The following is a 72089-nucleotide window of genomic DNA, read 5'->3' on the forward strand; positions in this document are numbered from 1 at the left end:
GCCGATACCTGATGATGAGAACAAAAGCATCCCAGATATAGTTGCTGTTTTTTTGTCAATTTTCAATTTTATCTTTTTGATATTTTATAAAGCCGTCTTTTGTAGTGGTAAACTTTAGTATAGTTTTATTTAGTCTGTACATGGGTAAGTTGTTAATATTTTATGGATGGGCTTTGATTTTGAAGTTTGAATGTATGCTATAATGTTTATGCATGATTAATTTTATTGCAATCCCTCTTGATGAATTTTATTATCAGTTTAAACATATTTTGTTCTATCTATTAACAAATAATTTTAGTAAAAATTCCAATTTAACAAAAAATAAATCCCAGTTTTTTTTCCATTTCTTGAGAAAGTGTCTCTGAGCATTAATTGTGTCACAGATCCAAACCGGTTTGATAACCTCTCATTATTACTTTGTCATTATCAAAAGTACTCAAAGTATTATAACTTCTACTAAATATATGCATACACATATTAAATTGGAACAAAATCAATATTTAGACCTACGTATTATTTTCTCAGCTCCTGAAATAGGAGATTTTGATATATTTATTTACCTCTTGAGAGTAAATAATATAATCAACAAGAGATACATATCTTATTTGTTTGCTTATTAGTATTATATAAATAAGATGCTTTTCTACATTGCACGATATACATCGTTCCAAAACGTATGTATAAAATCTCAAAAAGAATATTCGCATAATTCTGCTTAGGCAATATTTGCTTATATTCCGCTTCTTTCTCATAATATATTTTTTTTTCAAACACTGATTCTCTCTCCTTCAAGACGACTGCCGCCTGTTATGATTTTTATTTGTCTCTTTTCTATATGGGAATCCTATAATTATTATACCTTAATATTTTACAGAAATAATTCTACATTGAATTTGATTACAAAATTATAAATACTTATAAAAAAGTATTTATTTCTGGTATATACATAGATTTCGATGGATAATGGATATACTTGATTAAATATAGGGAAATATGCACCAAATTAATGACTTCCAAGTCCATAGAAATGATTTAGATGTTTACTTTTAGCAGAGCATCTAGATATCCTTGAGGTTCAGACATCGCATCTCTTCAGAATAGGTTATCATCCTCAATGGTGGCCCTGGTCTGTTTTTTGTTGAAAGTATCATTCATTGTGCAGATGTCCTTTTAACATCCAAACATGTTACTTATCATCCATTGCTGAAATGACCATCAATGGTTCCTTGTATGGAATTAATATATATTTCTACAAGAACTAAGGAGTTAGATAAAGATAAATAATACTTGAATGAAATACCTAGTGAGGAACAAACAGAGTTCTCACCATTCACATCCACAGCTTGTTCATTGAAGCTAATTAATATATTTCCTTTCAATGTATACACTATCTCGGCTCCTATTCTAAAAAAAAACTATAAAGAGCCTGACATCGTTTACCGAGGAGATAGTTTAATTCTTTCTTTGCTTGGCAATATCTATGGAGAATAATGAGAGGCTCTCAACGTCAGTAATGTGGGCAAAATAATACAGGGTCGTTCAGGTAAATCTGGACGACCTTTAACTGCATCTTACTCATTTAAGGAAGTAAGTAGGGGAATGAAATTTGCATTTACAAGTTGTAGTAATACAATAAAAAAATTCTTTCAATAAGTTTGCCATTTGCACCAAGAATTCGTTCGATACGAGACCTAATGAATTTGCAGGCTTTGACCATGTCTGCGTGGAAACTTAGTTCCAGTATTTAATGAAGAAAGCCTTCAAGGAGTCGATGCTGTTGTGTGAATTGGCAGAGACTTTCCACACTAACTCCCCCCCAAAAGAAGTAATCTATAGGACTCATGGAGGGGGAGTTATAGGGACAGGTGTTGCGGTATCAAAAAAACTTTCTCTTCTTTAAACAAGTTTTGAGTCGTGCAGGCCTTCTGTCAGAAGGCCAAGCCTTGTTGAAACAGGAACTCGATACCATTGGTCTTCGCTTTCTTCCATGGTATTATTTGGTCTTACAGGAGTTCAATATACTTGTGGGAACCCACCCTCTCATTTGTCTATAAGAAGATGGGGCATGACACTATCATTACTCCCAATGACCCGAAGGGTAAGGATACTGGCTTAAACTTGGGTTTGAAGGCTTGGATGGCATTAGCTTTCTCTGTGACCAGCCATATGTCGTTCTGGATTTTGTTGGATCTATCGCCGGTTCCATTAATTATCATCCGAATGAAATATGATACAGTTCCCATCGGACATCAAATCGTTCATTTTGTCTGTATGGATGTAACAATTTGTAAAGGCGGCATAAATTTGTATTGAGGTCAGTGTTTATTGCCATGGAGACGGTTGTACGACTTACTTGGGAGTTTTTGGCAAGAGTTTTAATCGGAGTACCAGTAAATGACTTCAAGGAACGTTTCAGGACTACGAGGAATATGGAAATGCGTTTTTGTCACTCTTGGGCTAGTGGTATTTTCTCTCATATGATCCGTCCTTCTACCAGGGATTGTAGACGTCGTAGACTATGTTCTTTGGATATATGAGCATATTCTTGATGTACGCTGGGTAAATTCGATAATGATGTTCCTCCGGTTCTCTTATATCGTATATACATGTTTTGAATTAAAAGTTACGAAACTAACTTAAAGTTAAGGCTCAACCTTTCACTATAAAATTGTAATAACTTAGTTATTTGATTTCCTTATAGGTCAGGATGTAATTAAAGATGGTCAAGATTTATCTGAACGACCCTGCACTTAGACCGAAAAATAGGGATGCGGCAGATTTTTGTCATTGCCATTGTATTGAACAAAACTGAAAGAATTTATTCAAGAGTCTTTCAAATTAATTAAATATTCAATATATTAACACTTGTCGAAATAGAGACATAGAAAAATAAACTAATCGGGATTAATTGGTTAATGAACTTTTACTCTTTTCAATATGTATTGATTGGCACAATGTTATTTCCAATCATTTTACTCAAATCCAATTTGTCTCAATTAGTTTGAGTCCTTTTGCTTATAGACAATTTTTCTATTCCAATTCCCAAAGTGGTAATACCACTGAGAATCATGGATATATGGAGGACCACATAAACACACCTTACTCTCGCACAGCCAGTTCTCTGTGGGCCAGCTCTGAGCCTGAAGACCATTATGGACGCAAGGAATTTCCTTATATCGCGCCCTTCTTCACTATAATCAATATAGCAGCAAGGTGCACAAAGTGTAAAAATACTATATAGTGTAACCCTACACAGATAGCAATCTCTTATTGGACTATCAAACAAAGTATCCACATATTCTCCTAGAAATTAAAGCTGTTTTCGAATGTGGTTGTACACAAATGGAAGCTGGAGAACCAAAAGAAGGCAGCTGAATATTGAACAGGCTTTTAAGTAGTCTTCCTAACATAGGGCTGGCCAGAAGCTGTACTGTAAAATATTTGTCGAGGACATGCTTCCTTCTGTCTGATATATTCACCGAATTCCCAAAACTTCCTCAATTACTTAAACTCCGATTTTGAAGTTCCTTCGAGGTGATTATTGATGCAATTGTTCATTATAATATGAGACATCAGCACACCTAACGTATTTAACCTTTTCAAGCTTCAGGACTACGTTGGTACCAATCTAGACAGCTGCTCTTCATATAAATAAAGCTTTCCTGCGCATGAATTTGTAGTGGCTGGATGAGGATACATTGGAGAGGAAGAGTTCTGTTTTTGGCATCACACATATTAAAGAGTGTCAGACTGGTAAGTACTCTGTTTCTGGTGATCTGGGGTGGATGAATCCCCACTCTGCCCAGGTACAGACACTGCAGGGCTCACAATGTCAACCTGCTTACATTCAATTATATAGAGGATATGTATAACTGGTCTATGGCCCCTTATCCTTGTTCAAGAAACCAGTATTCAAGGCTCCAGAGATTTGAAAATATAAAACAATTACCATGTGGTCCTTTGAAATCTGAACACTTACTAAATCAATAATTAATTAAGGTCAAATCATATTTCAATATATTAAAGGATAAACAATTATTCATAAAACAAAACAAATATGAGCTCTCACCTTACGTACAATTCAAGAAAATGACAATTCACACTGATCGACAAAATTCCATTCGAACACTCCAAACAGTTAAGCGTCTCCAGGATCACTGTTTACGCCGTTTTCAAGTCCTAAACGTTGGAGAGGAAGAAGGAATGTTTAAAAAAGGCCAAAAGAAAACAGCCCAATCTAAGTCCCATGAGGGACCATACAAGACTGTCTAAAGAGTTATTACAAAAGTTGGTAGAAAGGAACTTGTGAGGGTAGAGAGGCTACTTCTCACAACAGCATTTGAAAATTCAACAACTCAGTATAGGAGCAACGGCCCTCAATAGGAAACTGGTTACTCCGGGCGTTACATGATGGAACTCTAGCTACGAGTCTGGTGGTACTGTATAAGGGAACCAGATAAGTTGGTAAAACCTAGTCAAATTTACCCATAACCAGTAGCTCTCCCCATCCTGCTCAATACAGAGGAGAATAAGGACATCTGATTGGAGTATGTGAAGGTGACGGCTTCTGTTACTCTTTACATTGACAAACTGCAGGCCAAGAACAAAGCCTACATCGTATCTTTCCTTTCCTATCTGTCATATTTGAAGGACCTTTTTTCTTTGTCTCAACTCGGACCCAATTATTGTCCACATTAAGGTGGATCACATCTTGGAGCAGCGAGAAAGTCAATCCCATGGGTTTGAGAATAAATTTTCCCATTTGTTCAAAGACTGGAATCTTCTCATGGCCAAAGACAAATACACTTAACAAAATGCCCACCGTCAATATCTTGCATTTCAGAATCTGAACATGACTGATATTGTCAAGAATCAAATTCTTAAATAATTGGAAGACAAATATCTGGAAATTCAGTTGTTCCTAAGAGTAGGAAATGTCGCAGCTTCTTTTATACATGGTTCTTGTTGGTTTATACCTCAGATGGTCGGGCCAACAAGAACCACCAACATAAACCAACAAGAACCATATTTTATATTGCATATTACATCAAAAGTGTTAAGAAAATATAAAATTTCTGCTATCAGTTCTTATTTGTATATGATAAAAATATTGCATAAGAAAATGTACACACTAAAAAAAAAATGAAGCACTACCGTGACTTCAATACCTTGTCACCACTTTGGTATGCTGGAACTAAACAATTTTTATTCCTATCGATAGATTTTAATAGAAGGAACTTATGATTCTTATGAATAAACTCTTGCTGAAGTTATGAGATCACTTGAAATTTACGTATTATCACTTCATCACGTAAGAGTTCACATTGACTATTTTTGCATATAATAGCAGTATTGAATATGTATTACAGATTTACTGATAAATATATTTAGAAAAAAGAACAATATTATATCTTTTTATTTAGATCCTAGTCCACTTTTTTTCAAAATAGAGATGAGACTCACAGGTAATAAGGTAATCGATAGCAAGGCTTCAAGCGTCTAGAATTAAACCAATAATTTAGCCTGATCAATTCAGTTTCGTAGGTATAAGTTGTTCGTAATTTACTCATCAAGGACAATAAAGTACTCAAATAAATTAAGTATAGGTATATATATTTTAAAGGCCTTTATTTATATTGCTGATGATATATGTTCATCGATTGAAAGTAATTTGAAATTATAGGAAGAATTGCTTTATTAAAAACATAAATAAACATTGCAGTTTAAAATTAGACCACCTAACCATGACTTAAAAACAATAAATATATCCAACATAATTAACTTATTAAAAAACAACAAAGATAGAATTATGTAACACTTGAGTAAAATTATGATTAATGACATAAATCTCTCTTTAAAAATTTCATATTCCACGAATATCCTCTTCAAAGTAATATAGTATCTAATATAATTTTTGTGGACAAGATACAGAAGCCACTTTTCTTCCTCTTTGGTTACAATGTTTCAGCAGATGAAACCGTATATAATAACAAGGAAATAATGAAATTATTATAACAGTCCATCCGTGTTTGCAGATTCATTCTTCAATACCATACCCCCCAGTGAATACCAATTTGATTCCCCATATTTTCGGTACTCTATACCCAATGTATGAAATTAATTGACATACCCAATATTTTTGCAGCTCATGTGAACACTGTCATGAAAATTAAGAATTAATTTGAAGCTAAATGAAAATTTAAAACAGGAAAGAGTATTGGAAGACCTCGCACAGTTAGTATCAAGGCCAAAATCAAGGATATAAACTCTATTATTCAATCTAATCCTTCAACTATCATAACGAAAATTGCAAGAGACAGAAACATCCTTGAGAAGACTAAGAGGGAGTTGGTAAAGAAAGATTTGTGTTTAAAAAGACTTATCAAGAGCCGAATCCAAATATTGGGTACATTACAACAGCAAAAACAAGTTAAAAGTCGAATAATTTTAGCTACCATGAAACAGAAACGTGAATCTACTTGACTTTAGTATATTGTAACATGTGGAAGCTAGACCCTCTCGCACTTCTAATCACAATATTTCTTAAAAATTAGGAATACCTGCCATTCTATAGCCATGATTACCAAAAATACCAATTTGTATAATATTATTGGCCCACTCATTACAAAAAGTAATATATTTATTTTGAAAATATTCCTTTAATGAAGAAAATAATTTTAAAAAAAAATATAACTAATATTTTACTACCTGAGAGTGATCAAATGCACCTAATTTCTTTGAATATACAAATAAACGCCAATACTTTTCAGTATAATCCTACAAAATTAAATAAAATTATACAGAAAGTATAAATATTTTGATAATACCTTACATAGGATAAATTAATATATTTAGCATTTTTTAATCGAGGTTGAGTTAATTTAATTAACTGTACTACTTCTTTTTTTCAAAAATGTAATATTGTAGATAATAATAATAACAAACGCAGTTTATCAAAAATGCTAGTTTTATTCCCCAAGCTATCATAAAGTAATGAATATTTGATAAAAATTTTCATAACAAATAAAAAAATATTTTTTTGCTATGAAAATAACTAATTATATCTTCTTGAAACTACAAAGTATTTTTATAGGGGTCTCTTTATTTTTTATACTCATACAAGTATTTTTTTCTTTTTTAATTTATATTTACGTGTGTAAAATGGATAAGAGTAGCTAAAAAATTACACAATTTAATTGGTATAATGATATCAATCGTACAACTTTGTTTACCATGTTATTAAATACATTTTAAATTTGTGGTTTTTTGTTTACCCAGTTCACTAACTATGTTATATAAAGGATTTTTAATAACTGAGGGTTATTTTTATGAGACTATAAGTTCTCAGTTCTCCATTGTTGGAATTACAACCCTATTTTAACCTGTTGATTGAATCTTTGCATTACAAATTGATCCATTTTTTTATCTTTAATTTTACTATTCAAATTATATTTACTCTAAAAATGTTGAAGTCTTAGGAATTCATCATTTGAAACTTTAAGAACATCAGGAGAAAAAAAATATTAAAACTATGTTTAATGATCCGTTTATATGATTGTAAAGAAAATCCTTTACCGACTGTTAATATTTAAATAACTGATAAACTGTAACACTTATTTTAAATGGGTTTGTATTGATTGTAAACAGTAAGTAGTAATAAAAAGAATAAATATGTTTATACAAGGGATACTAAATACATGGAATAATCAATTCTTTTCTCTCAATACAGTCTTTAGGAATAAGAAATTCCTTTTTTCTTTTGTAAAAATAAGAATAAAGCTTCATCTACAAGCACAAAATACTCTCTTCATTTATTTCCCAAAGATGAGTATTTGAAGAAACAGTGGTTAAGAGCAATACCTCGAAAAGATTTTGTCCCCTTCAAGCATTCTAGAGTTTGCAATCGCCATTTCCATGAATCTTCCTTCCAACTGAAGAAAAATGACTCAAATGTGTATAGAACTAAAAACAATTCAACTAATTAAATGAAAATATCTATCTTTAAACCTGAGGCAGTGCCTACTATTTTCCCCAAAGCACCCAGTAATCTATCCCTATCTCCCACTCCTAAAAGAAAGACTTCCTTAGCTCTGTCTATCAACAGGTACTTCATCAAATTCAGAACTCCCTATTTTTTTAACCAAGAGTTCTGACCCTATTTGTTTTGAATTTCTACTTTCAGATGTGAGAAGTAAAGAAAAAGTGTTGAAGCCACTATACCTCCATTTATTGATTCTGATGTAATTGCTTGTTTTGAAGAAATCCAGGAAAAAGTTGAAAGTTCATGGAATTTATGCGAATTTTATTCAAGATTCTGCAACGTTTCAACCGAAAATGTAATACCTAAAATTATTTATGTGCTCAAAATCACAAAAGATTTATCTTATCTATGTTTTCTGATGGTGCTCCAGTTCTGTTGAAAGTAGCCAATCATATTTGCTCAACTGCCTTCATTCAACGATTCTCCGATATAAACAACATTCTGGCCTATTTGAAGATTAGATATGTCCCATCTTCCATATCAAACATATCCATTGCAAAAGCTCTTTTGGAATCTACATTAGAAGGATTTAGTCATAATGACCATATTAACTTCATCATTGAACAACAAAAATATATTTTTTTGGACTTGTTGGAATATCTACATTATGGCAAAACACAAGCGTTTTTTTATAATCAAATTCTTGAATCAAAATTGATTAGTTTGCCTAGTGTGAACCATTTAAAAAAACTAAAAAAAAAACAACTTACGATGGAGAAATCAGTAAAACATTATTATGTTTTATGATAAAGAGTGTTCTTGGTCGATATAGTGATATGGTTGCTATGATACCAATTACAAAGATAAGTTCCTGTATCATTAAGGATTAGTTTTTGAAAGTTCTTCAACTAGTCACTGACGTTGGATTTGAACCTGTTGCAAATATCGTTGATGCTCACTCAGCAAATAGAAAATTCTTTCGAAATGAGCTTGGAAACGAAAAAATGTTTCATATTTCCTCAATCCATCTTCTCTTCGATCCAGTGCAAATATTCAAGAACTTTTACAATAACTTTGGGAATAAAAAACAATTTTCATGCCTATCCTATGATCAATTCAAGAACTTTTACAACAACTACGTAAATAAAAAACAATTTTGATACCCATCCTATGATCAAGAAGAAACTATTCTACATGCCAGTTCGATCACGTGAGGCAATTTATGAAAAGGAGATTGGGCTTGGTTTAAAATTTGCGCATAAACTTTGTCACAAACTGATTACTTCTCAACCTATAGAAAAGTCTAATATGAATTTATCTATGAGCTTTTTCACGAGTCCACCCTTAATCCCCTTGATCATTACGCCAAGGAGAAGCCAGAGAACGAAGATTTTAAAGAGACTGCCAATGTTTTAAGAACGTTGAAAAGATTTTGGAACTGTGTCTACGTTTTTTCCACTACTACTACTACTAAAATGATTCCACTATGAAACCAATTACAGCTAGAGATCAGATCAATTTTTTAATTTTATTTGCTAAATGGCTAAAAAAGTGAGAAAAGCATTGCAAAGACAAAGGCTCCAAAGGATTAATTCCAGAACCTTTCTGCGCTGCTCACCAAACTTCATCCGGACTGGCCCAGCTTTCTCAAAATTTATTGGAATAAAAAGGAGTAAAATTCATACTACTTCGTAAAGTCAACTCCGGCCCGATTGAACGTAGATTTGGATGCTACAGACAGCTTGGGGGTGGAAATTACAATATCAGTTGTTGCCAGTTCCTAGAAGTGGGAGAAGAAAGTTCGAATGTATCAACTACTAAGAACAGAAATAAAATCATTATGCAACTTGAAAGAAATGTTTCCATCCAACAAAGTCGAAAGTCCCGAATTAACAAAGGCTGTTAATAAAATTTTAACAGTTATACTTTCGGATTGTTTTTTGGGTCTTGATTTTCCTTCTGGATACAAAAATTTGATTTAATTCTTGAGTGATTACGCAGTTCCTTACATAAGTAGAAAGTTACATAAAGAATGCTGCAAAAATTTAACTTTCAATAACCGGTAAGATTAAGTTTGTTGTAGAAAAAGATGATAAAGAAGAAGATGTTGGTGTATTTTTTAACTGCATAAGTAGAGGTGGCCTCAAAAGGCCTAGTGATTTATGTTTTTATTGTGTAGCCATGTCTATCAACTTCTTTACTACAGCTTTAATAGTGAAGAAATACTTAGTTCTCTAAGAGAACTATTTTTTTTTGAATTAATATGACTTTGCTAAATGATTTTTGTTGTGTTGAAGGTATATGTTCTATTTTTTTTTTAATATCTTCAGTAAAAACTTTGTTTGTGACTCTAATAACAAGATTCATTGTAATAGAAAAAGAAATTCATATTCTAAACAATCAAATAAAAAGATAAAAAATTTAAAATCTGAATAATAAATATTTGAAAATACGAAATATGTTATTTTTATTCATAGATATATAGGAACTACAAGATTGTTCTCGGTCTCAGAAGTATGTGAATATGATTACGAAATAGTGAATACTGATAGATGAGAACATGGGTATTCATCTTTAAATATTTTTCCGACCTTTAATACGTACAAAAAAGGAGGGGGAGAAAAGAGTGCGTTTTCCATATATTTAGTATTCCCTGGTTTAAGAAAAGACAAGAAGAGAAAAAAACCAGCAGACAGCCACAGTCCCATTTTCATGTTTTATTCTTGTAAGAATGAATTTTACTTATGGAATTATTTATGCTTTTTAGACCTTGGAAACTCGTATATTGTTGTTTTTAGCCTAAAATGCCTGAAGAAGATTACAAGTACGAAGACTGGAAAACCTAGTCGATTCCCCTATCTTAATTTCACCTTGAAATGAGAATGGGATTCTAATTCAGAATCTTCATACAAAGATTAGTTTAAATATTTCAAATTTAACTTCCCAATCCCAGGCATGAAACATTCAAGAGGGAGGTCCCTCTTATCTTCATACGGTGGGAATATAGGCAAGCCTCTCCATTGTATCAAATGCATCCCTCATTTAGTCACTTATTTTGTAGACAGATCAACATAATTCAGGATCCCTATCATGTTTTCATACAACTTGATTAACAATCAAAGTGGGTTCACAAAACAAGTTATTTTTGAGTAATATCTACGCTGATACCGTCGAAGAGGATTAGTTCCCAGCATCAAACCGCACATTAAAAAAAAGATCATGTTTAGAAGGACTCGACTCCTACTCCATTGCACATTTGCACACTACTGTATTAACTTTTTTTTAATAAGAAATTTATATGTTGAGTCAATATACTTTACTTAAGACTGATAATATGGTCTTTACACACTCCTTACTTGATGCCCCCTCCCTTCAAGTCCATATTTATAAATTAATTTCTAAGTCGGAAGTCTTTAAAGTTATTAATCCTTAACCATGAATCATTTTTCAGAATTAACCCTATGATATCAAGTTATTTAAAACTTTTGATATTGAAGTCCTCTGATATATATTTCTGTCGACCTCGACAAAAATGTTCTCGTACAACATTGTAACTTAAATTTTTTATATAAATAAAATTATCTTTTCGGTTGTATTAAATATTATATGTAGGAGATTACCTCAATTGGGGTGAACATTGCTACACTTTGCACCTTCGTCTTCTACAACTTTTAATAAATTTATTAAAAATTTGCATTTATTCTATGAGCAATATATCATTAATGTAAAATATTGATAAAGATTAAACTAAACAATGCTTCATCAATTCGAAATTTTATTAAAATAATGTTTCAACATAGTATATTGTATCGTCGTTATCTTCGATTTAATATGCAATTATAATATATAGAAATTTTATATGTTTATTAAATATTGGCTTGTATGAATATATAAAGTAAAATTCTTTAGATTTTCTACTTTTCTTAATTAAATTTTTTTTTATTGGCGTATAATATATTTTCTTCTCATACAATGTGTTTAAACATAAAAGCACAGATAAAAAAGCGCCACAAAGTAAATCTAATTCATTAATTAACATAGAAAGATGCTCACCATTTTTCCATACCTTTAAGGCTATAGTATGAAAATAACATCGAGGTGCTCCTGTATATATTTTCTGCTTAGTTTATATAAAAACAGTAAGTACATTAATATTAAGCTGTTTTTGTTTGTTATTTTCAAAGCTTTAACCATAAAAGTACATTGTAATTGTCGGATCTTTCATCTCTATTTTAAGACAAAAGCTGATTTTTTTTTTGCAATTACTGCAATTTACAAATTTCAAACCTCTAACTAAAATTGTTCAATGTTCAATATATAAAATTCTTTGTGAGGTCATCGCATAGAAAGATTAAAACCTGTATTTATATAATATCCGAATGTACCTGGATCAGTATCAATAGAATCGTCTACGAATAGAAATGTCGTAAGTTGATAACTCAACATGGCACAGACGGGAATTAAAGTTCCTTATCCATGAATAAAGGCGAATGTAACTTGTCAAGTTACAGCACTTAAAAACTTTATGGAAAGAGTGGAGTCCATAAAATTAGAGGAAAGAACCTAGAATATGATGAGGAAATTTAATATATTCAGGATATTTATATGACTGGCATCTTCAAGACAAGGAGGAGAGCTCAGCAGTATCGATGAAGACTATTTGTACACCCTATGCTTGATCACGGGTACAAATAATAGACGTCAACGCAAAGAGTTACTTCATCAAAGTGAGTCAACCTATGAAAAGCTTTTCCAAATAGCCATGACTTAGGAGTCGTCTTCATCTATGGAATTAAAAATAAAAGATGAAAAACAAACAAATGTTGCAGCTCTGTTTACTTACAAAAACCACAACGACAACAATAAAATCAGACTATAAACAAAAAGAGTAATCATCCCCGGAACTTAAACGGAAATGCTATAATGTGGAGAGTCAAATATATCACATTGGCCTTTCGAATGTCTTACTAAAAATGAGACGTTTAAAAATGTAAACAGTAGGGTCATTTATAGAAAATTTTATTACATTATACTAAATCACCGTTGCATAGTAAGGGCAAGCAAATCTCGTTTCAGCGTCATTCAAAAATTGTGAACCACACTGAATTAATCTAGTGGATTTGTAGAAGAGCAAAACGAATTCCCCGAAGAGGTGAAGCATCCGTCCGAAGTGTAATGTGAAGGGTTGGATCGATGTGAACGATAACATAATCTTTTAGATCGCTGAGAATCCGTTTTTTTGTTTCACAAATGCATTCTCGTGCTCATCTAGCCGCGGAAAAGTAATATTTTTCTTTAGTAGACCAGGAGGCGGTTTTGTAGAGTGTGCTAAATTTGGAAGAAATTTACATAATTAATTAGCAAAGTCAAGGCATGATATGAGATAAGTCAAATTACTTGGTGAAGAAGTTGGGCAATGGCTGTGACAGTTTTTAGGTCCGATGATATGCCGTTGGAAGAAAAACATATCCTGCATACTTCACACATTCACTTAGTTGAATTTTTGAAGTTTGCGAATTAGAGGCCCTTGCCATTAATTGTGGTATCCTCTACTGTAAAACTTACTTATTTGGAAACAGTTTAAAATTATTACAGACCATAAATCTTTCATATTAATATTTTGTGGGTCTAATTTCGGCTTATAAAAAATTTAAGGATTCAATGTATTTTGCAAAAACTAGCAAAATACTGTTTTGACAAAGAATTGGACCCAGGAAAAGAGCACTAAATAGCTAATGCCTTATAATGTTCTCCAGTATTTAATCCTGAAAATGATGAATGTGGGTACCATTTTGTTTAGTGCATTAAGTACTTTACAGCAGGGAGTTTTAGTATTTAAAATATAATTGATGCCTGCTAAGATGATATATCATATGAAATAGGAAATCAGCTCTTATTGAAAAATATGAATTCTAAGCATCTCCCTCATTCCCATCCAGCAAGATTCTTTTACAAACATTGGGATTTTATCAGCATAGATGTAAGTGCTAACTCATTAGTTTATAAACAGTAATCATATTTCGGGGCCCTCTTCAAGCTGTCAAGGCATCCTCTTTACATCACACCAAGGGATTCAAAGAACATCTGAAGAGCTATAGCTTCATATTTTTGGCCTGGAAAATAAAAAGAAATTAAACAGTTGATATCAAGGTGTACCTCTACTTACCTCTAGAATCACTCCAACAATCTTCATCGTCAAGGCCCTTTGAGTTCGTTTCTTCCAACCTAATTGAGGTCAATTGGAAAATATCTCTTGTCGTCGTGCACCACTTCCTGGGACACCCCTCATAAGTGAGCTACGAAAGACTTCAACTCAGTTGGTCACTGATATCATGTTGAAGTGGTTTGAAGATTGCGTGCTTCCAATTTAGATTCAAACGGACGAGGGATCACAATTCCGTACAGAATTCAGTGAATTTTGCAAAAATTTAGGCATCAAACATGTATTTGCATCCCTATACTCACCCCAATCCAACGGGCATGCAGATGCTGCCGTCAAATCCATGAAGATGATCGTCTAATAATCAAATAACTGGACTTCATTTCGTTCATCGCTCATGGAATAGATAAATACACCCAGATCTGATGGACTTAGTCCAGCCAATTGGTATTAACAGATAAAAAAAAAATCAATAATAAAGAAGATGTCTCATCAACAAACCCTCCAGATTACTCTCCATTTTTCATGAGCACACTCACACTTAGTTACTCAATACTTGGGAGTTTTATCCTAAAGAACAAAAAAAAAAAAATATTATTCTACTCAAAAAGAACTTCTCAACCAAAAACAATACAATCCCAAATCTACAAATCGAACCCTCTCTTTTCTTGAGATCACATTAAGATCCATAATATAAAGACAAAGATGTGGGACACACGTGGAGTAATTACAAATAGTCGGGAAGATGGAAGATCCTACTTTGAGGATGTAGAAGGAAAGATATAAGATATAGAGGTTTCCTAAAAACGTATTAACCAGAATATCGTTAAAAACGGCTTACATAATATTAGTATTACATAATTATCCGTTAGTGTTGCATATTAATGTATTGTTAAGTGTATTAATATTATGTGTTAATGATGATAATATATTATGGTATTTGTTTTCTTGGGGGTAAATGTGAGGGCATCACATAAAAAGATTAAAACCTGTATATATATAATATTAAAATGTACCTCTGTATAGAATGTACTTGTATTAGTATCAATAGAATTGTTTATCAGTAGGAACGTCGTAAGTTGATAACTCAACATTCTTCTTAAAAAGTTTTTAGGCACGTAAAAGTAGATATTAAATAAATTTATTACTTTCTGTAACTTTGTTTTAAAATTTTCTTGAAGCAGAAAATTAAATTTAAATTTTATTGAAGTAACAAAATTGATGCAATTCAAAAACAATTTTTACGACAAAAACTTATGATGTGATCATAAAAATTGAAGTTACAAAAACTTATTTTTAAATGCGTTTAATGATGAATAAATAATGCTTAAATGTACTGAAAAATGTTGATAACGGCTGCATGCTTGCAGATGAATGTAATCCCTGATAGGTGCCCTCGATTGACACATCTAGCCATCATTGAACTATCACAAGTAACAGAAAAATAATGAATTAAAAATTAAGAGTTTCCCCCTATTTATGATAATCTTGATTATCCTAAAGCTACAAACCCTCCCATAAGTGACCTTATCCAAGGTAATGGAGACTCATCTACTAAGTGGAATGGGTGACGAGTAATATTAGACAAATAGCTTTGAAGAAACTCCCGTGATTATTTTCAAAATATTCAAAGTATTCATCCTTCTTTATCTCATCAGTTTAGCTTCGTGGACTCTGTTGAAAATATAATATGATCATAAATTACTTGGCAATCATATTCCGAAGATTACAGAGAAATTTATTAACACTTTATTGTTATTTGGACTCCTTTCAAAAAACCGTTATTATACAACGGATACCTAAACTCCAAAAATAAAAATATACTCTAATTCCAAATGTAGAAATTAGTCGTTCGATAAAATGACTAACACATACTATGATAATAAACTAATAGATTTATTCTATGTAACTCCGACAGACTCATTAGATATAATTTTCTTTTTAACTAATACTATGAGTATAATACCCGGTACCTAATATCCTGGAATTGTTCATTTTCTTATTTTATTGATCATTACTAAATCAGTTGGGAATTCATGTAATGTGATTTTCGATTATTTTCTCTTTTTCAATTCATTAGTACCCAGTTTTATATTATGGATTTTTGATATCAAATTTATCTGACTCAAACAACAATAGTTTTTTGAGTTTCAATGAACAACAACCACTGAGGAGAAAAACTCCACAATGTGATAATCTGCAAAGATCAGTGACATTAGCTTTGAAATTACTTTAGAAAATTAGTCATCTTCAATACCATTCATTTCTTCATATTTTTCTATAAAATCTTATCCCTAAAACCATCATCAGAAAGTATGTAAATATAATATTGTTTGTTTGATTCTTAACAAATAGTATCATTATATTTAAAAGATACTAACTTAGAATTTACGACATTAAAATGAATACTTGATTATTACAAACATAATTGTGGTTTATGAACAGTGAAAAGATAATGACGATAATTAATTAATAGAATAGGAATAAGCTGGGTATTAAATAATATATAAATTTAGGGGCGTCAGCAGGACTAACAATATATATTTTTGAAACAAATTAAAAAAATTAATAGTTATTCACAAAAAATTTTAAAAATCCATAACTGTTGACAAAAAAAATAAAATATGGAAAAAAATTTGAAGAATTAAATTTGGATTTTTTTTTTTTCAAAAAACAATTCAAAAATACATAATGACCACAAAAAATTTAAAACATCCATAGCTGTCCACAAAATAAAATAAAAAAATCTTGGAAAAAGAATTTTAATGCTAGATTAAAATATTAAATTTTTCCGAAAAAAGAAAAAATCCATAGTTATTCACGAAAAATAAATATTTGGAAATAATTTTCTAAAATTAAATTTTTAGGAAAAGTTTCAAAAATCCTAAGCTATTCAAATAAAAATATGTTCTTTGGGAAAAACTTTTGAAGATTTTTTTGTTTTTTTTAAATATTTAGATATTAGGGGGGTGCTACAGATCCTCCAGCATACCCTCAGCGGACACCCCTGAAATTATAATAGTAACTATTACTATATGTCAGAAAAATGAATAGCACGTAATTCTCGTGAAATACAGAAACTAGTTTTTAAGGTTCAAGTCATGTAGTAAAAGAAATCTTTGGATTACAATGGGTTGAATATTAGGCTCTATTTTTTTATATTTTATTTAATTAATAGTAGAATATTTTACAGATTTACATTAAGTATTAGTTTTTGTGCAAATGTTAAATTTTTTGATTGTAGCTATCCATTTATTAGATTATCTGATAAAAAATAACCATAAACCAAAACTTTAAATCATTTTGAAACCATTTGATGTAGTTATGATAAGAAATGAAAATTATGAGCAATAAAACACCTTAAGATGCTTGAGCTTCCTTAGATATGCTAAGCAAATTAATAAAAGGCAATCAGTAAAACCAATGAGGAAATTTCTGACAATCTTTAAATTACGGCAAAATTGTAATATTTTAATAAGTTGCGTGATATAAAATATAATATTTGTTAATAATGTTAATCAGTATTTAGAAGAGTGCATATTATAAGCACTTGTGGCTTTAGGTCTCTATTACTTCAGATTGGTACCTTCCATCTGAAATAATGTATTTTTACGTTTTTTTTTTGCAGAAATGAAATGCTTTATTACATTAAATAATAGATCTAATTGATAAAATCCAAAGTACAAAAATGAATGAAATAAAAGAAAGCAGGGGCGTCCGCAGGGGTAGGTTAAAGGGTAACCCAATCCCTAACCCAAACATACAAATTTTATACAATTTCAATTCATCAAAATCATTTCAAAAAATTTAATTTTTTGTGTATAGCTATTGATTTTTGAAAAAAATTCTAATAAATTTTACGTTTATCATTCAATTTTTTTTTAATTTCATTTTTTGTGACAAGCTGTAGATTTGTCTAAATTTTGATTGTTTGAATATTCAAAATCCTAAAAAGTTAATTTGAAATTTTTTATCAAAAATTTTATTTTTTTCAAAAAACTTGATTTTTTTTTGTGAACAACTATGGTTGCCAAAAAATTAAAATTTAACATTTAAATTTTGTTTGAAATTTTGTTCCAAAATATTTTATTTTTCCAACTTTTCTTTGAAAAAATTTCATTCTTTACAAACAGGTGTAGATTTTGTAAAAAATTCCTACAAAATATAAATTTTTTGAATTTTTTTCGAAAAAATTCCAAAAACTTAGCTTCCCCCCACCACCCCCATAAAAAAATAAATATATATATATATATGCCCGAGGAGAGTCACATATAGCAAAACATATGCAAAAAGGGGTGGGGCAGGGGTAAAAAGTTGGCCTTAAAATAAATGATGCTACATCAAAATAAACCGATACCTAAAATAATAAAAAAAAATATATATAAAAACACATAGTTGAAATTTTGTGTTTCTACAACATACAACAGCCGTTTCATTATCTTGAATGACGTTGTAGTACTATCAAGCGGAGGTAACGGTAAGTCCTTATTTTTAAAGATCTGGAAATTTTGGAGCGGTTTCGTTATTTAACTAGGTATACACAAAAAAAAAAAAATCCTAAAAAGGCAAATAAAGATTGTTCCTAAGACTTACCAAGCTTCATTAGGTATGAGCTCAGAGGACTACAGTCTTGATATTTTTTTAAGTTCGGTTAACTGTTTTAAACTTTTATAAAATATGTAACACCAAACACAAAAAACTTAATCTCAGACCGAGTCTTACCACTAGTATATAACTTACATGATAAGTTACTCTGTTACCTTACACACACGAAAATATAGAGTGCATTTTGTTATAAGCTGTCTATTTTTTGCTGATTTTCCCATAATCAGTGTTTTGAACGTTGATTGATGAATTAGAACTGTATCTTGTTAAGTTGTGAACACTTCCCAACAATTATTGAATAATTATTCCATATGTGGGGTAACTTTATCACTATATCATTGTCCTTATGGAAATGGAGTGTAAGTATTTATCTAAAAGAATACGTAGCAAAATAATTTTTAAACTATAAGGGATCAAAAATAAATTTTATTCCGGTTCTTTTAGAAAATGAGCATAAGTATAAAATGGCTTATTTCTTTGTTTATTTATCAAAGATAATAAATTATGAAATAGCCATGACTTATCAAAGGAGACGAGGGAATCGACAGCTGACGAAAAAGTACAAAGGGTATTTTTGTATCAGCGAGGTAATGACGTGTGATACGTTTGATCCCATAATAAGTCATGGCAATCAACAGAGAGAAAGTATGCGAGAGGAGATACTAATGGGCAAAGTTGATAATATTGTAGAGAAAAACGCGTGCAAGGAGAAGGGAGAAAAAATACATATGGTATCATTGTTTAAAATACTTATGTGATTATCATCTGCCTGCTTTATTATGATTTTTGAGAGTATAACGAAAGTATTTATTAGCAAAATGTTTAATGAAGATATACCACGTATAATTGACTTCGACGTTTTTATCCGTTACAGTAGATTTTATAACGTCACACTCCATGAAATTGTAATTCATTATGAACCTTATTCTCAGAATAATAACTAATGAAACAACAAAGTAGAGTATTTTAAAATATATTTGAAGCTCCAAGTTTAAAAAAAGGGCTTTAATTAAATATAGTCTACATAATAAAAAATATAGGATCATATATTTATGTTAAATATACAAAATTAAACAATTGGAATCATATAACTAATAACAATAAATTATATATACAGAATATTGAAATAGATTGATCCAAATAATATTTTCATGTTCTGACACCGGAATCCAGTTAAATATGTCCTAACTTTAGGTTGCAAAACACAAGCGAGACGTGGAGTTTAATCAAAAAGATAATCACCCCTGTTCTTCATGTGGAAGTTGCTATATACAATTGTGCACAGGATAGATATATCTCTACCAAGGAAATCTAACTAACTATTAATAATAAAGTAAATGTCAAAATCATAAAATAAATATACTAATAAAAAAATTTTTACAAATAAATCCATCTTAAAGATTTAGAGCAAAAGCTAATTATGTAGTAATGTCCGGCGATATTACTCCTTATTAAGAGCATCAAAAAATATATTTTCCCCGTTATTTATGCTTGCATAATAACATACTATTATCATGAAGGATATATACAATTGCTAATTATAATGATACACCCAATGTAACTACCCCCGTTGTTGTGACCATTTAAGCAGTTGTTTTTGCCTTTTATGAGTTTTCTGAACACCATTTCTTGGAGCCTATCAACCATAGCTAAGCCTTAAGTGGTAAAAAAAGTAATATTTATTGACTATGTAATATTGGAAAACCTAATGATGATACCCAAGTCTTTAAGTGAAGAAACTAATGTCAGATAAACTAGTTGCGAACCATCCAAAGCTACTACTCCCGTTGTTGTGACCATTTAAGCACTTGTTTTTGCCATTTAACGAGTTGTGTACCATAATTCTTGATAATTTTGGCTAAAATAGAATCATATTTTATGATTAGATTTTTAAGAAAAATGATTACTTATTGTTAGATGGTACAAAATTCGGAGTTCCATTTCGTAATTTGGTGTGGATGACTCTAAACATGCTGAAAATTATCTTAACTTCACAATTTACAATGGGGGTATTTCTATAAATGACATCAGTACCAACATCCTCATTAATTTAATGATGGTTCCTCCGGAAGGGATAGGTTTACCCGTGTATTTCTCCATAATTTTTTTGAACGTAGAATGATTAGCAATGGATAAGGTTATATTACATGTAAGAAGCATCTTTGTGAGATCAAAGTTAAAGTCTGACTTAATGTATTCATCGTTAACTTGATTTTATAGATGAATATTGATACTCTTGTTATGAGATGAGGATAATGAGTGGCGTGTAATTCTAGACAGGGCACATTTATGTCGACAAATCCGACAAACCATCTGTTTCTCATGCGGTAAGTATTTTCCAAATTCCTAGGCCTCCATTTTCAGAAATCAAGACAGAAGGCAACGTTATTTTAGGCATTTTATTCAGTTCTCTATCAACCATCACCATCTAATATTATATTAATATTGAATAATAATGGCGGGACTGATAACGTTCTTGATTGATAGACGATGATATATATTATTTGATCAATGATGTCATAACTCATAAGTATTTCTTCTCTTCTCATCACACGCTTTTCTATTCTTACCAAAATTATCACACTTGCTGATGGGTAAACGACTCTAGGGAAAGAGTGGTCAAAGATAAAATAAACAATTCAATCTAAAACATAGAAAATAATATGTTCCTAAGTTGGGGGGGAACGAGGTTGACCTTATTCTTCTCTTTTCACTAGTGGAGGGGAGGGCTCACTCCTTCACTCCCGCCCCACTAGCTTCTTGCCTAGCTGGAGGAATATGTAGGAGCTTCTAATTTCAAGCCAATCAGAATTGAGAACTACTCAAGTGTCCACTCTTTGCCCAGGGTCCTTTATTGATGGATATTCTTATTTTCTTACTTTATTGATAGATATATTATTATAAATGAGAATAGATTGCAGTCAATTTATGGATTAATTCCAAATTAATAATAATATTGTACAATACAATTAGACACGGGATTTTTTTTTATAAAAGTTGAAGAACATTATCAATATTCATTATTTTTTTTCCCACCGTTCAATTTTTGAATCATTTTTTGCTCTTTAGTTTTCATTTTATTAGAGATTCTTTTTATATCTAAAAAAATATTATCATTTAATTTAAACACTAATTGTTTTGCCTTGCCAAATTCGACCAAAATATAAAACGATCAAAATGATGTTTTTCGTCACATTCAATGTCAAAAAAAATTCCAGGAAGTATAATTCCTCTGCTATTATTTTTAAAATATTAAGGTTGTTTAAAATATTATTATGAATTTTTTATTTTATTTTTTCTAGATATAATTTTCTGAACGTAGACCTGTTGTTTTTAATTTCTGAAAATATTGAATAACAAAACATTCACACTAAGAAAAGTAAGAATAACGGATACTTTTTTTAGGCTTTACCCCATCAATGGATATTAATTTAATTTATGCAGGTGCATTACACCATTTTTTACAAATACTAAATATGGAAATATTTTTATATGTTAGTGTCAATTAATACACTAATAATTATTTTTTATTACAGTTTTGGCACATCGTAAGAGTTTAGTATAATCAGTAACTTATTTATTTGAGACCCTAAATCCTGTCGAATGTGATATTCAAATATGATGACAAGCGATTTATTAATTATGTTAATGATTTTCGACTCATTAACGTTTGAAATATGTCAAATGAAATTCATATTTTATAATATAATTCTACTAAAATTATAAAATCACTATTATATTATTAATTTATTAACATATTTATAACATGAGGGTTTCCACGAACTATTTATTTATATATATATTTAACAGGAGAGTATAATATGTTTTGTGGTTTTGCTGATAAAAATGTCTATAAGAGAGGACCCTGCTTCCATGCTCCAAGATCGTTTTCTACTTTTTTTCCACTGACAAAAAGAGACTCACAAGTAATATTTTAATCGGAAGCAAGAAGGAAGTGTCTAGAATTATAAGAATAACACACCCTTATAAATGGAATCAGTGTAATAGATATGAGTTTTTTTTTATAAATAACATTTAAGGACTCAAATCTGTAAAATAGTTTTCAGAGAATATGAGGAGGGTTCCCTGAGCATCAAGGAACCCTTATAATTGCTATTATACACCTCAGCCAATGGGTTGTGCATGTGAATCACTGGTCGAAGAGGTGGATCATTGGCCACCATCACCCCTTCATTGAGCATTGAGAATCCCTTTTAATAGTCGATTATAATCCTAGGACCAGGAGTTGTGCAAGTGAACATTTGCATGGAAATCCCCATCACTCACAATCTCAGAAATCCTATGAGACATTCTTTTGATGTGGCAACGTGACAACAAGACAAATAAGTTGGCTTATGGACAGTGGTTTGTTCATAATGTCAAGTTCCATGTATTGATCCTGGAAAAATAGATCCCCACTGCATCTTGGCTGTTGCGGTCCATGTAGCAAAGAACGGATATTATTGATTAGGGACAAAAAAATGATTTCTTAAAACAGCTCCATGTAAGAAAGCAGTTTGAGCCTTGCAAGGAGTCATTTCTCAGTGTTGATGAAGTTCCCAGAGAGAAGGAAGTTACATTGCGACTGACTGCGTCAATTCTGCCAGATGGAAATGAACAAGGCATTGAGATGTGCCATTGCACAAACTCAAACAAATAATTTCATCGGCAAAAAAAAGCAAATTTGTAATAGCAAATACCATAATAGCACAACATGCAGCAAAACTAGCTTATTTGGTGAATATGTTTATGTTTAGAATATATTTAGGTAAAATTAGTTATTTTAAGTATGTTCAAAACGATGATTTTTTTAAAATTATTACATTTTATGCTGAAAAGTATAGTTAAAAATATTTTCTGTTAAAATCTATTTTGAACAAACTAATAATATTTATATGAAATATATTACTGGGTAGTTCGAATATTATGAAATAGGATCAACAATTATAATGTAAATTTTTATTAGATCTTTACTTGTTGCTGAAATCATCCTGATATACCCAAATTTTATCACGTCCATTCAAATTGCTCGCCTTTTTGGTCTTACATTTTAGTATGAAAAAACAAGTGAATCTTTGGTTGCAGAGGAGTTGCATACCGGTCATAAACCACCACCAAAGTTACACATACCTTCACAGAGACCACTAAGTATAATACCAAAAAAAGTTCAAAAGTTCTACGAATGACAACCCTCCTTTTCGACTAATGTTCACTTGCCCCACCCATTAGTTGGGGTGTATTATAGGATATTGAAAGGGCTCTTTAATGCTCAAGGAAGCTTTGACAGTGGGTCCACTTTTTGACCCTGCAATTATTTTGCACAACCCGTGGGTATCAAAAGAGGTCTTTGAGGGCTAAGGGAAGTGGTGGGTAATGATCCCCTTTTTGGAGCAGTAGTTCATTTGTACAACCGGGTGGTATAATAATATACTAGCAGGAGAAAGGGTTTGCTCCCTCTTATGGACCAGCTGTTCACTTGCACAACATGGTGGTCTAGGTATATTTTGCAAAATAGAGTTGAGTCTCTCGTGACAATTTCTTATCATATGATAGTTTGATTATGTGAACACTATATCTATCTATTTCAATGAAAATATATCAATGTATCATAATCAAATCCTTAACGACCAAATTGTTTAGCAAATAATTGTTTAATAATCAAAATAGCCACAATCAATTTTCCTCACTATGCAAATGAAGAAAACATGAAAATTGACCACTGTATTGGAAATTTTATAATTTGATCTGGCATTTTGTACAATACCTGCTTTGATGGGAATTTAGTACATTGCCCACTCTGACGTGCATTTTGCACATTAACGGTAGCACATACATACACATTACGTAGACACTTAATTATTATTGATTAAATTTAATACGCTTTAAGAAAAGTTTTGTGTTATAAGTTTGTTGTAAGACCATAGGGGCATGTTGCACGAACCATCAGCATCAGTGATTGCATTGATGTTTTTGGGTTCGTAATCGTAAGTCATTAGTTTTTGTCAGAGTTTCGTTAATGTCATAATATAATCTTCATTAGACATCGTCATTGTTTCGTCGTAGTTATCTTTTATTTCGTCGTTTTTGTCAAGAGAAAAAGTTTCGTAAACGAAATAATTTTGTCCCGTCAGGGTTGACAAAGTTAACACTGGATATTATTGGTCATGGCAATTTGAAACAAATGGATTTACTTGTCTAGAGATTAACTGATTTTTGGACTTTTTTTTTTTTTTTTTGATGAAAGGTTGGATGGTACAAGTAAGTTACGATGTGTTAAATGTATCTATGGTCTTGCAATAAATATCACATTATTTACAAAAAATTTATAAAGACATATTACACTGACCGGCAATAAAAATCAAATTAAAGGAGCTTTATGAGTACAAAAGTGAAGTCAGGAATATGCTAAGCATTAAATAACACTTTCGTAAATCTATTTATATTGTATACACTTTTAAATAATCTACGAGTAAACATGTTTCATATTTGCGTATAAACAATTAATGTTTGTATACTCATATATTTCATATGTGTAGATATACATTTCTATTATGTGTACTTATATTAAATGTATGCCATTCAGGATAATTATATTGAGTAACAATAAAATGTACAGTTTTATATAGACCACGATGGAGTAAGGTTCATGAATCGTACTCTTTTAGATCACTATATGGTGCAATCAGAGGAATAATATTAAATAAGAAGAATATTAAAGAGGATCAAGATAGACCCTTGGATTAGTTAGAAAGCGAATAGGTGTCAAATCCAGAGAAGGCTGCCATGTTATCCATTGTGAAAAGATCTCAAGAGCCCTGGAGTATATCATTTGAGGCACAATCTGAAAACTTGAAGAAAATATTACAATGAAGAAAATTCGTACACACATATAATAAATTGGAATCTAATAGCTGTAAGAAATACTTTTGTTAATTGTAACGAACAAATCGAAGAAGTATTTATTTTTTTTGGAAGAATTCTTTCAAAATAATATGAAAAAAGTAGATCATATGACATTAATAGAAAGAAACCTCTTCGAAATACAATTTTGAGTAGATACGTATTAGGAAATACATTCTAACAATTCTATGGACCCTTTTGAACAGCGTAATATATACAAATATTCAAAGAACTTATTCAACCAAATGAGAAGAATAGTAAATATTCAGACTTTCTGAAATTGATTGAGACTAGAATTAATTACGTGAAATTAATTCATTTAATGAAAAGGACAAGAGAAAAACCGATTCCAATATTTTGGACGTATTTTTCGCCCAGTTTCCTTAACAAAGTAATTAAGGTGGATAAGATTCCAGTGAATACTACGAAAACATTGAGGGAAGTTATACGAAATGAGAGCACATATCTAAGAGATAAACAGTAAATTGCAGCAGAAAGTTACAAATTAGTAACATGGAAGGAAGCTAGTTTAGAAAATTTTCATGAATTATATTGCTAATTTAAGATATTTGCGGAGGAAGTAGAAATTTATGAGATGAAATCATAGGATATTAGGCCACTCTTGTTACATGTGGAGTCAAGGACAAAGCTTTTAAAAAACGCTTAACAATAAAATTTGAAACAGACAATTATCTTGTGCAGAAAAATGGAAATTGTTAATTAAAATAAGGAAAGTTTAAATGATTATTTATGAAATGATATTAACAGAGTTTCAAAGGTAGACAAAAATGGAAGTGGATTTGAAAAAAAAAGAGGAAGTCAGAATCTAGAAAAGTCATGGATGAGTTAAGGAAAATTATTATGTAGAAACTGTGGTTTCAAAGTACATCAATATGGAATAAAATATCCTTCTATAGAAATGGAATTAAGGAAGTGTAGGAAGAGAGGTCATTAAGCGAAAGTATGCCGATGCAAGAGCATTAGTTAAGTATAACTTGTCAATTCTTTTTGTGAGCTCAATAGACTTCCTATTGATATGCTAAACCTAAGTGGAGAATAAATTGGTAATGAAATTGTTATTTGTGCTAATGATGGTATAGCTTCTATCGAAGTTTTGCAAGTTTGTAAACATTTAGATTTGCCATTAACCCATATGCTAGCCCCAAGATTGTCGGAGTAAATGGCTCAGGATTGGAGGTTATAAAGAGTATGGAACTCATATTTAGACTTTGTAATCGCCAAGGTAAAAAAGTGGTCTGTTATGTGAAGATTATTGGTCATGAGGATATATTTATGGTACTAAGAAAACTGCCCATAGAAAATTGCCACGGAGGAAAATTGCCGGTTAGTAAATTGCCCGGGATAAAATTACCCGTATTTTATTTAAACTTCATGATGAATAATAACACATTATAAATTCCCTTGATATTATTTATGACAAATATATGAGCATATTTGTTTTCTCCATACCCAAAGGCAGTACCTTTAAGTGTGAGTAATATTACTGCTATAGAGTTTTCTTGCAATTTTTTTAAATTCAATCCAATCTTCTAAGAAATGAATCGATATCAACAACACTACCACTGTACTACGGGTAGTGTTGTAACAAACCACAGTCAATTCATCCAAAACACAAACCCTTTTAACACCAAAAAATAGTTCCAAACACTCGGATTACCCGGGGTACGCACGGGGTATCCCTGGATTTGTAACAAATTCCGCCAATTCATGCAGTACATCCAATGAATCCCTCTAACACCAAAATATCAGTTTGCAAACTGAAAAAAGATAATCAATATTTCTAGGCCATTTAACTCTTTTTTCTTATGGATGCTTCTAATACATTATTTGTATTTCAATAATCATATCAATAATAGTGTTTCTTCAATTTTGAAATGGTACACTTAATTTTTTTATTACTTTTTTGTTTATCTCTTTTGAAAGGTTAGAGTACCTAACGTATTTCTGTTGGGAATAATTTATGTAATCCTGTGAGTAAATGGTAAATAAAATATAATTTTAATAATTATAAATTTTTGCATAAAATAATACAATCACTTTTTCAACACCTAAAATTGATGCAAATCATCTGATAAATCTTCTAAAAATAGAATTAATATAAATATAATATTAAGAAATTTTATAAAGTTTTCTAATTTATCATGAAGTTTGAAGAAAATACCGACATTTTTCCTCCATGATAATTTTTTTCAGGGCAGTTTTCCGTGCACGTACCAGGCCGTGCAAAATTATTTACCGATAATGTAAATATACTTTTTAAGAGGTTTTGTGGCAACCAATCTGATTGTTTCGTATTTTTTACTGTTAAAATAAACAAAAATCCTTCCTGTGAGAGCGTAACAACTTCCACACGTGAGACCATGTCCAATCAGGAAACAAAGAGGATCGAAATTGCAGACCTCCTTCGAGCGGGAGTGCCTCATAACAACATTAAGGAACAGGTTGGGGCCTCGTTGAAGACAATTTACAACGTTTACAAGCGCTTTGAGGCTGGGTGTGATCTCAAGCATTCCCCTGGGGCTAGCAGGAAGCCCACTGTCTCAACAAGACAAGTAAAGGCAGTGTTCAAGAGGAGTCCCAACAGGTCCATTGCCGACATGGCCAGAAAGATGGGAACGTCAAGATCAACTGTTTCAAGGGCATTGAAAAGGGCTGGAGGAAAGTTCCTTGAGGCGTATTGAACGCCCTCTGCTAACTGAACGTAACAAGAAGTCAGACTTGAGCGTGCCAAGAAAATCTTGAATGATATCAAGAGCTCATCTGGACGCATCATCATTTCTTCAGATGAGAAAACTTTTAGGGTCGATCCTGTTTTTAACAGGCAAAATGACCGTGTTGTTAGCTTTGGAGGTGTGCAAGATAAGCACCGCTATGTGGCAACAACAGAGCACCCTGCTTCGGTGATGATGTTGGGTCTTGTGGCCTCCAACGGGAAGGCCACGAAGCCGGTATGGTTCCCCACTGGCTACAAATTAACAGTGGAGGATTATGTGAAGATTCTGGCGTCCAAGGTCCTTCTGTGGATCAAATCCATAGTCGGCAACTCTCCTTGGGGTTTTCAACAAGACTACTGGCCCCCTCAGAGCCCAGATCTGAACCCACTAGACTTCCCTATCTAGGCGCACGTGGAGACCAAGGCCTGCAAAAAACGACACAAGAACATAAATGCCTTAAAGGCTGCTGTCAAGAAGGCCTAGGCCTCCATGGACGCCGATTACATCCAGCAAGTCTGTGGCAGCTTCAGACGTCGCCTGACCAGTGTCATTGAGTCAAATGGTGGCTACATTGATTAAATTTGATCACAAACTATATTATTATTCTAAAAATGTATGAATAAATTGTTTCTAAGTCATTTAAAATGTCATTATTGTGCGCGATATGTTCTGAACAAAAATCGGTAAATAATTCTGCACGGCCCGGTATCTATCAATATGTGTGCATGAAATTGGGAATTATACAACCAGATTTTCCTAGACCATTAATGCAAGAATTGATTTACCAATCTTTAGCAAATGCAAGTATTAAATGTAATAAAACCTCACCTAAAGTCCTTATTATTCTTAAAGCAATGTTATAGCTGAAGCAACTTTGAAAAATATGAAGAAATTACCTGATAATTGCGGCACTCAAACATTCAATTTTTATGAATTTTGTGACGGTTTTTATAATCGTAATACACCTCATCAGTGTGGATAATCAACAAATTGAGTCGTTTATTGCCAAAATTTAAGATCCGACATTTCTACCCTCAATTATACTATGAAGAAACTATTAGACATAAAGAAGCATTGAATACAGAAATAAATCAATAAATATAGGACACAAGGAATTGACGCTATCCTTATTTAACCAAGCTTTGAATTAAAAGAAGAAGTGAATTTCATCACTGCTTGGAAAAGTCAAATTTATTTGAGATGGAGATAAGGTTACAATTCGTTTACTTTTCCAGAGTCATTTAAAAGTGTCAAAATTCATAACTTTTTCTCCTGAATGAGTTAGTTCTGGATAGTAAAATGAAATTATATTAACTAATAGAAAAATAATCAATCATTTATATTATAGATATAAAAACTGATTATGTTATTATTAAAATATTGCTTCTCCCAAACGATACTTATAACTCTCAAAATCAATATCTTAAAAAAATGACTAAAATTTTTGATATTTTTTGAGAATAGTCTTTCTTTATTGTATTGCAAAATTATATTGCAAATTTTTTGACTATACTTTTTTATGCCCAAGAAAAAGGCTGCTTTTGAAACAATTTTGGGCAGGGCTTACCCTTTCTATAAAATGGAATATAATAATAATTTTCCAAGAATTGTCATGAAATACAATACTTATTGAACAAAGAAAAACTTAAACTTAATAAGAAAACTTTGGTTTTCTCCTTAGTTATATTATCCACTGAATAATGGTAAACAACTTTATTTTGGTAATTGAGTTGTTTATTGTGTTTTAATATATTTAAAACACTATGACAACGAATGTAATATTTTAATATATTAGATCTTCATCTCTATATGCTTTTGTTCTTGTTTGTTATAATGATTAAACTAGTTCATGTAGTTGACTGGTTCTAGACAATTACAGGGAAATTTCTTCCTTTTATAATCCAAAATTGTACTTTCTTTTATATTTGAAGATTTGACACAAGAAGGTAAAAAACTCAAATAACAATATTAATTGTACAAATTCTATGAATCGTACATTAGTTTTTGACAAAAACTAATGTACGCATAAAATTGGACAATCGAATATGAAGGAAACATTTAATGAAGTAAGAGAAAAAACCATTAATAAATTGCGTATTTATAATATTCGTGACGTATATTTTTGGATTACATATGTATAAATTCATTTCCCAGATGGCATTCAGATTAATTATGAGCTAAGAAAAATATAGGCTAAATATGTCAGAATTCGTTGTATCACACTATGGAAGGGAGTTATGACTGCCAATCTATGTATATCGTATTAGATTGGTGGTCAAAATCACCTTCCATGGTGTAATACAATGAATTCCGATATATTTATTATTTTTTCCAATCATGAAGCAGTGTAAAGCTGTTTTTTTTGTTTTTTTTGGAAATAACATAAGTAGCGTCAACCTTAGCACAATAACTCACAAACTATAGAAAAGATTGTCATAAAATTTAGGCAGCTGTATTTTGAAGGTTTGTACTTACTGAAAATGAGGTGAACATAAAAAAATAGCCCCATCTATGAGTGAAACCCAGTACTTTTTAATTCAAACTTTTGTCCCAATAAGCTACAAACGCGAATAACAATGTATAGGGATAGTCAAAAATTGGGTTTTTTTTTCGTTGAAGTGTCTGAATCGGATCAATACTCCCGATTCCACTCATACCTATGCAAATTTTATGTTTATAAATCAAACAAAAAAATATTTTATTTATTTTATTATTTTTATATGGTCAACCAATAAAATTAGATAACGATCATGATAAAGACTTAACTAGCTTTAAGTCTAAGGGCCCTATATATTGTTTTTTATTTATTTATGAGACTTTATTAATTTAACAAATAAGAAGTGCAATTATAAAAACAGTGTATAACAAAATTCAGATTCATGTTCTCGCCTGAAAGAATCATATAGATGGAAATCAAAGTTAATAACGATTCATCAATAACATTACAAAATTTCAAAGATACATAATAATATTCAAATCTCACACATTTTGCCTAAGATTTTTTTTTTTTTTTTGAAAAACAATTTTATTTAGTTTTTATGTTGTAAATTTGCTTAAGAACTCAGTGTATGATAACTTTGTATTAAACATTTTTGTATAACGAGAAGATTTTGTAATGGATAATTCCATGTCATGTCATCCGACCCTCACAGATTTGGATGATTTTTGGTACGTTATCTCAAATTCATGCGTCACTGTCAAAATATTTACCTAAATACCTATTAGCATTAATTGAAAATTTAATTTAATTATTTTATATGATATTGCTAACTATAGCTCAAAGTCTAAAGGGATTTAGTTGTTTTAATCTCCAGCAATTTACGTGGGACTTAGAATCAAATGACTTCATTAATAACTTTTTTAATTACTTTGTTTGAGACCCTGCACACAGTGCTGTGTTTTATCTCTATGGTATATCTTCTTTGGTTTATATAAAAAAAATTTGTTATCCTGTTAGTAAATAATAAAAGCTATAAGATTTAAGATTTTTTTAATTTTATTTATGAAGAAAGAATGCATTTTAAATTATAGGCTGGACATAAAGATGAGGAATCAAAAAGTGTTTAGAAATACTTTTGTCACTTTCAATAATAAAAAAATAATTAATAAACCTTGTAAACAAGACCCAATATGGCCTCCTTCATTACCAATGACAGCCTTTACACGTCGCAGGAAGGCATTACAGGAGTTGTTGATAAACTACTCAGACCAACTGTCGTATACAGCCACAATGGCAGCCTTCAGTGAGTCCACATTTGGGTTTGGCTTGTTTCCCTCGGTATAAGTACATGACACAGAATGTCCAGCAGGTTCAAATCTGGTGTGGAAGGGGACAACATTTCTTTGTCTCTTGAGACTAATCTTACCTTCATGACCAGAAGGTGGCATGTGGGTCCTCGTGTATGATCACAATACCATCTCCCCCCTTACAGCCCTCCTGATGGTTTTATGGAGAAGTTGTTGGTGAGGAGTTTTATCGATTTGATGGATTCCCACTTGATCTTCTTGACCAATCTGGACATGAACTCCAGATCCCTCTTTATATTGTGTCCTCCACTTCCTTTTCTCCTGGAGAGGTTTTCTACGTCATTTTTATCTTGGCCACTTGGAAAACCATCACCAACAAAAAATAACACTTGGGGAATTGTCTCTGCGTCAGTCTTAGTGCCGAGAAGGCTGTATAAAGAGTAGTGATCTCTATCCAGACTGCAAACAATATCAATAAGTCCATTCCAGCTCATCCAACCAAGAGGAACAAAAACTTCTTTAACAATAATTTGGCTGACTTCTGGACTGCCTCCATGTGGATCCCTCCATCCTTTACCTCGACCCTCTGGAATTTACAGTATGGGGTGCCTTGGAAAAGAATGACTGCAATGCCCCTAATTCAATTGGGGATTTGCTTCGAGCTGCCATATTTATTTTTTGCTGCTGCAAGTTTTGGGTCCTAACTCAGTATACCAAATACCATCAAAGATGTTGGTGCAAAAATCTTTATGCAATCTCATATGAAATTATTCGAAAGAAATTATTTGTTATTATTAAAACAATGATATCATAATTAAAAATAAATATATTTTCTGCAAATACGTGTCTAGGTTTTGTTTAAATAAATTGATTCCACTTAGAGGTGTATGAGTAGATTTTTTTATAGGATATCAACACGTATGCTTTATTTACTACTCAGAAAATATATGATCCTCTTTATTTTATAGATTAACTTTTTCATGATATTTGTCAGTGAATAACTACTTAATTGAAAATATATCATTTGGTGATAATAAAGAGATCTCAATTATTTTTACCTTCAACATATGTGTACGAACGAAGACATACAAAAATATCATTTTTATTTAAAGTAGTATTCAATTGTTAAACGGAATACTGAATAACAAATATGATTTTTAAATTTTCTACAAAAGGGAAAAGCGAATTTCTATTAATAATTGAACATCACAATTACCAATGCTACCAAAGAAAGTAAAATCAACCAATTCCCATAAATAGAATGATGAAATGATATTCCTCCATTGCATAGATCATCTGAGCAAAGACACATGTCCCCTGTAATTTCCCCTATTCCAGGAACTAATTTTTTTATAAAGTAGTAAAATGTTGTACTTAACACTAGAATGGCCAATGAGTCATATTTGACACCATCATAATTTCAAACTTGTTAGAAATATACATGTAAATAAACAGCTACAATTATGTATAAAGATTTGTTTGTGTTTTTTTTACAATTAGTTGCTTAGAAAACCATTTGCATCCCATTAAAAAATTGTTTTTTAATTGCTCGGTGTCATTTTTGAAGCCATTGCCATATAAGGTATGGAATAATCATGATCATTCTAGTGTTTAAGAACTCCATGTACTTGAAATTGTTGAGGTTGAACATCCATCAGCTTCCTTTTGAGAGCTAAATAGCGAAGACCAAGGACATCCACGGAAAGTTACGGATTTTCCATGACTCGACCCACTGATCTGTAAATAAGTAACAAAAAAAGGAGAATTAAACTGAGAGGTTTTGTAAATGTTGAAGGAATGGAGGAGTATTACTTTTAAACATTGGGATCCGAATAGACAATTGGTCTTGTATTCATCTGTAGTTTCAAAATCCTTACACTTTGTACAAGAGTAGCAATCAATTCTTCCGTATATTTCTCCACAGAGTAAAAGTATTAGACACAGGATGGATATTAGTGACTTCATTGCTCTATATTTTGGTATGTGTCGACTTATTTAACAACTCTGTGCTGTAGCTAATTGTTGTTGTTACTCTTACGATAGGATAAGGCTTCCTTTTTTGATAAACGGCTAGAAATATATGTATGTATATATATATTTTTAATTATACATTCCATTTTTTTTACAAGGGGGCATGAGGCAACTTAAGCAATATATTATCTGCAAGAATACAACGTATTTCAGAAGCATCTAAAAAAACTTCCAAAAAATTTAATATTTGAAATTTATTTCCAAAAAAATTCATTCTTTGAGAATAACTGTTAGCTTCAATTTTTTTCTGAAAAATTTAATATTTGAAATTATTTGTAAACAGCTATGGACTTTTAATTTTTTTTTTCCAAAAACTTTCATTTATAAGAATAACAGTGTACTTTTGATTTTTTTTTAAATTTAATATTTGAATTTTTCTTTCAAAAAATTAAATTTTGGTGTAAAACAGTGAATTTTTGAAATTTTTTCAACAAAATTTATATTCCATATGCCAGAATACCTTCCCAGCCAAAAAAAAATAAATATATATTTTCATGTGAACACCCTGTTTGTAGTTTAGGGGCATAATATATATCAAAGAAAAGAAAAATTATTCCTTTGTCAATTTATTTTTCTTACGCTCCAAATACCATTTTGAATTTACAAATAACAAACAATACAATAATTCAAAGAGTTGCATTATTTTTCCTCAAGACAGATCCACTCTCTAATATAAATAACAATGTTTCTCCCTCATTGAGTTAATTCAGCCCTTTCAAAAACAGACCAACGGCACAACTAACTAATATATTTTTCTATATAAAATACCTCTTCAAAATATAAAAGAATCATCAAAATGGTGTAATTTGATAGTACTTCTATTTTTCAATATTAAAACTAACTTAATATATATCAGTAACTTTAATTTTGGCTATGCCCACCTCAAAAGTCATGTTGCTTTATTGTTGACGTTTTTTCAAAAACGGTGCAAACTAGTTAAAATTTTTAAAAGTATGACTACTACATTGTACATAACTTTCTATTACTTTCAATGCCATACATTACCATTTGAGAAGATCCAATGATAATTGGTATATTTAGCTAATTTATACTTTGGAAAATATAACTATTATTAGTTTGCATATGTTTGATGTAAATAGTCAAATTTGAAAAGGTCCAATATATATATTATATGGTATACATATAAATATGTACCAAATAAATGAATAAATACAGAAACTTTTATTAATATTTTTATTTCCGAAATACAATCAATTCAAAATACAAAAATTATAGATTGATAAAAAGATTTCAATTCTCTGAAATAAGGAAAATTATAATTAATTAATATTTCAAAGTCAAGACCGTCGGCCGACTACCTTAGCAGTTAGCTCCACAATTTCCATAATCCTTAGCTTCATTAGAAGGATAAAGAGTAGTTGCGCACCATTTAACACCACCGTTGTCTACAGCAGTGCAAGAATTGTATGAGACTCCACTGTAAATGAATGGGAACTTGCATGTAACATCTTCATTGGTCTTGCATTCTGAATTTAAATAAATGTTTTAACAATTTTGATTTTCAAAAACTCTAATTATTATCTTACCCTTGTTGTTAACAGCTTGATCCTCTCCTTTAAAAATATTTTAAGAAGGATTTATTAGTTTGAATATATTTTCTCAAATGCAAGTAATAGAAAAGAATTACCTTTACAGTCACTTTTGCATACTCCATAATCCTTGGCTTCATTTGTTTCGGTGTAGCGAGTAGTGGCACACCAGTTGGTACCAGGCCAATCCTTGGAAGTACATGTTGTATATGTAACACCAGCGTAGACAAATGGGAAAACACAAGCTATTTCATCCTTAGTGTTACAGGCTAAAATGAATCAATTTCATTAAGCATAAAAACTATGAATATATATAAAAAATATGTTTCTTACAGTCAAAGGCGGTAGTAGTGACTTGGGCTGCCTTAACTAAAGAGATTTGAATCATTTTATAACCATAATTTTTAAATAATATCTTTTAAATTACTTACCAGGGCAGTCACTTTTACAAGTACCATAGTCTTTAGCTTCACCGGAACCATGAAGAGAGGTAGCACACCAGTTGACGCCAAAGTTATCCTGGGTGGTACAATGAGAATAAGAAGCACCAGAGTATAAGAATGGGAAAACGCATTGGATGTTGTCAGTTGTTTCGCAGTCTAGAAATTAAATCAAGAATTATAGAGTTTAGTTTGGTTATATAATAGCTTTTTATCTTACTGTCAGATGGCTTTTGTGTGGTTACTACATTGGTATCTCCTGAATAAAAAAAAGGTAGATAATTTTCAGAATTACATAATCTATAGACTATCACACCTGGGCAGTTTGAAGCACAATTTCCGTAGTTTCTAGCTTCACCTGTCTCGTGGAGACTAGTAGCGCACCAGTCAACTCCATTATTTTGAGCTGATGTACATGTTTGATAAGTCACACCGCTGTACATGAATGGAAAAGTACAGGCTACACCATTCGTTGTCTTGCACTCTGCATACAAAATAACAATATGAATACCTTTCTGGTAGTGATCAAAAATAGTAATGGAATTGTAGCTAAGATCAATTCATTAAAATTTGCGTACAGCCTATTCTTGTCTACACAATAATTATTTCTGAAAATTACCATTGGCAACCGATGTGACAACACTGGGCGTTGTCCTTGTTTTAACGGGACGGGTGTTCTTTGGGTCAGCAACTGTGAAATATAAAAGTATTTTATAAATTAGAGGCTTAATTTTATATTGATTTATAATATTCTTTAATGATAGCAATAGTTTGATTATGAAAGAAAAAAACAACAGGATTGAGTTTTTTTTTTTAAATATCCAGACTCAACATTTGAGTAAAAATAACTGGGAAATATACTTACAGGTTGAACCAATGCACAAGAGGACGATAAGACAAGTAGTTTTCATGTTTGTTCTTTCTCAACTGATGATTTCAAAAAGCTCTCAGGTCCATTTATATATCATCAACTAGTCTCTATAAAATGCTCTTTAGAACATCAAATATTTCATCTCTGCTTTTTTTCTTTCTATCTATCCAATTGTGGCTGTGATAGTATGTATGTGTGACTGATTAGTAATTTAATTGTAAACGTGGATTCTTAACAAATCTATTTTTATCATGATAGCTGATCAAATAGATGGAAGCAAAAAGACAATTAAAAAAAAGAAGACTATTTCTACAGTTGTCCATCGGCCTTGGATAATGATTTGTTCAGGACTTTGTCAGAGAATTAAAAAATATAAACAAGTTAAAAGATATTTCATTTCATTCGTCAAAAAATCATTATACGACTTACCGACATGTTTCGAGTTGACTCACAATATTTAATTCTAGAAGTAAATACAGAGAAAGTTTTCATGTAACATCAGGATTCTTGATGTTGGCCATTTTGGGTGGTAAACAGCCAAGTTTTATAACAGTAAAACCCCTTTTTTCGTTAATCTTAAGGAAAATAAACTATTGGATGCCATTATGGGACTGACAAATAAAAGGTTTTAACTCTTACCATACATCAAAAATCTACTCCTTTAGTAATTAAGAAAAAATATTTGAAATGTTTTATTGTATTTCAGACCTTAATATGTATTAAAAATATGTTTTTGTATCTTTATATGTACAATCTTATTTCCATATAGTAAACAAAAAATTAAATAATATAATCAAAAGAATAAAAATTTTATATTAAATTATCCTACTTTTCTCGTCTGTAATCGATGAGAAAAAAATTATGTACAAATTTAAACATTCTTGCTTATTTTCAGTAGATATTACTTTGATTTAACTCAAATATGACTATTTATTAGAGGCATCAAGTATTACTCAAATAAAGTATTAAGTTTTCTTTCTTAAATGATAATTATTTGTCATTTAATGAAGTCTTATCAAGATTTATTGGAAATATGTTCATTTCATGTAATAAAATATCAACATTAAGGTCATTAGCATTTACTTAAAATATAATGCAATTGATGACGTCAGTGAAAATGTACTAGTTAAAGGTAATAAAATATTTTATTTAATTTGACGTATATGTAAATATAAAGAGTAAAGTTAGTCTTGATTGATATAAATTAGATGAAGGACTTATACTCTACTCCTACATGGCAGATACAGAAATGTTTTTTTTAAAGTAATATATTTTATTATTTTACCAAAGTGGGTAACTTTTATTGTTAAAATTTAAAATTGTAGGCACAGAATCAGTCAACTTTTGAAATAATATGTAATCAAAAATTGTCTCAGAGTTGGGTTGTAAGTCCTGCTACTGTAAGTCCAAGTTCATTATATAGCTCAGTTCGAGTCCTCTAGGCTTTTCTTGAGTCAATGTAAAGTAACTATTCAGTACAAGTTTAGTTTTGAGTCTTATTTTTAGAGTCCTAGTCAAGACTTAAATCTTCGATTGGGAGGTCAAGTTGAGCTGTATATCTTTAAAATATGAATGTTGAGTCGAAAGTCTCGAGTCCAAGTCCCCTCATCTAATAATATTTAGTAACTTTACCTTTGTTTTACATAAACAGATGGGGTGAGTGAGCACCAAAATTATCTTGTTCACGAATCAATGAAAGCTGAAAGTATCATATGGCATTTTTTTACATAACATAAGCACACAGTCAAATATTTCATAGACATATGTAGGTATTTTGGTCAATAATAGGCTTGTATGGACATTTCTGTGATGAATTAAGATACTCAAGAATATTTACTGAAGTTGACAAACTTTATTTGAGTTGTAGACTTAATTTGTTCTCGATACGGGTTTTTTATTACGTAGTGGGTGTGATGCTAAAATATGAACAACAGATTATTGGAAAATTGAAAGGTTCTGGTGAGTTTTTCAGAGACGGACAAAAATAAAGTTAGGCATGTTGAATATTTCATAATGCTACTTGGAGAAATTTCTTTTGTGTATCTTTTTTTCAGTTATCAAGAAAATGACGTCTTACCGTGATACTCACGTGAAGTTCTGCGAACTTCTTGATGCATTAAATATAATATGAAGAATCACTTCCTCCCTTAGGTTCGCGCTAACTTATCGCATCATAATGTGACACTGCAACTTCTGACACTGCCAAAGCTGCTCAAAGATAGTCGAGCAATAACATCAACTTCTGGCCAGAATAAATATAACACCCGGTTCATCCTATGCCAACTCTTTGGGCTACTCCTTCTGGTTGCCTGTAGAGTCCTGTGTCATAACTTTTATCCATGGAAGGGCACTGTAATGAACACTTGGCAGAAATGTCGAAATAATGCATAATAAATATGTGCCAATCCTTCAGGAAGAGTCTTGAGGCCATCATGGACGACAGATGGGGCTACATCGAAGATTAGAGAACACAATATAGCTGTAGAGATGGTCTCAAAAAAAAAAATTTACATGTTTATTGGCTAAAGAAAAATATATCCTTAATGTAAAAACTATTGATTGTGCAGATTTCAAGGCTGCACTTGGTAGAGTCTATCAATTTATAATTATTCCATTATAACCATGAATATTACGACTGAAAACGCAATTATGACGTCTCGAAATCATTAATCAGTATTATTTATTTATTATTTTAACTGATTCGTCAAAGAATACAAGTGAGGTAATCAAGAATTAATTTTGAGTTAAGTCATTGTAGCTTGCTTTTATTGTACCAAGCTACTACATATATGAATAATACCTATGAGTAATGGGGGAAAAAAAAATCCATAGATGACCAATGTTTTAACAACGGGTTATTTTGTTAATTGATAACAAGAGTCTTGGTTTTGAGTAACTCATTGAAGTATTATTTCCTTAACGTGATTGACTCTTTTGTGAGTAGCAGGCTTTCAAGCAGATTTAAAGTTACATTATATAAAACTTATGTATTTTAAATTAATAATACATAATTGGAGATGTATCCTGGTTGTAAATTACTGTGCAAAAAAACAAAAACAAAAAAAAAACAGAAGTTACTTATTTTTATCTAGATCGATATTTAGCTTTTCAAAAGTTGTTGTATGACGTCCGTTTTCAATCAAAAAGGTATTAATAAAAGTGATCAATGTTTGTATATATAAATTTTTATATTAATTACCTCTCTCTTACTCGTATAACTTTTTTATTGTCTTTTTGTATAATTTATATTCCTTTTAGAAATCCCAAGTTTCAATCACACTATATTTTCATATAAAAATTATATTTTAGAACATTCATTTGTGTCTTGTAATCCAAAACTTTTTAGAATCCCACTGACTCTCATATGAATAATTTAAAAACACAAATGTTTGCATAACAAATTAATCGTGCATGTATTTCAAATCAGTCTTATATATTTATTAAAACAAATACAGAGAACAATTCTTTGAATTAAAATGCTTCACAAAATATACATAATGAGGCATAGAATCATATTTAAAATAAATAAATATATAATAAATGAAGGTTAATAAATTAAGGGTAATAAATTGTTGAAGAATGCTCCAGAGTTAAACCTCTATAAATTAAAAAGCAGAAAAAATAATGGTATAAATAACATATACATATTTTTAGTTTTATAAAATCTTACTAGGGCATGAATCGGAGCAAGCTTCCCATTCGACAGTTTCTCCATTGATATTGACAGTGGTTGCACACCATGCTTCTCCTAAATTATCTTTTCCAGTACAACCTTCAAACTTTTCTCCACAGTAGAAAAAGGGAAGGATGCAAGGGATTCCAGTAACGGTGGTGCATTGTTTAGTGGGGGGCTTAGGATTGGAAACTATGTACATAAATGAAAAATCAGGATTTTGTTTAACAAAGCAGTTTCGCTCATTAATTATGTAAGGAGTAAATCATTTTTACCTGGACAGTTTGATCCACAAAATCCAAAATCTTTAACAAATCCATGAGAGTCTGTAGATGTAGCACACCAAAGTCTACTATCATCCACATCAGTACAGCCATCATATATTGACCCTCCGTATCTAAATGGGAATAGACAATTCGATCCACTTAAAGATTTACAGCCTAGAAGTTAATGTGATTTAAGATTTATCTGTGTTAAATTTAGGGTTTCAATTTTATTCCGTCTATAAAAATGTTTGCTTGAATGATATACTTACCTCTAACTGGAGGTTTTGTAGTAGGACCAACTAAGCAAATTGTATATTATTATATATTCAATTAATTTAATCTTAATACGACTTACTCGTAATTGGGCAATCGACATTACAGTTTCCATAAGAATTGACGTTTCCGTCTATGGTTAAAGTGTTTGCACACCAAGGCACTCCATGGTTGCCAATGGTAGTACAAGTGTTATAGATAATTCCATTATATTTGAAAGGGAAAATACATTTTTCTCCATTGGAAGATTGGCAACCTTTATGACAATCAAGATAGTCAGTTATTCACGAATCTTTGGTATATATATACTTATATGCCTATTTTATTTTAATGATATGCTTACCGGGAATTGGAGGTTTTGTAGTAGGAGTAACTAAGGAAATTGTAATTATTAAATAATTCTCTAATTGAATTTTGATATGAGACTTACTCGTAATTGGGCAATTGACATTACAGTTTCCATAAGAATTGACGTTTCCGTCAATGGTTAAAGAGGTCGCACACCAGGGCACTCCATGGTTGCCAATGGTAGTACAAGTGTTATATGTAATTCCATTATACTTGAAAGGGAACACACATTTTTGTCCATTGGAAGATTGGCAAACTGTATGACAATCAAGTTACTTAGTTAATCATGAAGATTGAATATATATATTTACATATACATCCCAAAAGCATTACTTACTATCACAAAACGAGTTGCAATTTCCATAATTTAAAACTATATTATTCTTATCAACAGAGGTGGCACACCAATGGACACCATTATTTCCAATATCAGTACATGTATTATAGATAACTTCAGAGTAAATAAACGGAAAAATACATTTTGGACCATGCCTAGTTCTGCATTCTGTTTGAGAAACATTCATGAGGGGCAATAGTTAACAAATAAGAGATAATAAATAAGTTACCCGGCTTTGGAGTAGTTGTTGTTATTGGTGGTAGTGCAGTTGTTGGTGGTAGTACAGTTGTTGGTGGTCGCTGTGTAGTTGTTGTTGGTGGCTGTTTAGTTGTTTTTAGAGGTTGTGTAGTTGTTGGTGGTGGTGCTTGACTGGTTTTAGTTGGTAGAGAGGGTGTTGTTGGTGCTTGGCTGGTTTTAGTTGGAAGAGAGGGTGTTGTTGGTGCTTGACTGGCTTTAGTTGGTGGAGATGGTGTTGTTGGAGCTTGACTAGTTTTAGTTGGCGGAGATGGTGTTGTTGGTGCTCGACTGGTTTTAGTTGGTGGAGATGGCGTTGTTGGTAACTTTGTTGTTGGTGGCTGTGTTGTAGGCAGCTGTGTTGTTGGTGGTTGTGTTGTAGGTTGTTGTGTTGTTGGTAGCTGTGTTGTAGGTGGCTGTGTTGTTGGTGGCTGTGTTGTAGGTGGCTGTGTTGTTGGTGGCTGTGTTGTTGGTGGCTTTGTTGTTGGTGCTTGACTGCTTTTAGTTGGTGGAGAAGGTGTTGTTGGTGCTGGACTGGTTTTAGTTGGGGGAGGGGATGTTGTTGGTACTTGACTTGTTTTAGTTGGCGGAGATGGTGTCGTTAGTGCTTGACTGGTTTTAGTTGGTGGGGATGTTGTTGTTGGTAGAGATGGCGTTGTTGGTGGAGATTGTGTTGTCTGTGGAGATGGTGTTGTTGGTGGAGATTGTGTTGTCTGTGGAGATGGCGTTGTTGTTGAAGCTTGACTAGTTTTAGTTGGTGGGGATTGCGTTGTTGGTGGAGATGGTGTTGTTAGTAGAGATGGCGTTGTTGGTAGAGAGGTCGTTTTTGGTGCTTGACTGCTTTTAGTTGGTGGAGATGGTGTTGTTGGAGCTTGACTAGTTTTTGTTGGTGAAGATGGTGTTGTTGGGGCTTCACTGGTTTTAGTTGTTAGGGAGGGTGTTGTTGGGCCTTGACTTGTTTTAATTGGTGGAGATGGTGTTGTTTGTGCTTGACTTGTTTTAATTGGTGGAGATGGTGTTGTTTGTGCTTGACTGGTTTTAGTTGGTGAAGATGGTGTTGTTGGTAGAGAGGTCGTTTTTGGTGCTTGACTGACCGTAGTTGGTGGAGATGGTGTTGTTGGAGCTTGACTAGTTTTAGTTGCTGGAGATGGCGTTGTTGGAGCTTGACTAGTTTTAGTTGGTGGCGATGGTGTTGTTGGTGCTTGACTGGTTTTAGTTGGAGGAGAGGGTGTTGTTGTTGCTTGACTGGTTTTAGTTGGTGGAAAGGGTGTTGTTGGTGGTTGACTGGTTTTAGTTGGTGGAGAGGGTGTTGTTGGTGCTTGACTGGTTTTAGTTGGTGGAAAGGGTGTTGTTGGTGCTTGACTGGTTTTAGTTGGTGGAAAGGGTGTTGTAATTTGGCTTGTTGTTATAGATGGAGCTTGTGTTTTTGTCACAATTGTATTTTGCTTAGATTCTGTGGTTGATTTTGTAGGAGGAGGTTGTGTTGTTTTTGTTGAAGGAACTGGAGCTGTTATTGACGCAGTGGTTGTTTTCTTAATTTCTTGGGTGATTTTTGTAGCAGGAGGTGGTGTTGTTTTTGTTAGTGCTTGGGCTTAAATAAATTTGTAAAATATAGCCAATTTTTTAAATATATTGAATAAGTGTAATATAGAAAAACAATTCCTTTAATGCTACTTTATATTATTTAAACAATTTAAAATTGTTTTAAATGTAGACTTACACTCTACTCCAATTCTAGAGGATAGAATATCCAGAAAAACTATCAAAAGTAAATACTTTATTTCCATGTTGACTTTCCAAAGTTGATTTTGTTTGTGAATTCTAGTTTTCCTTTGCGGAAAGAAGTAAACTTATTTTCTAAACCAGATGCTACTTTTAGAAATGTATCTTTTAAAGATAAGAACATGATTATATCAAGGATTTTATTTTTCCTTTATATGACCCTAATTATTCTAATTGTGCTCTAGTTTAAATAAAAATCAAATCAGTTCAGTTAAATACTGAGTCATAAGTTTGTAATGGTTTTGACTTAAACTAAATTTAAGAACAATCCCTTTTATTTTACAAGTTAAATGGTTTTTCAAAATAGGTATTACATCTATTTAGCCCCATGTATACCTCTAAAGATACCTGATTACTATAAAATCTATTTTATTAATCCACAGTTGTAAAAGTATTTTTAACTATCACTACTGTGGATAGTTAATCTGATTAAAATTATTAATTGAAATGAATATAATTAGCACAATTCATTAATTATTATTTTAAAATGATCTATTTTATATTCTAAAAAATTAAGATGATCCATTAATTAAGATTATTAATCTATTAACACTTATATAAAATTCACAAATCAAGCACTAAGGATATTTAGGTTACAAGTTAAATTATTTTACCTTAATTTTTTGTGGTATTTTGATTGCATGATCTGTGGCTATAGTGGATGTTGTTTCTGATGATATTCCCTGAATTGCCGGTAGATTACAACCCGTTTGTTAGTCACGTTGCCACGCAACACAGCTTGTGGACCGGGATATCAACCGGGGTTACAGTGGATTGTGTCCCTTATCATAATACATGAATTGACGAAGGGTGCTTACTTTTAATCAATCTCTGTGGACATGCTACATATCTCTTGAGCCGAGCATAATTTTTGCCTTACGATAGGGTCTCGGAAGAGAATTTGAAATTTATGATTTCAATGATTTTGCACATTCAAGATCTTTTTCAGTTATTATGAACAATAATAGCATTGCTCAGTTATTATACATATTACCTAGTTATTATGCACATTAACGGTTTAGTTCAGTTATTATGCACATTAACTAGTTATTTTGCAAAATAATGGATTTCTTACATATATATACGTGATACATAAAAAAGAATAACTAAAAATCGCTTGAGATCAGGTGAACAAAAAAAGTTATTGTATTCCGAAGACTTGTCGATCCTTAATAGAAACTATGCATATAGATTCCATTCTTTGGTTTTGGTATGTAGATGGTATTGTAAGTATATTTTTAATAGGACGTCTAAGGAACAAAGTGATGAGGCTTAGTTCTTTTTTTATTATTATTCAAAGATGTGCAAACACATTGCTACTCTTTTACTAATTTTCTGGCTTCAAGTACATTGGGATGATATATATACATATATATAAATTTGGCTTGCTAATTTTGAATATAAATTAAGTTTTTTTTTGTATCACTTCAGGTTTATTATAAATTATTTTTCAATTTTGATGAAAATTACTCATTGTATATTCTTATTCAAGGACTTACAATCAAGTATAGTATTGAAATTAAAATATGATATTTAAGGAAATATATATGGTACTCATATCAATGGTAAATAGAAGATATTTGATTTTTTTTTCTAGTTAAATATATTTGGATCATTGAGTAATTTCTTCCGTGATGATGTAGAGGTTATTAAGTGCGTCAAGATTGGGATTATTTTTTAGACGTTTTGCATTTGTACAATATATAAATATTTTTGTTACATGTACATTGATATTAGTAGGGCTGAGTAGTTTGTAATGAAAAAACTACCCTTCAAATTAGAAAAGGAGAAATGTTTTTCGCATTGGCTCTCTCTTCTTTTTTGGTGATTATTTAATAGGTCGTGTTGGTTTTAGCATCTCCCCCTAGAAGAAGAATTATCGCACATTTTTGTTGTAAATTCCTGTAACAATGCATAATACAATAAATATATATGAATTTAAATATAAATATAACATTTTTCGATCAACAAATCTTATTCTAAATGTAAAAGGTATTTATTGCAGTAATTCATTATTGTCCTAAAAACCAGTTAAGAGGCAGATGATATTAACAAGGGGCTTAAATCCGTAACACCATAAGTGGTGATGTAAATTGTGCTTATCTTTATGTTTGTTGTTTTTTGGAATTGGTAATCTAAAGAAAAAATTTTATTTTCCTGATTGGTTGTCATTACTATTCAACTCCTGAGTATTAAACATTCTTTACTAACACATTCAATTATATTCAAACCTTGATCGAACATTCGTATGTTCCCATAACAGGAGAGTTACGTTGAAGGTTTACTGAGGAGTTATAATTGTAAATCCGTTTTGGACTCAGAGTAGAATTGAGGATCGACATTGGAGTAATTCTTGGAAATGACCCTGTTTATTTCTTTCTCCCCCTTTGTCGCAGCAAATTGTTGCTGATTTAATAAAACGTCTTAACAGCTAATTTTCTCTCTTCAAAACAATCTACAATTTCAGGATTACCATTTTAATTTTCAGTTTCTTTTTTTAAACATACCCAAAACATACTTGATTTTCATCCCTAACCATATCTATCGCTCTCGGATTCTCTTTGTGCTCTTTTTTTTACAAAGATATCAACTCTAGACATATTTACTCGTATATGATTCAGGATAATCGTTATCAAAGCAAACAAAGTTATTTTGTAGTTTATTGGGAGACTGAATTAAAAATATATTTAGAAAAATAAACCATGTAATCAAGCCCTTTCGCTACACCACTCAAGAATTTTTATTTCTTATTCAAATTAATAAAAATTGAATGTATGTATACCTATTAGGACTTGTACGGTACAAAGTTGTAGCATAGTTTTGTTAGGTACGATCCACACGGTTCGGTACGTTTTTAACCTTGATGCGGTACGTATATATATATAATCACATATTAAATATTTTTGTATTATCAAATCTTGGTTATTGGTTATAAAATCTTTTTACATCATTCTTTCCTTGGTTTATATATTATAAATAGCATTCATAATCGTATATAAATAAAACGTAGTATTTGCATTGATTATTTTTTATTATAAAATTGAACATATATTTGGTGTCTGAAATATTTATTACCCCTTAAATATTGATATGATACCTACAAATCTGATTGAAAAGAAATAAAACATTATCCAAAAGAAAAAAAAAATAGAGAGCACAAAATGATCAATTCAACCAAGTGGAGAAAAGCTCAAAGGTATGGTGTAAGGATAATTTACATAAATTTCCAAATGTTTTCTTGCTATATTTACAGTACTTCGTAACTTCAGGTACATTTGTATCAAGGGAAATCATTTTTATGATAACTGGCGATATTGTGACTGCTAATCGGTCATGTTTATTACCGGCAAATGAAGACAAGGCTATCTTTTTGGGAAAAAATTTATACATTCCTGAAAAATAGTATAATATAACCTATGTATACTTTATATCAACCTTTGTTTTTTATAGAAGTTAAGTATATTTAGGAATGATTTACTTGTACAGAAAATAAATTATTAAAGAATAAATATAGAAAAAATCAGAAAACTACATTAATTATTTAAAAACTGTTAAAGGTGTACCACAGTTCGTACCAAACCGAGGGTCTAGCGAACTATTACAACCCTTATAGCTAAAATTTGTGATATCATAGAGAAAATATAAGATCAGACATGAATTCAACATCCACAAATGAGTTTAAAACTGTACTTAAATTTCATGTCATAATTATTTTATATTTTTGTAGATCAGTGTAATATATTGAAGATAGTAATTGGAGAAAATAATATTAAATTATGCTGACCGTAGAGAACAGATGATTTATAAATGAATAAATTATTAGTAACGCAGCATAGAGGAGAACGGGCTCGGAAAAGTTATTTTCTTGAACTCAATGTGCGTAGATTAGATAGTCCGTCGCTCCTAGAGAAATAAATATTTATTTGATAATGTGTAAATTGAATTCAATTTCCTTTGTCATAAAGATTAATTCAGTACTAAAATGTCTACTTATAACTAACCAATAAAAATCCATCTAACCAGAGCCGGTGTCACTAGTAGAAAACGATTTTTTTTCTTCAAATTTTATACCTTTAATATAGGGTAACGTTTTTATTTATTAAAATAATATTTAAGATTTGGTTTACTTTACAGAAATAATATTTATTTTGAAACTTTTTGGATTATTTTTCCTAACATGTAGATAAACTACTTTTTTCAGAAAGTAATATTTTTAAGTATTTTTATCTAAAAATTAATTTATAAAGAATAATTTATATAAGTCTAAGTACTTCAAAATTCTGATTGATATATCATTTTTTCTATCTTTAATACTCCATTGGGGGAGGGGGGGGGGATCAACTGCACCTGCTCTGCATTTAAACAATAAAAATACATGATAATTCTGTTAAATGTTTATTAAATATATAACTAATTACATAATTTACATGCAATTATAGACATGGGTCGACAAAAGTTTTTTAAACATGTGACATAACTTCATTCGAAGCGGTCAGCCTTAGCCTTGACCAAAGCCCGAAGTCTCTCTGGAAAGGTTTTGCATGCTGCACGTAAAATGTCCACAGGGATGGAGTCCCAGGTAGCCACCAGTTTGGTCTTCAGGTCGTAAAAATTATTGCTGGGGATCATACAGGCTCTCATCTCAAGAATAGACCACACGGAATAATCAATGACGTTTAGGTAGGAGCTGGAGGGGGAACAGACTGTCTTGTCTATGAAACCACTCAAATTGCCTTCACACCCCCGCTGCGTCTCTCTGGAGGAGTGGGAGGGAACACCATCTTGTTGGAAGGTCTATGGCTCATTATGGAACTTTTGTTGGGCTCATGGAACAAGAACTTCCTTCAGGATGGTGCTTATGTACTCTTTGGTGTTGATCTACACCCCCAAACGGTACAAACATCAAGGAGGACTTCCCTGTCTCAGTCACAGCCGCCCAACCCATCACAGATTATGGGTTCTACACTCTGTTGACTCAATGGTCACCCAGATTACCTTTTCTAGCCAGAATCTGATCATTTATGGGGTCTAAAGCCTGTTCTATAGTGAAAATCTTCTCATTTCTAAACACAATGTTGGGAGCCGTACCAGTTCTGAACTTCCTGAAAATGATATTGGTTCTCTCAAGTCTTTTAGCCTTGATCTTGCTTGATAGGTGGTGTTGTTCTTCAATTTGTAAGGATACATCCCAAGGTAATCTTGGATAAGGTTTTCTCATTGTTGTTGCACCCATGTTTAAATCATTGGCCATATTGATATGGTTCCTCTTGGGATTTATGGTAATCCTTGCCTTGATGGCTCCGGGCGTCCTTTTCGACGATGGTCTACCTGATCAACGGCTGGCCTTGATAGATAGAGTTTCCCCTTATCTATATTATAGCATCTCTCTTGGCTTCCATTGTGGTTTACAAAACAGTAATTTTATTCAAAACTGTTTTTTTATCTAGTTTTGACCCAACTAGAGTTTAAACAAAATATATCCCAATCCTACGTATTATTATATTATATATAAAGTTAATTTAACAGGACTTTCCGTGGACCCTATATATAAATATTATTATCAAACTAGACATATTATATATAGAATAAGACATATCCCACTTCCCCTTCTTTGATCTCACTTTTCTATATTCATCATTGGAGTAAATAAATGATAATCACACATGAAAAACATTCGATAAACCTCCTCCGTGACTAATTTTGTCATTTTTTAAAAACACCAAAACAAATGAAAACCATCCTTTCAAAATTAAACTAAGGAAGTATATGATCAACTAAGAATTTAGACTAAAAGTAAAGTACAAATATGATATACACAAGATATAAATTAATATTTCAGTTTATAGGGTGGATTAACATCCCAAGGAAGTAACAAAGTGGCAACTACGCTCGTAAAATAACTTGGGAATTACTATTATTCAAACACAAATAAATGATTTGTATATTTTATTTATAATATTTAGAAATATTTAGTATAAAAATCAATATGACTTTTAGTGATAAAACTACAATTAGTTTTATACAAATATTTCAAATTTAGACATATATTACTGTAGATCAGTGTTTACCAACGCGAGTCTCGACGCTAATGTCATGCGGCCGTTCATTGATTTTGAGACGAATGTGAAAGTTATATAAATTCCTACTATAACATTAAATATAAAACACAACGTCAAAACCAGTATTGAACATGTTTGGTTTCTGTTTCGGTTTGGTTTGCTCCTTCCACCAGTATTGTCAGATTAGCCGATTCTGGGCGAATTTTAGCATCATCTGGCAATTTATTTTCACTTTATGGCCAGATTTTTGTAAGAATACCGTAGCAAGGGGGGTTAAGGTGATTCGGCAGAAGTCAAAGAGGTTTGAGGAAACGCCATTCTTTACTTAAGAGTATCAACTATTTCGTATGGATTGTTGTAGGAGTCTTCATAATGACATCAAACATCATGGCCACCGGTTCTATAGTTACTTAAAGAATAAATAGAATAGAATTCAATAATTGACACATATCATAGTTTGTTGTACATTTTAAGAATTGGGGTCGTTTCTGGATTGCTTGTTTTAAAATGGGTCACTATATTTGAAAGGTTGAGAGCCATTACCCTACAAAATGGGTTACAAAATATATAAAGTTAAGTCATTAAGGTCAATCAATAAGTAAAGTTATTTAAAAAATACACCTTGTTTTAATTCCAATAACACAATCGATATCATTTGCCAATAAACATTTTTTTTTAATGTTCGAGACCCCTGTGAGTTTGAAACAATCAATACAAAACATCTTATCCCTTTTTGATTTAAAATGCAATCTTATTTTTGATACAGGGATTTTTTTATTGCCTTTCCAAAGGATGGCTTTATATCATCTTCCACTAACTCACTGTTGCCCAAAATTGGCCAACGTAATTTCTGCAAAAGTACTCATTAGTTTTATATCGGATCTCAATCTTAATACATTTTGAGAAAAGAAAGTTTCACGCCATGAAGCTAAATGATGGCAGGAAATTTACAGCTCAGTTCTTGATAACTGCAAAGCCGTTAAAAATTTTAAGTCTTTGGCAAAATTGTGGACGAATATAATTATATTATCCACGTTTTTTTTTTACTCTCCGGTTTTTTCAACAATAAAGCAATTGATTATGCTCAATCATACCTATGTACATAGAAAAATTTCAAAAAGAGGTAGTTAAAAGTAACATTTTATTTAGTGTCTCCTCTCGAAAGACCAAGATCTCACAAGAAGAGAAGGCAATAAACGTGTCTCTTTGAAAATAAAAGTCGCTAATAGCTCAAAACATTACTGAATATACGGTAAATAGTCTAATTGATATAAGATCAAATTGCCGCTAATGCATGGTACGATGCACTTTCATTAAATATCCCTACCTCCAATGGGGCATCGTAGACTGTTTTACGTCGGATTTGATGAAATAATTCATACAAATGTCATTTCAACATGAAAAGGCTCTATTATATATAATTCGTTAATAAAAAAGGACATTAATGAATGACATTAACTATTATATATGTTTTATGCTAATCTTTCATAATGTTGTTGTAGCTTTAATTGTTGGTTTTTTCGATAAGCATTTTACTTACTTTTGTAATAAATAATAAGCTTGCTGATGATAAAAAATGAAATTCCAAGTAAGAAGGAAAGAATAGTCAAAGAACAAGAAAATTTGAAACTATTCTTTCAAATAAAATATTAGTTCTGAAATTTATCTAACAAAGAGTTCATTAAAAAAAAGTATATACTTTTATAAGCATTTAAGCACGACCTTTCTCATGAAAATTGTGCAATTCAGCCCATACTCCGTGATCGTTTTGACCCATCCATGAAAAACAATTTTTTTTTTTTGCGAATTGAATATTTATCCAAAAAAAAAAAATCTATTTATGAATGACTTTTTGCCATAATGCGTATATATTTCATTTACAATGGGAGTTGAAAATCAATAACTTAATTTCTAATTGACGTATATGTAAAACCCAGATATATATTAATAGATTTAATAGCTTACACCTTTGACATACTAATGAATCATAGCAAATACTTTTAGAACTCAGTTGTTCAATATCTATCATTGATTGTGACGTGTTCTTTGGTTTGAGTTAAGTAATTTTTTTAACCAAAGTTACTTTAAATTAACCTATTAGAGCTGATAAATTGAAATATTTTTTTTTCAAAATTGAGTATACCCTTAGTTTATATATCAATATTTGAATACACCTGAATAGTGGATATATTCAATATAATTTTGAACATTTTTACTAAAAACTACATATCTATTGATTAGTTATTTGTGGCACAAAATATAACTTAATGTTCCATAGTTTTTCATAATTATCATTTATTCTAAATAAGTAATTGTAATATATAAGAATGGAAGATCTATAGACATGAGATAAATGTGACGTTTAATTTTTACGTTTATATATAATTAAATAAGCAAACCCTGTAGTTTAACAACATTGCAACAAAATATTAATTCTCATAACTGTTAGAACTTATTTATTACCTAAAACCTACGGTTTAACTTTAACATAATTTTTCAAAAAAATGTTTTATTGAAATTTAATTTAATTTTCTGTGAATAGCAATAGATTTATAAATTTTTCTTGAAAAAATGTAATATTTGAAATTTCTTTTCTAAAATCTTAATTTTTTGATTTCTTTTCAAAAAAAAAAAATTCAGAAAACCAAGTCCCTCCTCCAAAATATAATCTTCCAAATACCCCTGTCACAGAAGTTAATAATACTCTGTGTTGGTAAGTGGGTACATGGGTTAAATAAATATTTTACAAGTGGTACATAACTAAAAAAAAGGTTCAGAATCTCCAGTCTGAAATATGGAAATAAGATTGTGTAACGAAGTAATAACATATTTTAAATAAATATTATGATATTATAAAATATCATACTTTAATAAGAGGGATACATTTTTGATAGACTTTAAGGTTGAAGTCTTTTTATTTGTGGATCTCATTTTGACATCCAGTAGTTTACTATTTTCTTAAAAATTAATGAAAAGAGGGATTTAAATGTTACAAAACTGGGTTATTTACTTCCCCATAATGGACGACAACAACAAAGCTGACGTCACGTTTTGATTGACTACGTGTGATTGTTCTCATGACAAACGAAGAGTTTGATTGTTTGGGAGTTATTTTCTATATTAATAGATCAAATCTGTATTATTAAAGCAGAGTTCATCGTCGACATCTACTAACACCGGGTAATACCACTAGAATATATTATTTTATAACTCTGTCAAATTTTTATATAGCTCTTAAACAATATTTGGTCGTACTGGTGTTGTTGTAACCAACTGTAGATGCTTCTCATAGAAGTTAAAATCGTATTGGTGGATCTATTTTTGTTATTAGAATAGCTCTCCCAACAAGGTCATATTAATTACACATTTAATAGAATCAATGACACATTCAAAATAATCATGGAATCTAAATGAATAAAATATCAGTCTATGCTACGGGGGCATGCAACATGGGGCTATGACCATCACACTTTTTGAGGATTTATAAATATTATATAGATAAAGTTTCACTATTTTTTATTTAAAAATAAAAAATCTTGTGGCCCAATTTGTGTTATTTTTAGGGGATCGGGTAAATCTTATGAAATGATTAAAATTTAAGTTTATATTTTGATTCGGGTCCTTAATCTTACTGTAAGATTTTTGATTAATAACCAATTTGATTTTGATCTTCGTATGAATAACAAATTTGGTTTTGATCTTTTCTATATTAAATTGATATTTATCATATATATTTATTATTACAGATTTTTTTTTTTTTTAAATTACAGCTATTGGTCTCTCCACTTTTAACAACGGTACATGGAGCCTGTTAAAGTACTTACATCTGTTGCTCTATTTTTTTGTTTTGCTTTTTTAAATTTAGGTAGTAAAATAAAACCAATGTGTTTACTACAAGATTATATTGAAGTATATTAGAAGTAGTTTAGATATCACTTTTTATTTTTAACTTGCGACCAAATGTAATGAGTTATAGGAACAATGAAAATGATTATATATATTGTTTATTAAAGAATTTATAAAAGTATAAAATATATTATATCTCCAAAATATATATTCGAATGAAGAACAAATGTGTTTGTCAATTAACGAGTATACAAACATGTGTAAAAAGAGAGAATACTTACTTTTACATACACACTCAAATTGAGACCAAGGTGCCTCTCTTTGGATACTCCATTAATTAGTCCTAACCTTGTTGTTTAGCATTGTTTTATTTATTTAAGTATTTAACATAGCGTTACCCTAAGTAGTTTGTTGTCAACTGTCGATTCCATCGTCTCACTTGATACCTATTTTTTTATATATTTTTTTTGATAAATAAACGAAGTAATAAGTTATTTTATACTTATCTCCCGTTTCTAAAAAGACAGGAATAAAATTTCTTGTCAATCCCTCGTTGAATATATTTAACATATAACTTGGCCATTTTATTATTTTTATGAAGAAATTTTGGCTATCATACACAAATACTAATGTGTAGCTACGTTTTATATAAAATATTATAATACAGTATCATATAAAATACTATGTAGGATTCTAATATTAGCAAATACAAAATATTTATTATTCATTTTAACAAAAATAAAGAAGTAATATTACAGTTATAGTTTGGGAGTACGTAAGATATAAATGGCAGTTGGTATGATTGACTTATTTGGCAAATTACTTGAAGATTTCTGGCCATCTTTTTCTATTTCTTTTTGTACGAGAGGTTGAATAATATAATAAAAGTAACGACGTATTGGAAATTGGCTGTGTGAAATTGGTAAGATACATATTTACAATATTGGTTAATTATTTTTATTACTTCATTTTTCTCCTCTCTCAGAAAAATAAATTCACGTAACATTTATACTTTTTAAAACACTCAGCAACCTCTTCAAAATGTGTGTAATTGATACATTCTTAGATATCTAAGAATTCATTGGCGTAATATACAAGGTGGTACATATTTGGTAGGGCATAACTTTGATCATAGTGGCCAATTTTGAGAGGTTGAGTGATTAAATACATTATTTTTCAAAGATATATTAAAGTTTATTTTGATTATACTAATGTCCAAAAAATTTATATTCGCTTCGTTATGGAGCAAGACAGAAAACATGTTGACATTATCTAGCTACTCATAAGCGGAAAGGAGCGGCTCCCCTCCAGGCTGCTCTTAGAGTTGTTTGGAGCACCTTTTTCCAATTCAATAAAAATATAAGAAACTTTAAGGAATCCTATATCAAGCAGAAATATAACTATTAGAACAATGCTGTTTTGTCAAGCTGCCTGAGAAAAAATAAAAGAAAATCTTGGAAGATCCAGCTTCAAGTAAGGAGGATTTAAATAATGAGATTAATAAAAAATGACCAATAGTTCAATCCCTACATGCACCACATAAAGCAATATCTAACACAAGGTCAAAGATTTAAGAGAGTCAATGGAGCAATGACACTTTTTATTTTTTACGCAAAGAATTCAATGGTGATTTTTTCGGATGAAAAGCTTTTCATAGCTTTAAAAAAAATTTTAACACTCAAAATGATAGAATATTGTTTTAGGATGCCTTAAGAAATTTTCCAGAGGTCAAAACATAAATCGAATAAAGAAACCCAAATTCTGTAGAACTATAGCTTCGAAGGGAAATATGATTCCAGTTGCCCTGTATATAAAGTAATAAAGTGAAGAGAAACCCAATTTGAATAAAATTGAGTGAATATATAGTATTAGTGTTATTCTTTAAAGGGTAATTATAAAATATGTTTCTATAACGTTTATGCTTCTCTAGAGCCAATTTCTATGTCTGATTAAATATGAATCATCCTATACATACAGTCATAACATGTAAGTGTCGCTCATAACTAATAGTTGTAATTTTGTACAAGTTGAAAGTGTTTATTGTAATTTTGAGAGATTTAACTTTTCTAATAAAAATTACTCATTGATAAATAATATGCGGCACATTTTGTAATATTCAAGTCCTCGCCGTAATATTACTCGTAAATAGTTAGTAAATTGTAATTTTAATAGATCAAAATGAATAATAGTATCAATAGATAGTTGGTGATTAAATGAGCGATATTGTAATTACATATGGCTATTGAGATTTGAGTCTTACAAATTGTAACTTGGACAGTCCTTTTATGCAAGTTGCAACTTGAAAACAACATATAACATACATACAGTAATATTTTAACCTACATTGTATTAAATAAGGCATTGTACAATCTTCTTGTACAAAATTATACCCTGTACACAACTTAGGTACATTGTGAATATTTATTGGGGAAATGTTGGCAGTATTTAATTATATTCTTTTTGAGTCCTATGGAAATGGACACTATAAATTAAAGGATACTTTTTGTATTGATTAAATTGAATTTTAAGAGTTATTCTTATATTTAATAATAATATTATACATTAAATTTTATAAGTTAATTAGCTAAATCAATTTAAACAGTTCATTCTGTGAAAAAAAAAAAAAAAACCCATAATTTTAAAAGATCTATAATTGTAGAATAGCTAACATTGGCCATATAATTTAGTATCGTCATTCACTTTTATTAATAAATTAGGCGTAAATTGAAAAGAGAAACGATAAAATGCATACACTTAGAGAGATAATAATAGCTATTAGCTTCTTGCCTCTCCACCTATGTGACAAAATATGACATGCTAGCGAAATTATTTATAGGAATTATATGTATAATGATTCAGAAGTTACATTAATAATGATTAATCAAAATAATGAAACTAAAGTATATATATTACACCTTTAAATGTATATGTACACGTCATTAGATGTGAATACATCTAAAAACATCATTTGTTTTAAGGACTTTAAAAGTGTTTTCAGATGTCGTTCTCATTGTTGATGTTGGCCATTTTGGGGGAATAAGCAAATTTTAAAGGATTGAGAATCTTTTTTTCGTTATTTCAAAGAAAAATAGTAAACTTTTTTTTTTTTTAAATGCGACCAACAATTAAAAGAACTTAAATCTTAATTAATATAAAAAAATTATTGATGTATACCGTTGTTATATTAAATAAGTTAAACTAAAATGTATTGAACATATATTATTTCATCGTTATGCAATCTTATTTTCATATTGTAGATAATAATGAAATATTACTATGGAAATAGAACGATATTTTTCTCCAATTATTCTACTTTTCTCGTTATAAAAAACATAAAAATTTAGATTATTGAATGGGATTTTCAATAGAAAATACTTTAATTTCACTCAAACGTCACTGATAATTATTAGCATTAAGTTGATACAGTTGGTAAGTCTTTTTTTTTTTTCATAAAACTATTTGATGAATTTTTATCAAAATTTAATTGTTATGACTTTTGAGTCGACGTAAAGTTTTTCTTAACTTTTGAGTTGTATTCAATTATTTAGTCCTTGATTATTAAGTTGAGTCACAAGTATCAAGTCCACACATCTGATTATCACCAAGAGGTAAGTATCCTAGACAAAAGGTATAAAAGCAGAAATATAAAAATGTATTAGTCGTCATAACAAATGGTATAACATTTTATTTTTTTTATATTTTAAAAACTTTTTGATAAATGAGATCAATAATAAAACACACTTACAAACTTCACTAACACAAAAATGTAAAATGTATTGTATTGTCAGCTGTCGATGTGTCTACTTCTTTTGTCCAAATACTTCTTGCAAATGTTGATTGGTTCAATTATAATGATCTCTTGTTAAGTTGTGAAGCATTCCTGATAAATATTGAATAAGAATAAGGGATGTACCGATCCAAATTTTCAGACAATTCCGGTTCTGATAACATCTTTATTGACAATTAAGATTCCTTTACTTTTTTTAATGATCAACTTTTTATTAATTACGGATCGGAAAAATAAATAAATTTTTCAATCATAATTAGTTGTTAATAAATTTAAATTTAAAAATGTTAATTGCTCTCCGTACTCAGGAGTCAATTTATTTCTGGTTGACGCATATTAAGGAATTTGACACCTTTCGTTCAGCTGATTTTAGAGTCAACCTCCTTGCTCCTTGGCCACTGATATAATTTCAACTGCCTAAATGATAAAAAAATACTTACAACACTGACAATTAGCTATTTTCTATTTTTTTACTTGTTCGGCGAGATCAAATATTCTTAAATTGTCTCCAATTCCTTACTAAGTTTTATATACTTACCATAGGAATTGAAATCTGTATGAACCAGTGCTCAAGACTCGTGTCTTTTTGAATGGATCCGGGGCGGATACTGATGACTCGAACTTGGCTCAGAAAATGTGGAATCGACATCAATTATGTTATAAGCAATATTATTTCACAAGCATACAAAGAAGAAATATTTAGTGAAAAGATATTAATGGATTCAGAGTTAACCATTCAACCCAACTCCTACCGTTACATATTTTTCAAATTTATGGGGCACTAAATATGTGGTTATTTCTAAATTGTTACTTTTAAGAAAATTTCCTGTACAAACCTACAAATTTGTAGAATATCTCTATGTTTTCTTTCTTTTCTTTTCTTGAATTTGCCTGAACAACATTGTTTTGTTCTAGCCTTTTTTTTTATTGATATGTAACCGTAATTTTGTCTCCCAATATGAGCTCAAATATGTCATATAATCTACATATACATAATTGTGCATAGATATTGGTGGTTTCAGCAGTATTGAGGCGATCCCGATACATTGGTATACCCCTAATTATAATTCATAGTCAGGAAGAATTTGCTAATTACCCACTGATTTCTGGTCTTTTTTTCATAGCAAAATTGCTTGATACAATATAAGTAACATAGGGTGAAGAGAGTTACTATTTTGCACAGAGATAAAAAATATGAAGAAGAATTTGACACATTTGTAGTCGACCAATTTGAAAATAAACCTCTTTATTGATAACAAAGGAGGCGCTTCAAATATCTTATGTTCGATGTATTTTACATTTGATTATAATTTTCTTTATAGAACTTTTCTTTTTTAGAGGCATAGGATGACTTTATAGAAAATCCATAGTACTGGATGTATAAATAGCTATATTTTTCATTATTTTGGTCAAATAACTTACGGCTTCAAAAAATGTCGCTTGTTTTGCTCATCGTAAGCACTCTTTGTATTTTATCCCTATTATATTTTACTACAGAAAAAAACAAATGAATGTTATTATTCCTAACGTATAACAAATGTTCCTCTCCTTTTCTTTTGTAATCTATAATAATTACTTTGGAATCTTCAAAGCATCTCTCAACCTTTACTTGAAAAAAATACTCCAAATTATATACATATAGCTACCCAAATAGTAGTTTAACCAACTCTTTTACTATTTTTCATTTAATAATACGTTGGAGTGATATTCAGAAATCAACAATATTTAATTCGAGTTCAATGTATCAACATTTGTAAGTAATAAAAATAAATGATATACAAAATTGACAGCTGGTAAAAAAGATCTTGGGCAATCAAGTTTTATCATAATAAAAACCCGTTAACATTAAGCACGGCGTTACAGCGCTAACACAAAAATACCCGACGTGTTTCGTTGTCACCTGTCGATTCCCTCCTCTCGCTTGATACGTCATGGCTATTTCTTAATGTATTCTTTTTGATAAATAAACATAGTAATAAGTTATTCTGTACTTATGCTCCGTTTTCAAAAGAACAGGAATACAATTTCTTGTTGAACTCTCGTTGTTTAAAATATATACATATTGGCCAGTTTATTATTTATATGAAGAAATTTTGACTATCATATAGAAATACAAATTTATAGCTATACTTTTATTAGAATATTACTAAGCAATATTATACCACAGTATCGAATGATATACTATATAGATTTTAATATTACGAACATTTTAAAAATGGTGAAGAAGTAATATGACGGTGATAGTTTTGGAGTACATAAGAGATATTTAGCAGTTATGCAACCTTGAAAAAATATTGATCACGTGATCTTACTATCTTTCGTGAGCAAGCAACTTCATTTATTAAATAAAATCTTATTAGAGTAGTCCATAATATTTTTGTTTTTGAATCACACTGTTTTCAAAAAGCCTGTTGCTAAATTGAGATATCCATATTATAAAAGTTATAATGGAGTCTTAATGTTTTGGGGCATGGTTAACATCCTAATATTAGTTTTTAAGGATTTTTCAATTTTACTCCAACAATTACAACAAACATAGTTATTGTTTATTACCTCTAATTCATTATTTTTTTTTTTTTTTTGTAATGCTCTAGTTATATGTATGATTCCCTTAATTATATAATATAATAAGATGTATATTGTCTATCATATTAACTCCCAAAAAACTTATGATAATCAACAAGTTTGATTGTTGATTAGACTCAGAGGACAGTTTGTAAATATAATGATACACATTTATGTAGATTAAGTTTATTATACTCTAGTCATTTAAGTCTAACTATATGTAATCATCATTCATCAATTTGATAAAATCAAACTAATTAATGGATACAAAATTGAATGATAATAGGAGGTTCAGTGTCAAAATAAGTACCTTTTTTCCGAAGAAAAATAAAGTTTTATTGATATTTTACCAAGAAATATTATAGATATGTCACGGCATTTATCTAATTACGAAAAAAACAACAACCTTAATTTTGTTGTGTCACCTCCCGAAAGACATTTAATTCATAGTACTGCTATGTCGATCCTTATTTAGGTCTGAAGACTGCAGTCCAGCACAGTTCGGTCTTAGTGCAGTCCTGATCTTGCTCTGGGCAGGCCCCTTATAGGACCAGTGCTAAGACTGGACTAGACCAAATAAATAAGGACTAACACAACATTAATTCATTGTGTTTTGCTTGGATCTTTCATACGAAGCACCCGGAGATATAAATTTACTACACATGAAGATAGTATTAATCAAGATTAATTAACCTTCGTATTAATAGAGTAAAATTGTTATATCCAGTGAAAAAAACAATTAACGCACGCTGCTATTTTAATATCCCAGGTTAAGCTGTGAACATTTTCCCTGACGTCACTAGTTGTATCATAATAGGCCATGAGCAAACTAAAATATGTATATTATCCGCAAGGATATAACTCACTCTCGCTTGGGCTAAGCATTTAATGCTTTAGCTAGGGATAATGTAAGTATTAATTACTTGAGGGTTCTAGTGTTTCGTAAGATTACATCAACTGTTGAGTGCCCAAGCTGTATTCTGTAGCTATTATACACGGCGTTACCTCGCTAACACAAAAGTTTCCTATTTACTTTTTTGTCAACTGTCAATGAATGCCCTCGTCTCACTTGATACGTCATGGCTATTTCATAGTTCATTCTTTTTATTTAATAAACGAAATAAATTAGTTATATTTAAGGCTAGGCGCGTTTGGTTAAATAATTTACTGATTTGAAATTAGAAAAGGAAAACGGCTGTTGCGTGTTCTCTTTCTTATTTTTTATAAATTCAAGCTTTTATTTAACTTTTTATTACAGTTTGTCAGCATAAAGTAAATACTTATAATTACATATATAAGATAAACAAATAAAATATTTACAGAAACAGAGTATAGTTAATAATAAAATTAAAAAATATAAGAAGTATCTTTCTTTGATTTCTTCTTTCAGGCTTTGGTCTTATCTCTTAGAGAACATATCTAAATAGTTTTTGTATTTTCGTTTCATCAAAAATACAAGCCCTGATTTTTGCAGTTGTGATTAACAACTTGTAATTTCAGTTATATCTCTGGATTTAAAAACAACGAAGAACAGAATGGTTTCAAAAGTTCTTAGTTTCAAATGGTGTGCCAGGTTTTTTTCTATCATCCTTTTATTCTTGTAAACAATTGGGTAGGCTCCATGGATTCGAACATGTAGATACGAAATTTATTTAAGATAATATTTTTAGTGTATTTAAAGTATAATAAGAGGAATTGGCTACCTAACTACTGATTTAAGCCTTTTGTTTGTGTCTTTTTGAAGGAGGGGTTTTCGAAATGTAATATAAGTGACATTTTAATGTATCCCATGTGTAATAACTTATTACTTATGATTAATTGGTATTAAATAATGAAGCACATTTTCTATAAAGTTCCAATGCCTATAGTTATATTATTTCTAAATTTATGGTAAATAAGCAATTTTAGTAGATCAAAATGTAATGATACTATCAATGTAAAGATGGGATTAAATAAACTGATCTTGTAGATGAAATCAAGCGTTATTCTACGTACAAATTGTTACTTGTACAATTCGCTTATACAAGTTACAACTTGCACAAAACATTCTTAAATCACTCATCTCTTTCATATACATATAATCAAAAGAGAGTTTACTCTTATACTATTCCATTTAATTAACGAGTCAATTAACTGCTTAAAAATGATAGAGGGATCGTTAAATACACATTTTATGTGTATTGCGAAAAAAACCTCTGATATAATCATATTCTTTTATCTGTTTGGTTATGAAATTTTTACAATTGACTGCATGTAATTGCATCAATTTCTTAAAGATGTTTTGATACGAAATTTATATTCATATAGGTAGATATAAATGAAGTATATAGAAATAAGATAACTCCTATTTCACTGATGAGTCGAAAAAGATATCAATATAATGACAAATTTTGACTTCATTACCAATTAATAGCAATATATCTAAGATAAAAATAGTACCTTTTTGAACCTCTATGAATAATCCTAATATAAAAATCCTTTTAACACCATCTGTTAATTAATTCGTCATCTGAAGTTGGATGATGATATAGCTCGAGAAATGTGTCGGAATATGAATAGTACAATTTATTTCCTTTCAAATCATTTTTTAATTTGTAATGTGGCGTTTCATATTGTTGAATTTAAAATAAATTGAGCAACATAATAAAAACATATTATATTTTACGAATTTTCTAAAAATGATTCATATCGATAACTTGTTTGATGGCAAGGAGGTTCTAACAAACTAGAGGTTCCAAACGGGATTATTTGAGCGACTTTATTCATTTAAAAAGTGAAGGTAGGACTAAAGCATGGGAAAATGATCCAAATTCAAAGAAGATATATTATGTTCGTAACTTTGAGAATCGACATATCTACTCACAGTGATCAATGTTGTATTCTTCACTCTCTAATACGTTTCAATTTCAATTTGGCAGGAATAATTTAACCATTAACGAAAAGAAAGAGTATAAAATGATAATTTTAATTTAGTTAATATGGTTGTAAATAAAAAAAATCCTCCAAAAAGCTGTTTTCATATGATCAAAATCTGCGGATCTGCATACCTTTTTTATTATTATTAATTTCTGTATTTAGAATATTCAACCATTGGAATGAAAAATTTGATTTATTAAAGTATCACAACAATAGATTATTCCAAAAGTATTTTAGTTAGTTTGGTGACAATTTGTGAGTAATACAACCTAAAAATAGGATGGAGTAATCAAAAATATATATTTACAACGGAAAATAAGATTTAGGAATAGGAAAACTTCCAAAATTTATCACAGATATCTTTTAACGAATATCTTGTTGGTCACCGCGATATAACACCTTTTTTTTAATGTATGCTCCCAAAGATTTCAACATTTTTACATCTCTGCGTATGACATTAAAAATGTATATTAACATTAATTGGCGAGTTAAATACTCCCTCTTACTCCCACTTCTACACCAATATAAATTATTATTTTTGTTCACTTATTTTTGAGTTCATAACAAAATAAATTTGTGCTATTTCGTACATCTGAGAGAAAATATTTGATATTTGTGGATGTATATAATATCACATATGTATATACGCGGGTAAACTGCGGTAAAACGGGTATCACCTGTTTAAATATCATATTTTTTATATTATAAGAATCAAAAATTGATTATTTTAGTTATTAGAAATAGGCAGAGTTGGGAAAACGTCGTCATACTGCAAGCCAAAGACAAGTTTCAAGTCTTTGCTCACAGGATATTATCATCCAGTCCTTAAATATTTTTATACAGTCGTAAAATTTCTTTTGGGCTCAATTCAAGCCAATAATTATAACACAGGGTGCATATGCTAAGGATTTTATTCAATTATGTACCAAATAATTTTTGTATCCAAGTCGAGTCCAAATCTTCAAAATTTGGACTCAATTCCTTGTTGGGTTGTAACTATTGATTCGAGGTAATCACATCTGGAAATAAGAATAATTCTTCGCTTCAAATAAGGGGAAGAGTACTGATTTATTTACTGTATTATATTTGCAAGATGAAAATATGGAGGTTTCGTGTTACTTGTCCGTCCAGATGTTTAGTAACTTATTGTTATACCTATTTCTAGAGGTTGGGACTTTGACTCGAGAATTGATTAAGACTAAGACAATTATAAATAATTTTCTTCGTATTCAAAGGGGGGAAGACTAATAATACAGAAAATAAAGGAAAAGAGTACATATAAAAACAATCTTTGACGACATAAATAAAAAGGATAGAAAATGACTCTAAAAACTACAAACATCACAAACTTTTAAATAAAAAACAAAACAACGTTAAGGAAACTGAAAATTTTAAAGAGTTGCATTTAAAAAAAAAAACCTTTTTACAGTTATTACACTGAAAATTCCAATGCCTAACAAATAAAACATGTTTTTCTTTCGTTCAAAATGTTTTTTTTTAAATTTTTAATGTTATTATTTTATTTATTCTATGGAACGGAGTCCCCAGAACACTTTTCAAGCCATTGCTTAGCTTGAACAGTGTTTTTTCCTATCAAGAAGCGATGTAAAGTTAAAGACATGTTTTTAATCATTTTTTTGGTAATAAAAAATTTAGCATCACACTTAGCTCTATAACTCACAAACAAAATAACAGATTGTCATGAAATTTTGACTGCTCCCTTTTGAAAGTTTTGTAATAATTGAAAATGAGGTAAATAAAAAAAAAAGGCCATTTATTTGTGAAGCCTGGGACCTTTCAGCCCATATTTTTACATTATTTTACATTATTTAATACATAAAATCGAATGCCATAAGAAAATAACGAATGTTTTTTATTCATTATTGAACATATAATCCATAACTTCAAGCTTTTTAATTATCTATTTTCCAGTTTCACCATATTTTGTTTTGTAGATTTTTACACGTTGATGTGTTCAACTCAAATTACCCAAGGTTATACTATTAGCCATTTTCTATTGTCAAATTAATAGTACTTCTTTAGCTAGGAGGAATTGGTCTATTATCAATTAACTACCAAATATTATAGTCTTCCCTGGTTGTTGACTTTTTGATACTTCCAATTACTTTAACGGGTGAATGATACCCAGCCATTATTGGTACTTAATTTAAAAAAAATATATTATTGTTTGTCATGTTTTTTTCTCAATTACAAACTCTTTTGATACAAAGAAACAAAGTATTATAGAAAGAGATGTCAAACATATTGCATGAAACAACTACAATACTTTAAGTGTTTTGCCACATCTTTTTGCGTTTACACGTAATATGTGTAAAGATATTCATTTCTTAAGATTTTGCAACAAATCTATTTTTTTAAATAAATAGGTTTTGTGATATATAAATGGTTTGTAAGAGTAAAAATATCATGATAAATTGAAGTTTTTTTTTGTCCAAACAAAAAAAAAATCATTAAACGTGTTTTTTTTTGACAGGCAGATTTGGTGAGATTTAATTATTATAATATGCAAAGTTCCTTTAAATATACCTATTGCATGTACATGCTCAATAGAAATATTAATCCATTCTTGTTATTATATTATCCAAGTTTGTCTTGTTCTATTTTTTCATCGTTTATATCGATCTGAGTCATAAATGGCAGAAAGATCGTAAATGTTACAATTTTGAAAATTGATAACTTTTAGTAAATCAAATAAATCATGATATTAAACAAAGTCAAAATATATAACTGCAGTAAACAAATATTAAGAAGCCATAAACATTTGAAATAAAAAAATGGGTCATTAAGGAAGGTTAAAAAAAAAAATCTTTCGTTTTTTGAAGAAAAAGTTATGGGACTTATTCTACGTAACAAAAATGATTTTGGTAAAGTTTACCTATTTATTTTTTTTTAAATCTTCCTCAAAAAAAAATAAGACGTGTAAGAAGATATTTGTTGTATTTTCTTAATACGTGAGATATAAAAAGAGGTATGAAGAACAAGACAAAAGAATCCATATAGAAACATTTATCCATGCAAGAGCTATATCTTTCGAGATCTGAAGACGGCAGGAATAGTCAGATGATTTTTTATAATCTAAAAAGGTGGTGAATACATTACACATACAGACGTGGATAGACATCCTTTACTCTGACAAAAAAGCCTAAATTGAACCTCAATTGTGAAGAAGGATGTCAAGGCCGCCCTATTGAAGAGTATGTGGGTCCATGCAGATAACTTAAATATTTACAAGATGATAGTGTACAGAACCATAAAAACAGGTTAATGACTTGCAGCAGGATGATGCCTTAGCTTAAAGCTCAAAATGAGGCCCGGAAGTTTTTGAAGGACAATGTACCTCTTTGAATGATAAAAAAATAAAAAATGTTGATTTGAACACCCCTCCCCACTGCCAAAATCTTAATATTTTTGGTCGGAAATAGAGAAAACATTCGGAAAACTTTGACATGGAAACATTGAAGCCCGGAAGAACATAATTAATGAGCTCTACACCCTTGATGCCAGAAGTCTATTTGAAAACTGTCTCTAAGGACTTCTGGAATAGATTGGACACTGTCTATCAGTTATATTGAGTGAGAAATACTATTTTTCGTAATATTTTCAAAATACATTTTTTTATGAGAAAGATCAATTTCCATAAATTTATTGACTACGACTTGTAGAGTCAAAGCGTATGAATTTTTTCTATACATAAGGTAGAATAAAAATTGCTATGCATTTAATGATTTAATTTTTAAAACGTTCAGAAATAAAAGAATCAACAAAATCTCATTAATAACTCTTCATATAATTTTTATAATGTTTTAAATCTTTATAAAAAGTGATTTTTAATTTGACCAATTATAATAAAAATTAAATCCAATTCTCCCCAGGGATAAGTAAGTTTTTTATGCCTTGCAAGGATTTTGGTAAACTTTTTAATGCCAGTCTGCATACCTTTGTGAATTGTCCTGATGTAAGTATTTTAAAATGCTTGGTAAAGCTAAACATAAAATGATAAGAACATACTAATAATAATGTTACCCAAAGGTATGTCTTTCTTCGAGATTTCCCAAAGGAACAGATGAGTCTTATCAGAAACCAAAGTTTTAAATTTTGTTTTACCATAATTTAAAGCCTTCATAGAGAACAGAATAACAAATATTAATATGTTGTATCCTCAGGAGCTGAGAGCAATTGTTATTGCTGCAGCAACAGGATATGCAGCACTTTCCATTAAAGGACCGTCTTTGATGAATAATTCCTAGACTTTGGCTGAAGAAGAAATTAAATACCTTCCGTCAACTACAAGGCACCAGTTATAAAGGTCATAATGTTTTAAAAACAATCTAAAGTTTAAATTTGAGGCCTTTTTTAAATATTTTCCTCAATTATTTTAGTTTTATTGTGAATGTCTTATTTTTTTTTTTAAATCTTCTGTACTATTGATTTTATCAGTTATACATATATATTTTTTGTATCTTCCGTAGTATTGATTTTTTAGTTTTATTTACTTAGTTTTCTAAATTTTAGTAACATTGCGATGTAATCTTTACACAAAGCTTTAACTTTAAGCTAAAATGTTTTTATAAATATATTTTAACGTAGCTACTAAAAATAAATGCACTATTTTTCTTGTCACCTAAAAAGATGTTATTTTGTTGACAAACAATTTCTTCGTTACACACTACGGACATGCATAAAAATGTTTAGAGTTATTTATGTATATATTTTCATTTTGTGTCTATACAAAGATATAGGATTTGTCGTTGAATTTTGTTGGAGTTTGTTGAAAAACATAACGAGAATATGATTTTTTTTATTAAAAAAAATAATTACTCTTCAAAAGTGATATTTGATTATTGACTTGTAGGGGGTAATACGAATGAAAAATAAGGTCATGGAAGGATGGTAGGTGAGATTATTTACTTCCGTACAGAGTCTTCAACCACACCAAAGTTTTCATTCAAAGTATAGAAAGACTCTGCTGAGCCACAGTCAACATTGATGGCATAGTCACATACAAAATATTCCTGGAAATAAATACATTTATGGAGAAGGGACTTATACATTAAGCCACAATGTACTCACTTGGTTAAAGATGGTTTGATTGGGACAAAGGAAAGTCCATTTGACGTCTCCATCCCCGAGACAAATGTGGAATACTTGACAATTAGTAGAAGGATCCGCATAGTATCCATAAGACCGTCCATCGCAAGAGAAGGATAGATCAGTAGGGAGCTCGATCAAATCTTGTGATACTGCAAAAGCGATGAGAGCTGGAAGAATAATGAACGTACAAAATATTATGCAAATAATACAATTTGATAATCCTTGGATTTTAAGAACAAAAAAGTTGAAGATTTTAATCATAGAATTAAAAAAATATTTTGTTCTGTCATTGAATATATATTTAAATTATCCTTGTGTATATCATTCATAGATGTAGTTTTTAATTGTGGTACATAGGAAAAAACATATTTTTTTAAATCTATCGATCAAGTAATCGATGTATTAAAGAGGCAAATAACATAAACAGGAAAAAGGATGTTGAATATGGGCAATGGTTATAAATTGTTCTACTTGTCAAATTGTTGTTTTCATTTAATTAGAGTCAATATGTAAAAATAGAGAATTTGTGTGAGTAAAATGAATAAAAAAAAACTTTATAAGTATGCACTAATGGAAATTGAAACGTACTTTAATTTGTCAAACAATTATTACAAAGTTTAGTAGAACTTTCATTTAATTTGATTTGAAAAGAGTATAACTTACCGATAGAAATAAGGGATAAACAAATTTGAGTCTTCATATTTGTGACTTGAAATTTTTTTTTGAGATGATTCTTAAAAAAGTAAAACAATTTGAAATGTAAATATTATTTTAGCACTGCTCTAGAGGACAATCAAAATTGAACTTGAAAGGTTTGATGATATGTTTACGTTTTTTAAACCTTTTTCCTTACCAACCCCCCTCCTCCTCATCAAAAGGGACCACGGACCTTCCGCATCGTATTTTCAAAAATATTATTATTATTCTTTGGTTGAGCGAAGAAGAGAGTGCGCCTTGGTTGTCATGAACGAAGGTAAGAGTAACCATCTTCAAAAATAATAAGAAGAAAATATGCGTGCCCGAATTAATCATGAGCAAAACCAATCGTGTAAATGGATTTGAATGCAATTGGTTAAAATACAAATAATAAACTTGTTTGTAACAACTTTTTATGTAAATCGAAATTAAATGAAATATCAAAAACATTCAATCATTAAAGTTTGAGTTACAAAGTATCTAAATGTATTTTAACTGACGTCACAAATTACATTATAATTGAGATGACGGTGTATTGGGCTCAAAGTCATTATTAAATAAAATTGAAAAATTTCCAATAGATCTTAAGTAAACTTGATCAAATGACTCTAAATATTTAAAAGACCCTCAGAGGTGCATTAATTAAAAAATTAATAAAAGACAGTTTAATAATATATCAAAATAGATTTAACCTTTTAAACCGGGTAAATAATTATACTAAATTAATTTTTATAGCTATGATTTAAAACATTTGATGGTTGGACAAAATAATAAATAGATACAATTCAAAATAATGATGCGATTACATTATTTTCCTTGTAATTAATGAGTACATCAAGGCACATATGGAATTATTTCAATGTCTTAATTAGGAACGTGATTCTTAATTAACTCCCAACCTATCCATAGGTTTTTTGACTAATTAAGTTATGTCTCCAGGAAAGAAAATTCTTACTATAAGGAAATTCTATGCAACCATAAGAATTGTAGCAATTTTCTTAATTATTTAATGACATCTTGTCATAATAAAACCTCTCAAATCAATGAAAAGTGAAGGTTGCTACATACATAGCCAAATATGTTTTTAATGGGATTAGACGTTTAATATATTATATAAAAGAAAAATACGCCTTAATCATTAAATCATTTTTAAGTTTTATCAGTTTTAAATATGGGACTTAAAATCAGTTCCGTCTCGCCTCTGTTATGGTCCCTTATAAATAATCACAAATTTTAAATCCCCAATACCATAATTATCAGAAATATTAAGTTAAACTATGGCAGCTTACCAGTGAACATGAGCGTTTTTTACTTCCTAGCAGAAGTGGACACCTGATAATTTTTTGTTAGTCTGCTAAACACTAATCCGATAATTTTCTTGGGCTTTCTGCTATTGTTAATTCCCCTAACGCTAATCAGCTAATGTTTATCCACTAATTGAATTATTTTCATGGAAAAGTATGTCAAGTGGGGTATCTTCTTGTCTAACGGTGTCAGTCCTTGATACTTCTTTCTCACTTGAAGTGGCGCAAACAGGGTGATATGACTGAAGCAACGATTTTATAAAGCTATGCACTTGAAAATTGGATTTTGGTGAGCCCATTAAGAACAATCTCAAATATCAAATCTTCAAAACCAGTAGATTTCTAAGTAAGATCAGCGTTTTTACAATTTTGGTATTCTGCTAATCAATAATCCGCTATTTTTTTCTTAGTCCATTAATTAGCATATTAGCGGTTAGCATAACACCCACCTGTGCATATTAGTGGGTTGTTTACCTTCCGGAGGATAGTGACACCTCCTTGCGTTTATTATTGTTTATTAGTAGTTTGTAGGCTTATTTTTTTATTATTACCACTTAGTACATCTGCATCCTCTTACAGTCATTGATGTGATTTTAGTTAGCTCAATTCTTTTGGAAAAACTCAAGTATCCTTTAGGTAATGTTTAGTCTTTCATTATTATTAAATCAGTGTTATCATTTATATAAACATTGGATGTCAATTACTCGAAAATAACTACAACAAAATGATGATGACGTCACTGGCTCATGTCTTTGATGAATTTCTACAGCAAGAATCCTATAAGGGACGGTTGAAGCGTCTGATTCGGAAGGACCGTGTAAGACAGCCAAATGTTTTTACTGATGCATCCCTATCACAAAATTTTTGAAGGTCAAATAACTATTAATAAAGTATGTTTGAGAGATACAATATAAATAATTATCTGTGTAAGCGGTGTAGGATAAACATACGGGATGAAACATAAAAAATAACCAAATACATTATTTGTTATAACAAACATGAATACGGGAGCTCAATATATCATAGAAACCTTTTCAAAATTTGGATATTTTGAAAATAAGATAGATAATACTTTATAACAAATAACCAAATATAAATTACTGAAAAAAAAATAATAATAATGTAATAGATTTAATAAAATAATACTGGACTTATCTTTAATATATTAATTATTTACGATACATAGTTCCATTTTGATCGTTTTTTATAAATGTTTTTCTGCTTATTACTCTGCTGAACATCATACGTATTTTTTTCTTTTTTCTAAGCATCTTCCCTGCATTAAAATATCCTTTGTTTAGGAATCTATGCCCAAATTGTAATTTATTTCGTATTTATTATGTTTCCACCTTTATTTGCTGAGTATTAGCGGTAGCAGCTGATTAATTGTAATTTATAATTTATTTTCCGAGGATATAGCTTTTCAAAATGTCATCATAGAAATTGCTGTTACATATTTGAAGGAATTCATAATTAGAGGCATCTCAGTATTTGAAAGATAAGTCAAATCGGTCCTAACTTTTTCAACAATTTTTATCACTGTATTTTTCTCCTTAAAATCCAATTTGAATATATATATGTAATAAAGTTGAGTGACGTCATCAAGTCATAAGCTACAGGATTGATATCAGGGGCGTCCGCAGCAATATATTTTGGAGGAGCTTGGTTTTGGATTTTTTTGTTGAGAAAACAAGAAATAAATCTCAAATATTAAATTTTGTGGAAAGTAATTTCAAAAATCCATAGTTATTTCCAGAAAATTAAATTTAAAAAAAAAAATATTTCAAAAATCTATCGTTTCTCACAAAATAATATTTTTTAGAAAAATATTTTAAAAATCTATATCCCTTTACAGGAAATTAATTTTTTAG

The 72089-nt window shown here is 30.3% G+C and overlaps 3 protein-coding genes and 2 long non-coding RNA genes across 5 annotated transcripts; all 5 read right to left on the minus strand.

Annotated features, from left to right (window-relative positions):
* Positions 1 to 19881: 19881 nt before the first annotated feature.
* Positions 19882 to 20928, minus strand: LOC139905775 (uncharacterized). The gene is made up of 3 exons (XR_011780823.1): positions 20654 to 20928; positions 20465 to 20604; positions 19882 to 20401 (listed from the first exon to the last, which is right to left on the minus strand). It is a non-coding gene; the product is annotated as an uncharacterized lncRNA (long non-coding RNA).
* A 10931-nt stretch (positions 20929 to 31859) lies between these two features.
* LOC121120729 (uncharacterized) lies at positions 31860 to 34942 on the minus strand. The gene is made up of 4 exons (XR_011780737.1): positions 34928 to 34942; positions 33941 to 34198; positions 33757 to 33865; positions 31860 to 33469 (listed from the first exon to the last, which is right to left on the minus strand). It is a non-coding gene; the product is annotated as an uncharacterized lncRNA (long non-coding RNA).
* A 397-nt stretch (positions 34943 to 35339) lies between these two features.
* Positions 35340 to 37188, minus strand: LOC121120327 (matrix metalloproteinase-9). The gene is made up of 10 exons (XM_040715176.2): positions 37015 to 37188; positions 36769 to 36840; positions 36466 to 36633; positions 36370 to 36408; positions 36141 to 36308; positions 36043 to 36078; positions 35808 to 35978; positions 35707 to 35733; positions 35479 to 35646; positions 35340 to 35418 (listed from the first exon to the last, which is right to left on the minus strand). The coding sequence occupies exons 1-9, from the start codon at positions 37058 to 37060 to the stop codon at positions 35480 to 35482; spliced, it is 894 nt and encodes a 297-aa protein (XP_040571110.1). The 5' UTR covers positions 37061 to 37188; the 3' UTR covers positions 35340 to 35418; position 35479.
* A 3220-nt stretch (positions 37189 to 40408) lies between these two features.
* Positions 40409 to 43956, minus strand: LOC121120508 (uncharacterized). Its single transcript, XM_040715395.2, has 10 exons — positions 43872 to 43956; positions 42147 to 43742; positions 41918 to 42085; positions 41663 to 41836; positions 41576 to 41605; positions 41315 to 41488; positions 41229 to 41258; positions 40969 to 41133; positions 40691 to 40885; positions 40409 to 40618 (listed from the first exon to the last, which is right to left on the minus strand). The coding sequence occupies exons 1-10, from the start codon at positions 43936 to 43938 to the stop codon at positions 40611 to 40613; spliced, it is 2607 nt and encodes an 868-aa protein (XP_040571329.1). The 5' UTR covers positions 43939 to 43956; the 3' UTR covers positions 40409 to 40610.
* A 23642-nt stretch (positions 43957 to 67598) lies between these two features.
* LOC121120382 (U-scoloptoxin(01)-Cw1a) lies at positions 67599 to 69072 on the minus strand. Its single transcript, XM_040715246.2, has 3 exons — positions 68882 to 69072; positions 68198 to 68385; positions 67599 to 68139 (listed from the first exon to the last, which is right to left on the minus strand). Exons 1-3 carry the CDS (start codon positions 68916 to 68918, stop codon positions 68032 to 68034), a joined length of 333 nt encoding a protein of 110 aa, XP_040571180.1. The 5' UTR covers positions 68919 to 69072; the 3' UTR covers positions 67599 to 68031.
* Between the last annotated feature and the right edge of the window lie 3017 nt (positions 69073 to 72089).

The sequence above is a fragment of the Lepeophtheirus salmonis genome, chromosome 6 (assembly GCF_016086655.4).
Source record: "Lepeophtheirus salmonis chromosome 6, UVic_Lsal_1.4, whole genome shotgun sequence".
NCBI lineage: Eukaryota > Metazoa > Arthropoda > Copepoda > Siphonostomatoida > Caligidae > Lepeophtheirus > Lepeophtheirus salmonis.

Excerpts from the sequence above, each read along its gene's own strand:
- LOC121120327 (XM_040715176.2), bottom strand. The coding sequence starts at position 37,060 with ATGAAAACTACTTGTCTTATCGTCCTCTTGTGCATTGGTTCAACCT. Across the intron at positions 36,634-36,768 it reads TGTCACATCGGTTGCCAATG|AGTGCAAGACAACGAATGGT; the intron begins GTAATTTTCAGA and ends TTTTGTATGCAG. Across the intron at positions 35,979-36,042 it reads CACTACTACCGCCTTTGACT|CCTGTAACACTAAGGATGAA; the intron begins GTAAGAAACATA and ends GATTCATTTTAG.
- LOC121120508 (XM_040715395.2), bottom strand. The coding sequence starts at position 43,938 with ATGGAAATAAAGTATTTACTTTTGATAGTTTTTCTGGATATTCTATCC. Across the intron at positions 41,134-41,228 it reads TACAAAACCTCCAGTTAGAG|GCTGTAAATCTTTAAGTGGA; the intron begins GTAAGTATATCA and ends ATTAACTTCTAG. Across the intron at positions 40,886-40,968 it reads TTGTGGATCAAACTGTCCAG|TTTCCAATCCTAAGCCCCCC; the intron begins GTAAAAATGATT and ends TTATGTACATAG.
- LOC121120382 (XM_040715246.2), bottom strand. The coding sequence starts at position 68,918 with ATGAAGACTCAAATTTGTTTATCCCTTATTTCTATCG. Across the intron at positions 68,386-68,881 it reads TTTATCCCTTATTTCTATCG|CTCTCATCGCTTTTGCAGTA; the intron begins GTAAGTTATACT and ends TTATTCTTCCAG. Across the intron at positions 68,140-68,197 it reads ATCAAACCATCTTTAACCAA|GAATATTTTGTATGTGACTA; the intron begins GTGAGTACATTG and ends ATTTATTTCCAG.